Source organism: Argiope bruennichi, chromosome 5, assembly GCF_947563725.1.
Source record: "Argiope bruennichi chromosome 5, qqArgBrue1.1, whole genome shotgun sequence".
Classification (NCBI taxonomy): domain Eukaryota; kingdom Metazoa; phylum Arthropoda; class Arachnida; order Araneae; family Araneidae; genus Argiope; species Argiope bruennichi.
In genome coordinates, this window is record NC_079155.1 from 16,006,690 (window position 1) to 16,078,778 (window position 72,089).

A 72,089-nucleotide genomic window follows, 5' to 3' on the forward strand; every position below is an offset into this window, starting at 1 on the left:
CCTGAGCATGGATTTCGTTCAAAATTTGATATAAATCTGCAAATTTAGTATAAAACTCATGCACCAAATTTTATAATTCTTGAAAAAAATACATAAATAAATAAAATAAAATTTAAGTAAATTGAAAGTCATGATTTTGATTACTGTGTATGTTTCAGATCTTCCCGAGTTTGAAAACATGTTTTGAGAACATTATAATTGAAAAATGATTTGAGCTACATGTACGAAATTTGGTGCATGGATTTTATGCTAAATTTGAAGATTTCATTAAATTTTTGAACGAAATCCATTCTTAGGAAGTCTGTAGGGCTACTTGAGTACAGGTGAACATAATAAGTAAAAAAGCGTTAAGAGTTATATAATAAGGTTTTATTAAAGTACCTAAAATATAATTCTTTGTACATCACAAACATAAACAAAATCCTACGAAATCAGGGTTTAAACACTAGCAATAAACAAATAGCCAACTTTAAAACAACAACAATAAAATATTTATTTATTTTTTAATTAAAATTTTTTTTCTCATTAACGAAATAAAGAGTAAGTATTATAATCTTTAAAACATTTGACTTGAGATTTTGACGAATGTCTTCGTTTTAAACCTCAATAAGTACAAAAGAAAAAAAATTGGTATAAAGTTTCACTGTTTGTTTGTTTGTCCTGGAACGCGATAACTCAATAGCGCTTTGAGCTCGACAAATGAAATTTGGGTCATGATATTTACACCAAATTTGTCTTCTACCAAATTTTGATCGAAATCCATTCAGATATAGTCTATCTGTCCAGCTGCGCTAATATAAATTAACATGATAAAAGGAATAGAGCTCGATGGATAAAATTTGGTACATAGATTTAACATTTTATGTTTGGATATCTATCTCATTCGAAACCAAATCAGTCAAGGGGTTGACCGTCTGTTGTTCCATATATTAAAAATAGAATTTTCACAAGCACTCTATGAATTTGTGACAACAATTGTAGTTTTGTATAAAATTTTGTTTTCAATGGATTTTGGAAAAAATTCGTCTCAAACCCAAGTTTAGTTTTCGGTTTCTATTAACAGCATGCTATGGAGTAACCTTCTAAAAAACCGTCGAAAATCACTCAATAGATTCAGTAAAAACACTAAATTTACGCGAAAGATTTATATTTCATAACCGTTCTTTGCGAATATTATAATAAAAATACAAGCCTTTTATGTGGGAATAGGGAAAGAGATGACGTCCTTATTAAAGCATAACGATGAAGTTTTGGGAAAATCCCTCCAGCTGGCTTATTTAATTTCAAAATAAGATTTAATTTAAAAGAATGTTTTTTATTAGCCAGGGCCCTGTCTATATAGTTTACTAGTATTCTTAAGTCCAATACTCAGATTGTATTACAAACTTTCCATACTTTTACCTTTACTTTAAAATTACTTTTTACCCGATTATCTGAAAGACATTGTAATGTTTCCTTAGTAAATACCCCCCCCCCCCATCCTCATCCTCAAAAAAGTCACAAATGTAAATGTCCTACTTTTGGGGTAATTCCGAAATACATTTTTTATATTTCGGAAGCAAAAACTTGGTTTTTAAAAATTATTGAAAAAATAGAATATTTTGAAGTATTTATTTATTTGGAGAGTTTTAAAATATGTTGCAGATTACATTTTCATATGTTTACCTTCATTTTCAGCGTTATTTTAAACAAATATTGTAACAATCAGTAATTAATAAATGAAAATGTTTGATGTTTCTATTTAAAGAGTCAGTTACAAAACAAGTATTGAAATAATACATATAATTATTAGTATAATCAAAAATATTAATTTATTGTCATCGAAAGATATTGTTCTAAACTAATGGAGTTCGCTGAAATTTTTAGTTTTAAAAACTTTGTTTCTTGTCTATAAACAATTTAATAGATAAAACTTTATCAAAGTAGATGTTAAAAATATTAGATACTTTTGATTAAAAGTCGACATTCAATTGTTTCTTTGACGATCTATGCTTTTTTTTTTTTTTGCATGTGTTATTCATTAATTTTTAAAAAGAAATTATAAATTTAAGGAATTTATTTTTAGTTTCATTAAAAAGTTAAAATTAATTGACTATGAGTTATTTTATTGTTTGAATTAATCACATGATTATAAATTAAATTGGAAAAAACTGAGTATCAAAATTTCTATCTCGAATTAAATCATCGAAATCTTCTGCCCGGCGTGTAAAATTTCAATTTATTCTGACTTTCCAATTATTAAAAAAAAAAAATGTCCTCATTAAATTCACAATAATATCACTCATCCATTTGACTTAACTACTGTTGGCTTCATCTCGCTCTCCGGTATTTTTTTTTTTTTTTTTTTTTTTGTTAAAATAAGTATTATCTACTTAAGAAGTGACCTATTTTTACTTTTTATAAAGATATATACGAACCCTCAATCCTTACGCATGCGTAGAAAAGAGGACAACTTCGTCACTTTTACTTATTATACGAACCCTCAAGCATATCCACGCCTCCTCCAGGATGATTGACACGGACAACTTCGTCACCGGTCTGGATAGTTTTCCTACCGGGAGGGTCGTTCAAGATTTTTCTATTTCTCGATGTAAATAAGCTTTCGAACTTTTTTATGTAAATATTCACAATTAAAGTGTTTTCTCACATCATATTCATAGTAATCATTAAAGATTTTTTACAGTGATTAAAATAAAAAAAAATTGCAAGTTTAAGTCAGAGTTTTTATTAATAATTAACTTACAATAAGTATGAGTGGTGAGTGAGTGAGTGAATATTATGCGCGCAAGATCCATTCTCTGGATAAACTGCGCCGCAACTGGATGAAAATTGTGGTGCTACGTCTTAAAACTTTGTTTAAAATGTTTATAATCAGTTTTTAAAAAATACAACTACAAAGTAAGAACAACGACAAGGAAAAAACAACATTTCAAATTTCTTTGATTAAACCCGCCTCTTTTAAATACAGAAAAATATTAAAATGCGGTTTATGTCCGATTAAAAACGGAAGACAAGGAACAACTGTATTAAAATACTTAAGACGCAATGAGTCCAGTGACTGACATTTGATCAATATATGTCTGATAGTTAAACTATCACCACAACGATTATAAATTGATGGTGGCTGCTTTAAAAGTATATATTTATGCGTTATTTGAGAATGCCCTATGCGTAATCGTGTCAGAATAACATCGCATCTGCGATTTAAGGAGGAACACCCAAGTTCAATAAAAGGTTTCACTATGTGTAGTTTGTTTTCTATCTCAAGGTTCCATTGGTTTTGCCAATTTTGTAAAGACCATTTCCGAACGGAAGAACGTACATCAGCATAAGAAATTAATTGTTCGTGGGATTCGGTTGCTGATTTTGCTGCAATATCCACTATTTCGTTCCCTTGGATACCCACATGGGAAGGAATCCAACAGAATAGAATTTCAAAACTATTTTGACATAGGTCCGTAAGCAAATTCCTGATATCAGAAATATATGCATGATTGTGCGATTTTCCAATGAGGGCTTGAAGGGCACTCCAAGAATCAGAATAAATGAGTGGTGAAGGCGATCTCTCACATTTTTTTTTTTAATGAATACTCTTGAGTATAAAAATACAAACGGCAAATAAAAATTGTGGATTTTAAACTGAATGAATCTTTTTTTTGTTTTTATTTCTGAAGATTAATATTTAGCGATTAGACAAAGGACAGTCAACTACAACCTTCTGAGAACGGTAATTATTTTTTCCATAATCATGTCGCAATTAGAGTTGCGTGTATTTATTGTTGACTCCAATTATTGGGATACTTTAGAAAAATAATTTTATTTACAATTTAACTAAAGAAATTAAACATTTGATTTTTACTACAAGCTTTATCGAGGCAGTGCACGCGAGATCGTTCAGAAGAGAAAGAAAGAGTAGCTTTTTTAGAAGCATACTTGGATGATGAGCGGCGCTGCAATTGCGTCACACACAGCCTCGACGGAGCCTGTAGTTTGCAGATATCTGATATGATTTATGATAGTGGCTATTTGGCGATAGGCGAGGACCAAACTCGCAACCTTTGCGTTCGTAGCCAAGTAACATGAGCACAAGACAAAAGAAATTTTTCATGTCTCGTAGCTGTTATCTGGCTTATAAAGCGTCACCACATTACTCCCCCTCCAGTGCGTCGAAGGTGTCACGAACGATATTTTGTCCTGTTTTTGCTGTTATTAGTGGTGATATTGGCTGTTGCTCCTTATCCATTTTTTTTAATTAGCTGATTATTTATCAGCTTCATTTGTTTATTGGTTGTTTATTTATCAGCTTCATTTATTTATTGGTTGTTTATTTATCAGCTTCATTTATTTATTGGTTGTTTATTTATCAGCTTCATTTTTTTGGCTGATAAATTATCTGGCTGATTATTTATCAGCTTCATTTTTTTTATTTATTGGCTGATTTTTATCAGCTTATTGATTTTATTTATTTCTGGTGGAGGACGCCACAACAGTTGTATGAAGGTTGTGTATTTTCGTCATCGGGTCACCAATGTTGCTATTAGCGATAGGCGAGGACCGAACCGAGGCCGTGCGCGAAAAAGATAAACAGAAGTAGCTATGCAGGAGGCCGAAAGGTTGAATTCGTGACGTCACAGTCGAAAGACTCTGCTTAGCTCTGTTGGTGATGTATAGGAAACGCTATTCCTATGCAGAAACTAACTATTTCGTCTTTCGATAGAAATTTTTCTATCTTTTTTTACGGATTCAAACTAACCTCGGAATGAATAGCCAATAAAAACAAAGAATTCATAAAACCTCTTTAATTAAACATTTATTTTCTTGCGGATTAAGAAGACCTTTGAAATGAATAGAGGATTTGTATCTTTAAATCCATAAGTTTCCTTTAAAATCAAATCGCATTTACAGAAACACAACAGAAGTACAAAGTTTTTGGCATTTACTTATTACTGAATGACGTCATGATTACATCGACGATTAATTAAAATAAATATTTGAAAAAAATAGTACAAGTAAAATAAAAAACTTTTAAAGAGGCTTTGACACAAATTTCAATTGCAAGAAATGAATTTTGATAGAAGATCACCCATTGTTTAGAGAAAAAGTACCAGAAACCAAAAAACATTTTTTTTCATATTCATAAAATAGCATATGCAAAAAACTGATATTTCATTAAAAAATCAATTTTAAAAAGATTAATTCAAAGCAGGAAATTCTGATGCTGGATAATCCAGTGTTTTGAGAAAAATATACAAAAACGATAAATTATTTAATTTTATTTACATAAATTTCTAATTACATTGTTAGAAACAGCTTTCCACATCACCCTGGTGGTACTGTTTCTAGATGCACTACCCCTTTTCAGAAATATTAAGCGAAGGTGGGTTCCCCAGTAGGTCTATTTCCTTCGTTTGCTAAAAGATTAATATCCTAAAGTTTATCCTACTAAGAAAAAGTTGACAGTTTTCTTTTCAAATTTTTAGCTCTAAGCTGGTTATTCTTAATAATGGGGCACAGGTTCTACAAAAAATGTAAGATTAAAGCTAACTAAAATTAAAAAAGCTAAATTAGCATTAAGTTCAAGGATCTCGATAAATTTAAATTATTACCTGTAATAAAAATAAAATAGGAAATATTTCATTAAACTATTTCAAATTAAAATTCGTCATTCTGCATGTTTAAAAAATAACTGCGTTTCTGAATAATTTTCTAGCGATTTCCTCCAAAAACCTATTATTTTCTTTTGTGCACAATTGAATTAAAAAAATTATGTATACTTTACATAAAGAGAAAAAGTCCGTTAATTTTCAGCCGAACAATTTCGTTTTGCTCGGCCCGCACAAGCGAGTTGATTTTTTCCGTACTTTAGGCTTAGCCGATCTCGGAGAGTAACATTAATTTCTAACCATTATGAAATGCTTACATTTAAAAGAAGCTATTGAAATTTCTAAGCTTTAGAAGAACCTAAGAAATGCTTAAATTACATAATTAAATAAACGATAATGTAGAGGTAATATAATCAACAATTAAAGCATCAAATTAGACTTGTCACACATGAGTAAATACAAGAACAACTTTATATCTAAAAATATTGCAATCAAAGTTAACTCTAAAATATAACTAGATTATATTTTTGTATGGAACTAACATAAATTTAAAAAACTTACTTTAGAATGAGTTAATCCAAGAATACACCGGAATTTCGATATGTATTTCTTTAAATCACGCACGCATTCCAATCGCAAGCACTCAAACGAAGGCTTTACGCTGTGACGTCACAGCAGCTAAATTTCTCATGTTAATGGCCTCCTCTAGGTAGCTCTCCTGTCTTTTTCGCGCACGGCCTCGACCGAACTCGCAACCTCTGGGTTAGTAGCCGAGTAACATGACCACAAGACAAAAGAAATTTCTCATGTCTCGTAACTGTTATCTGGCTTATAAAGCGTCACCACTATAGATATATATGATTTACAATAGGCATATATGATTTACGATAAGTATGTATGATTTATGACAGGCATTCACCTCAAAGTATCCCCCTCCCTGTGACGGAGGGAATGAAAATTAGTTGGAAGTGAATGCAGTCATAAGAATTCTTACAATATAATAGAAAAATGAATAAAAATATATTGAACACAAATTATAAAAATGTTTTAAATTTCCTCACTTATTCACTTAGGAAAATGAACAACGCAGCCATATCTGGTTATTTTTAAATTTTTAGAATTATAATTTTGAGGCAAATTTCCGTTTGGCAAAACTACTTTTGGTGGAGGTTCCGAAATTTCATATACAGGTTTACATCTGTCTATAGTGACAGTTACATTTTTACCATTTATTTCTATAACAAAATTTTTACCACTCCGAAATGAGGTGAGGTCCAGAATAAGGAGAAGTTAATGGTGGTCGAATTCTATCATTTTTAAGGAATATGTGACTGCATGAAGGATGGATTTATGAAAAGCCTAGAATTTCCATAAAGAATAGGATTTGTTGGATTTAGTTTTTTCATTATTCAAACTAAATCTGTCACATAAGTGGGTATTATAGTTGCATTCATAATAGAATCATCACTCAAAAGATCAGATGTAAACACAATGTAGTATCATATACGAGTTGAGAAATAGTAGCATTGGGATCTGTTTTAATAGCAGTGCGCAAATCTAGCAGAACTATAAGCAAAATTTCTGTCCACTTTATATTTTCGTGGGCCGCAAGAGAAACTTTAAGATTTCTATGCAGGCTTTCTATCATACCATTTGATTGTGGATGGTATACAGCTGAATGTATTCTGTGACTACCTAAAATATTCGTGAGTTCACGAAAAAGTGTGGATTTAAAATGTCGACCTTGGTCTGTTATTGCTGTTCCAAATATAGATGTCCAACCATGCACAAGTGCTCATGCAGTGGTCTCAGCTATCATATTAATTGTTGGAATCACCTCAGACCATCAGGTGAATCTATCTATAATCGTGATACAATATTGATAGCCTTCAGAAATGGGAAGGGATCCTATGAATGTGAGAGAATCGAACGAGAAACAGCAAATTTGTAAATTTATCTCAAAGTTTGAGTTAAATCTCTTTAAAAGAAATTGGTCTGTCCGGCTGTTCGAATATAAGTTAACATGATAATTACAAAACAAAAAGAGCTAGAAAAATAAAATACGATACGCAGATTTAACATGTATTATATTGACACTTGTCAATTTTGAAAAATATCCGACGATGGTCTGATTGCCTCTCGGTCTGTATTCTTACGAATCTGTGATGCTGCTTCCCGGCATAGTTGGTTCCATCATCGGAAAGACTGTTTTACAGTCATCTGTATTGGACGGAGTCCGGATGTCGCGTCGGAGGTCCCGGAGCTTGGCGATCATTTGGCGCCAAAATAGATTATACCCGAAACATTGAGAATTTTCCCGATCCGTCCATTAGGAACCGAGATACGCCTCGAACGTTCCTGATTGGTTGAGAGGCTTCTAGCCCCGCCTCCTGAGACCTATAAAAGGAGGCAGTCTGCAGCTGCCAGAGTAGTCGGAGTCGACGGTAAACAACGGATATTCCAGAGATTAGCAGAGCAGCGATAGGAGTCAAGCTAGTGCTGAACTAAGCTGTACGCTACTGCCTGCAGTAGAGTGTTGTGTGCACATCTCGGCTGAAAACAATTGTCTTCCCTATGCTGTATATAGTTGTCGTCTTTGTGCTGTCCTGTGTGTCTTCGTGTAAATAAACGTCGTTGTTTTATTTTCTACTGCTGATTGAGCGTTTTCCACACCATATAACTTCCACTATCCAAACGAACCCGGAAATTTCGTAACAGTATAAACACGATAATTCAAAAACGCAATGACTTAAATATATCAACTTGGTGTGCGATTTTTGGCTCCAATTATAGTTTGAGCCTAATTATTTTTTTTTTATTTATTTCAATCGGTTGAGTAAAACGTGCCTAAAACACAGATTCGATTTTTGGATTCATTAACGCAAGCCAGGGATTTATCGCCAAATTAACTCATCAAAAATGACACGACAGATTCAGTAAAAATGTTAAATTCATGCCAAAGCTTAATATTTTGTACTATTGTATTATTGTATGCCAATGTAAGGCTTTCTCTGGTAAGACAAACTTATTAGAGTGTATGCAAGAAAATTTTGGAAAGAGCACTCCTGCTGGTTCAAATATATATATATATATATATATATATATATATATATATATATATATATATATATATATATCGTCACGATGAACCCTCAGGGCAGGTGAGTGAGATGGACTCGTAGTTGCAGTTGGTTAAAAACATCCCATGCTCAGTTAATGATTTTCAATTTTTACACTAGACTATACTGAATTTTGGAATCAAAACTCCCTTTCCAAAATTATTATTAAGTTTAACCCTAGAGGTATTTTTCCAGAAGATTGGTTCTTGGCAATCTTACTAATACTTTAAGAAGCTCCCCCCTTTTTTAAATTCTTGGATTTTTTTACATTAGCTAGAGTTAATAGGAGTCGTAGGAATTTTGGATTTCATATAAACAGTCATCTAAATTTTGGAGGTTGGTCAAAAAATAGACTATTAAATAATTACGGGATAAAGCCTGAAAGAATGCAGACAAAAATGAAAAAATCTACAAAATAAGTAAAATCATTTATAAGTGAGAAAGCTGAACAGCATCCTGATCACAGAAACTAGCAATATTACAGATCCACTCATTCAAATAAATCGTTTTGCAGCACATTACCAAAACAAAGTATGTAAATCAATTCAACCCCTTCGGTTTTAATGTTGAAAAAAAAGGAAGTTATGATCATCCTTTTACAGTTAAACAAATGAATCACTTTGCTTGATATGCATTTCGCCCCCAGTACACAGTTAGATATAAAGACAAAAATGTGTTTTTCGATTTCAGGAAAGCCAGAAATGAACAGATTCTTCAAAATCTCGAATCCGATTTTTTTTCTACTTTTTTTTACTATTACCTTTCCTATACTTCATAGATGCGAACGTAATAAATAAATAAAACGTGTAATGGTGTCAATCTATATTTGCTTAGCAATTGTTAACTGTATTTTACCACTTAAATAAGGCCATATTAATAAATAAATCAGAATCTTTTTTTTTTTGGGGGGGGGGGAAGTTGAGGTGGGGACAGAGGACTCTGAGACTTTCATTGTGTAAAGGCCACTACACGATTTAATCCGGTTCTATATTTCAATTAAGAAATCCTCTGTATATTTTGCACAAAGAAAAACTAATAATAATTTAAGATGTCAAACACACCTGTAAATATCAGCTATTAACTATCATATGCATTAAAGTCATGGGTATCTATTTCATAATGTACATTTAACTGCGTAATTTTTGGAAAAAAAAATATCCCATGTAGAAAAGCTCATCAAGGAATTAGAATGCAGCTATTTTGCTTTTTCTCTAGAAAAAAAATTTACAACACAAAAACCTTTTTTTAAAAAAAAAAAAAAGATTTTTTGATTTAAAATTATTCTTTATTTGTAGAATATTATTTTCAACCATATAATAACAGCCATACAAAAACAACATTAATTTATTTTCAACTTCTTACATACAATACATAACCAATGACGAAAAAAATCTCAGATAAAATAACAACTGTTAAAATATTATTAATATATATAAATTCTTTTCTTTTGGTTTGACAATTTAATTATAAAAGCAATAGAGAAATCTGATATAAAATGTATCAAATTTTTATATAGGAACATTTTACAATTAACTATCAAAAGGCTTATATTCAATATGATATAAATCTTTCCTTTTCTGATGTAATATTGGAATCTGTTCTCTCACTTCATCCACTTTTGCTATATCTAAAAAAGAAAATTAAATAAAATTTCACTAATTTATTTTATATAAATTAAACTTTTACAAATACAAAAAGATTTAATTACCTATTTCCCCATAAACAATCGACTCTTTTTCATCTGTAGTGGTGACAACACTTCCCCTAAAATATTATCAGAAACAAAACAAGATTTATTAAACACATTTTAAAAGTGTTAATTAAATATTTTAACCAGTGAATGTATAAATATTTCATGGGGAATATAAGAAATATAGATTTTAAAGGATAATGAATATCATACATTGCGATTCTATAGCATTTCCATTCCTCTTTAAACAACCTATAACATTTTATATAGTATCAAACACACACATATCATGTAAATTGTTTCATTAAATACTAAATTTCAGGAAAGAAAAATTCATTCTAATTTTTCAAACAAAGACATGGACTAATTTTTTTATGCATTCATATACTTAATAATTTCAATTTCATTGTCATTTTTATGTACTAAAAATATTTATCAATCAAATAAAATATCACTTATTGCCTTATTCTGATATTAAAAAAAATTATAAATTCAATAAATTCTTCCATGTATTTTCATTAAAATGAGTGCCTCTCAACCTTGCCTTTATCTGTCGCAGCCTATGATTCATTTTAATCAGTCATATAGTTTATTAATGTGATATATTGAATCATATAAAACTGGTAAATAATTTTCTTGTACATTATTATAAATACATCAGCAAATTACATAATTCTTTAATAGCATTAAACATCATTAGAAATCACAAATTAATATTTGGCATTAAATCTATGACCATGTGGAATTAAACTTTCTAATACATATTAATAAGAAAAGAGCAAAAATAATAATTAAAAAAAAGCTATTTCAATTATGCTTTTCATTTTGATGCGTGCAATGAGGATTTTGCAACAGCCCCTAAGAATGTACACAATATGATGATAAATAGCTCAAGGAGTTACAAAATATTAAATCTAATAGTATCCTAATGAATAAAATTTGCTAGAACACATCCCATACTTTGAACTAACAGAATTTAACCTACCAAATTATTTAATTTTACTAATAAATTTTCATCTTTTAATTTTATTTAAAATTCACTTCCCTAACTTTAAGTATTCTTTTGTATATGCAACAGCAATATTCCATATTTAATTGAAAATAAATACAGATTTCAAAAGAATTTCAAGTAAACTGAAAATAAAATGAATGTATAATTAATTATTTTTAAAGTATAATACTAAGCTTTTTTTTAAATATAGACGGAATATCTCAAAGAACTTGTTTAAAATGTTTAGCTAAACTTAATGAAATGGAAATTAGCTTTGAAACCTTCATTTAAAATCAAAAACAATACTTTTACAACTTTTATATAAATTTATAATAGTTATCACACTGATATGCTTTTGTTTTATTGTTGATAAAAAATAAAATAACATTGTTTTCTTAAAAAAGCAATAAAAATAAAAGTCTTTAATGCTTATTATAATCCAAGAGAAATAAACAATTTGTAATTGCGTGAAATCCATTAGAAACTATTTTAATGAATCAAAACCCAGTTCTCAAATTTCATACAATTCTTCCAGTTTTTATTTTCATCAGTCCATTATATTTAATCAGTTGTATGAATTTGAAAATGACAATATTAATAGATCACTGAATTACAAAACTATTCTTATTTTTGCATTTGAGAACTTAACAAAAAATTTACAGAATTTAACATGCGTTATCACTTTTGAGGGTTATTTGCAAATTAATTTTACCACATCTGGAATATGTATTAAAAATAATAGTTCAATTCTTTAAAATTGGACAGAAAAACAACACCAATTTATTGATTACTAATCAGTCAAGATATTTATATGCTTGAAAAACAAATTAATAAAAAAATTAAATAATATGAAAATAATTAAATTTTATCATTATTCTCTAAAAGATTATTAGTATAGCACCACAATATAACAATGAAAATAAAATTCTAAATTTTAAAATAATGCCGCATTGAAAAGTCATAAGTCGACTCTCCATGGTCGAATGGTCATAGCACTGGACTTGTACTCGAGAGATCGTAGGTTCGAATCTCTAACGACAATGCGATGTACAGATTGTGTAAATATTTAATTCTTTGATTTTATGTTTTCCTTTATTTGATGTTCCAGAAGATTCTGGACATTTCTTTAGTTTACCAGACAAGTGTTCTGGACTTTTCTTACTGTCTCGAGAAAAATATTTTGGAACTTTCCCTGTTAGTATAAAAGCAGAGGATTTGTCACTCACTGTATTCTGAGTTCAGAGTTCAATTAATAAATTGGTTTAGTTCTCCTTCGTGTGTGTGTCATTGAGTGCCATACTAAAGTATCTACGTGACAATATCAATCACTTTATTTAAAAACAAACAAACAACCCAAAAGTAAAAAGACTAAGAAAAAGAATTATTATTCAGACATTTTAAGAATGTTATTTAGATTAATTTAAATACCAATTTCCATCAAATTATAAATATTTTAATCTAAATTCTTTAAATGTGTAAAAGGCCTTTTTATCATTAAGTAATTCTTAAAAAAATAATCAACTGACCATGGATTGACTAGTGTACTATGTCCCCATGCATTATATGATGCACTTTCATCTCTGGCTGGTGAAATAGTAGCAACATATAATTGATTATCCACAGCTCGAGCTCTTTGTAACAATTCCCAGTGTGCAGGACCTGTAGTCATATTAAAAGCTCCAGGATAAACTAAAAGATTACAACCTAAAAAAAAAAGTAGAAAACATTAGCTTTAGGTGCTTTTGCAAATACAGTAGATTTGTAATTATTTGGTTCAGGGGGCAGATAAAGACCAACATTTTAAGGCATAAAGACATAAGGTATTTAAGACATAAGACGTTTTCTGAAAAGATTTGGGAACCAATAAAAAGCATTAAAGGCATTTTGAGACTAAACTGTGTTAATTGTAGTATAACTTGTCAACATTGATTTTAAATCTAAAACCAGTGATGAATTTTCAAATTTAATAAATTAATTTCATAGCAAATAAAAGGAAGTAATACTTAAAGCTTCCATAATTGCCAATCGTTGACACTGAATTTGCCTGAAGTTTTGATCATACTATACTTCCTTTCTCTATATATAATGAATATATAGAGTAGATTATAATTTCTTTGATGATATAGAACAGGTGGTGATGATAATATCTTTTACAGATACACTGTCTTGTCTTGATAGAATGCATTTCCCTAGCGTTCCTAACAGTGATTTTACGTGAGAATCCCAATGGAAAATTGATTGCTTATCAATGAAGTTTTCTTTCTTTTTTTTTATTTTTTTAAAAGAGCATCAGATATGCAAGAACCCAAAAAGATTAATTATTAAAAATAAAATCAATTTATTTAATTCTTTTACCTAACTAGTTTAAAATTATTTTTTAACCAACCAACAATCATATCATTTTTTTATCAAACAGTATTATTTCTAGACAACAAAAGATGACCTAAGGTTTGGGAAATAAGGATGGGGGAGAGGGGGTCACGGCATTTGCCCTCCTGCCACACTGATTTGGCCCAGTGCGGTACAAGGGTAAACTGAATTAAAAAAAAAAAAAAAAAAAAAAAAAAAAAAAAAAAAACAAGTTTTATAAATGCTCATTTCATATCCACCTAATATAATAAAAATATCCCCTCTATATCAAAACATGATTTTTATTAGAACTTTTTCAATGTTTGTTACATACCATATTGTTCATTAAAAAAATTTATTACAGAAAAAGGAAAGCTAAGAAAAATAGTACAAATTTTAAGAAAGTTTTTATAATGTTTAATTTTATTAGAAGAAACATAAAATGATGCACACTTATAGCTGTTATTTCTTACCATTTTTTCCTCTCATATTCTTTGATTTGAGTACCATCCTATATCCCTTTTCCTAGCCCAACACATTTTTATTAATATTACTTGGTGATAAGCCTGCCTAGATAGGCTGTTATCTTGTTAATCATATATTGAATCTGATCTTAACTAATGAAAATTTTGAAATAGAAAATCTCATGCAAAATGACAGAGTATTTAAGAAATAAAAAAAATCCTTATTTGCAGCTGGATGTATAATAAAATCAAAAATTGTTTTCTTGAATGGGGGTTTCCCTGCCCATTATGATTTAATGCATATACTTTAAAAATAAATCAAATATTAATGTAAAACATAATGCAGTGTAAAAAAAGATATTTTATTACGGATAATTGTTTTTTTTAAATGAGTCGAATAATCAAGAATCTATTGTAAATTATTTTTTATACTTATCTATTTTCTTTACCTTTTTCTGCATATATATTTGCCATGAGAGGAAATCTAATGTCGTAACAGATGCCTAAACCTACTTTCCATTTGCCTGAAATAAAAATTCATTTTAGAATCATGAAAATTTATAATAAAGATTTATTTTAATACATTTACTTAAAAAAAATTGGTCTAGGAAGAATTATGTGGTTTTGTTTCTATCTTTATATATTTATTACATATAAAAAATAAAATAAAATAAAAGTATAAGACCAAATGAATAAAAAGGGAATTGAAATTCAATAACAAAATATTTTATTGCGGTTAATTTCTTACAAAAATAGATGCAAAAACTTAATAAATTTTCATTATTATCTGTATAATAAGTTCATCTTCAATTTCCAACTGTCTTCAGGGATATAAAAGAGTTACATGGTAGCAACAACAACAACAAATAGTTTGTAGAATTAAAAGCTAAAAATTTTAGATCATTAATCAATATTTGATGATTGAACAGAATTTAGAATAAACTATTTTGGTTAAATTACTCTTTTGATTGCCAAAAATTAAACTGCTAACGAAGGAGTACTATTTAGGAGATACTATATTAACTTCCCATTAAACAAGATTCAAAAAATGGTTTCACTTTCATGCTTAAATTTATATCTATTAAATGCTTACGCTTTGATACAGTATCTTTTATTTATTTACCGACACTAAATGTCAAAATAAAAAAAAGTTAAAAAATTAGTACAAAGATACTGTACATAAAGTAAAAATATCTTGTTACTTTTAATAAATGAATCTGGAATATAAAAGAAAAGAGGTTCTAAAAAGAATAGGTAATATATTTGAAAAATAATTAAATCTCTGAATCTTGAGGATATTCAAGCTCATGAATTTAAAAAAACACACTTTCCAAATATGAATTATTTACTATTCAGCTAAACCACGACCTTCGTAATACAAGGCCTCACAACTCCCAACGCGTTCAGTCCGTGACGTCACGAGTTAGGATGAATTTTCAGGAAAATTCTAAAGGCAGCTGGTGTAAAAGAGTGTGGTTAGTCACGGTAGATGTTGGCGTAGCGAAGTGCGGGTAATGTGTTACTGGTTTTATTTAAAAGTTTTCTGATCTTTTTTTCAAATTAATTTTAATTTATTGTAATAAAGATGCCTAGTGCGTGCTGTGTTCCTAATTGTAAAAGTAATTACACGAAAAATAGCCCCAATATTTCAGTATTTTCGTTTCCAAGAGATGAAAACACTAGAAGAGCATGGATCTCTGCAATAAAGCGGGACAATTTCGTGCCAACTAAATATAGTAAGGTAAGTTTGATTCTTTTTTGTACAATTTTTAGTTAATTAATTCTCTTGAACTGTGAAACATTTAAAATTATGTATAACTTCCATTTCTGTCATTTTGTTTTCTCTACATTTAGTTGCTTATGCTTCCAATTACTTTGGTATTGTTTGCTTGAGCTAAATAAAAAACTTCTTTGTTTTATTGTTACTTCTCATAGTCTTTTTTTAATTTGTTCTTAATATTTAAAATGTTTTGTTTCTGTATCTTTTTAATTATACTTCATATATATTTTTTTTAAATTTGACTTAAGCCTAATATTTGTTTCATATATGTAGGCCTGTGCTAAACATTTTCCAGAAAATCAGTTTTTAACTGTTAGAGAAGCGTTTAATACCAGTACAGGAGAACTTATTCAAGTACCAATGGAGTATAAAACGTAAGTTTTTTTTAGAAATATGTAATAATTATCACCAAAATCTTACAAAGTACTTAAGTGATTTACTGTTATTATACTCTTATAAAAAAAGTTTAAAATCATCTAATGAATAATAAAACTTAATTTTTTATTATATATATCATGACTATAGATTGTAGCAAATTAAATTTATATTTTGTTCTAAAATATTATGTAAAAAAGTTAGATATAGTTGTAAAACAATATGAATTGCATGCTCATATAGGTTTAGAAAATGTAGTTTTTGTTTATCTATAAATCATTAGATTATATATAAAACAATTAATATTTATTATATTTAAATATCATTAGTTATACACAATCTTTAATTATAAATGAATGCAACTTTTACAAAATATCTTAAACTTTTTAAAAAAAGTAATGAAAAGTTAACTGTTTTTAAATCAATTTTTCATACCTTGTAAAATCAATTGATTAATTCATGTAGAATATTGTATTACTTGAATGGTAGTAATAATAAATAATTATTTTAGATATTTCAACACAATATTGAACTATTTATTTTGGATGAATAAATGTTTCTGTTGATTTTAAATTTTATTATTTAATAGTATGATTTTATTTAATACTGTCCAATATACGTTAGCTTTCAGTTTATGCATTATAAAATTACTAATTTTTTTTTATCTAATGAATTCCACTTTTTTTTTCTAGGCTTGTACCTGGTGCTGTACCTTCAATTTTCCCTAATTTACCCTCATATTTTTCCTCGGAATCAAAAGCAAGAAGAGAAACTCCAATGGATAGGGCAACACATAAGGATATGGAAAACTTAAAAGCAGCTTTAAATAGCAGTCTCCAGGACATAGCAAAAAAAGAGGAGTTAGAAAAAATCAACACTTTTTCTGATTTAATTTTAAAATTTAAAAACTTTGAATCAAATATATGGAGTGCAATTCAAAAAGCAAACGGAATAATTTTTATTTGTCTAGACACTTCTCAAGCTCCTAAGGTAAGTCATTCTTTATTAATTTCTTCCAAATTAGAAGCCCATGCATATGTTGCAGATCATGAGGTTAGAAGTTTAGGCAATTTTTCTTTTCCATTAGTCATAAGTAAATCAGGTACAATTATAAAAATTCTAGATCATTTAGAAAATTTTATGTATGAGTTAAAAGGGAAAATTGAAGTAAAAGATACAGTCCAGTTAATATGCAACTTATTAAAGGCCCTTTCGGAAAAATTAAATTTTCAAGCATAACAAGTAATATCAGTATAAATTGTTAATTGACTTTTATCACAATTGTTTCTTTTAATATTGTTATTAACTTTTATTTATAAATTTGTATTTTAACTTTTTTTAATATTATAATTATTTTCATTTGTCTGTGTGAAATTTATAATAAAGTTAAGAAACAAAATGTATTTTGTTATTGTCTCTGAAAATAAAATGTTATGAATCAAATAGTGTGTGATTTTTTATTTGTGTTATCCTTTACTGTTACTTCAGATTAAGTATAAGTGCATTGAAATGTGAAATCAGATGTAATAAAAGCTAGTTTATTAAATTGTATGAATTACTAATATATTAAATGAAAACAATTCTTAATGTGAAAAAACAAGGTGTGAAAGTAATTTTTTTTTATCAACAGAATTAGTTGGTGTAAAATTTAAATCTGATATTAAATACATTAATGTTTTATTTGAAAGTTCATAAGTAATTTGAGAAGTAAACAATTGTATGTTAGTTTATAAAATACATGTATTACCTGTCACTAAAATAAAAAAAATCATCAAAAGCTTTAAAAAGTCTTAATGATTAATTTAATTTCAAGCTTTAAAAAATATTTTCAAGGAAAAAATAAAACGATTTTTAACAGCTTTTAATAAAATAAAAAAACTATTAAAACAAGAAAACTAACAATACCTCAATGTATATATCTAATAAATTCACATCTTCGAAAGTTTGAATGTTATTAAATGGTCAATACGCTATAGAGGACTTTTAAGATTTTCTATCATGCCGTTTCTTTTATTCACACGGGAAAAAATAAATCTTGAATTTTATGCAAGATTCATGTCTTAATATTAGGAATAGTAAGTTATTTTTAAGTGAATTTAAAATATACCTACACATCAAGGAAGAAAGCAGGATTCTGCTCACGGCAGGCAATCATCCTAATTGTGTGACGTCACAAACTAGTTGTGAGGCCTTGTATTACGGAGGTCGTGGCTAAACTTGAAAAACAGAAAAGGCCAATTTTTTTTTGTGAATCTTTTTTTTCTTCAATTTTGTTAAAACATTTAATTGCAAAAAAAAAAAAAAAATAATTTGAAACTGAATTTTCCCCTGCTCTCTCAAGAAATTCAATCAGAATATATATAAAAAAAAAAAAATCAAATCAGAATACATACTATAAAATCTAAATTCATTGCTTACCCATAGTAAACATGGTAAGTGAATTTCCAGGTGCCAAAGCATCAGATTCTTTGAATGTAATTTTCCCAGGAATGTCAATATCAAAAAGATGAACCTATTGTACATGGCATGCTATTTTTAATAAACAATGCAATCTTTGAAACACATATATAAAATAGTGGCAGCTCATCTACTGAGAAACACGTATATATTTTGAAAATTTTTTTCAACTTCTCTTAACTCAAAATCTTTATATGCAATTTAAGATCTTTAACTCACCAACTATGAATAAGTTTTAACATCTATTAAATCTGACCATTCTTAATTAATACAGAAGCATTCATTTAAAATATGTCCCAAAACATGCTTATTTTTTTCTCTTTAAAGAACAATGATGTTTATTAGACTCATTGAACTTATAGGGATAAAAAATGAAATGAAATAATTATGACAATGAATTAATATTAGAAAAATTCAATCTCCTGGATTTTCCAATCATTTGTTTCACTAATTAAGGATGCAAAATAATTTTTTCTTCTTCTCCTTAGAGTAATTGAATTTCTGAGCAATTCTGAACTGAATTAGAGAATTCTATCCTGAATTCTTTTCATTTTAAGAACTTTTTAATACTGCTCAACTTCACAGGAAGCTCTTTCATCATGAAGTAAGATTTTGTAAAACAATAATTTATAACATTAAATTAAAGTTATACAGAATCTTTCAAAATGATTTCCTTTTTTAATCTTTGCTTTAATGAAATGTTAACAAATAACAAAAATAGAATACAGTAGAACATCGATTATCTAGTTTAGAAGACAAGATAAAATCCATTTATTAAGAAAAAATTAAATTTAACATAGAAAAAATTCATTAAAGCAGCAAATGTAAGTAAAAAGAAAATATAAACAGGGTAAAATATATTTAAAAAATAAATAAAAATTTAATTTTGTATAAAATGTTTATTAAATGCACTCAATTACATATGAACAACATTATATAACTTCCTTTACAATTAAGAAAGATTGAATCAAACAAATCTACTATATTTACTTTACGATGTTTTGCTAATAAACTGCCATCTGGTCCATAAGCCAAACATGTATTGAATAATTTGTCACCATCCCTTTCAGGAAAGGTACCTAAAATTAGGACAGACAGTTCAAACACTGGAATTTTTAGATATATTTTATTTCAATTAGTATCTAAACAAATGAAAAAAAATACTATAACGAACCTCCGATTAAATAAATATCGTTTTCTTTGGCATTTTTTGACAGCATTTCACTAGTACATCCAGGAATGGATTCTGCATATTGATTAAAATATTTCACACCATAGGGTGCATTAAAGCATTCCTAAGTAGGAAAAATAAATCATTTTATTTAAGTAATTTTAAAATAGACCCAGTTAGAATAATTTAATGAGGACAATACTTCATCCCTTTTAATTATTATTATTTACAAATTAAAATGATTTCCAATTCTCCCTAGAACTAATAAAAATACCATTTAAAGTAATAAAATATAGTAAATAAAATAAATTATAAACACAGCAAACTTAAATATAATTTATCATGCTAAATGTAAACACCTTAAACAATCTCTTCGTAATTATTTAAATATACCCTTTAAATCACCATAAAGATATAATAAAATGCATATGATAGACAAACACATAACTAAAATATTTGTGAAAAGGAATCTCAAAAAGTTTAAGGGTAGGTCGAATATTTCAAAGCAAGTAAATTTTACACAGAAACACCATAGGTACACAACAATAGGTATAAGTTAATAAGACATCTTTGTTCCATTCAAAAACACAGTGGAAGAAGGATGGAATTACACAACATCTGCTAAAATGGTAGACACCTATTTAGTATATGAAACAATCCTTAAAAAAAGTGATCAAAATGTACCAATGTATTGGAAAAATTCTCCAAATATACATATATGTTTTGATGAACTATTTAAATATTAGCCCTATGGAAAATATTTTGTTCATTCTTTAATAATTTTTAGAACTTTTTATAAGATTTTAAATAAGTAACATCCTACAGTTCATAATGAGCTATTCCCTTTAACAGCTTTAAAATTAAATAAGCAAGACAATAAATAATTACAATAAAAAATAACAGCAGAGTATCTGTCTATATAAAATCATACATCCTTTATCTGATTCCCAAATGATGTGAAAAAACTTTCTTTCAGAATCTACTGATACATATTTGTATTTGTTCCTGATTTATCAATTTGCAGTCATCTTAATGATAAATTTTGTCACCAAGTTCATTTTTTTTTCTTAATACTTTCTTACAAAATTACATATTATTTTCTCTCTCTCTCTCTATATATATATATATACAATTAGATAGTTCAAAGTAAAATAGCTTAGGTAGATAAAAATTGAGTTAATAATGTATAATCAACGAGTAATAAAATAATTGACAACAAAAATTTAGAATAATGTCAAGCAAATATATTCAGTCTGGTGCAGAATATATAATTAAAATAAAAACCAAATATTATTACATTTTAAAATAACAGGAAAAGAAAGAATGCACAAGACAGCAAAACCAAGATTAAGGATAAAAAAATAATCCCGAAGTTAACGTGAAAAAATATTGATGCTTGAATGTCAATAATAAATAATTTTTTTATAAATTTAACTATGTTCAAATATTCTCTCTTAGTTTTTGATTATGATCAGGGCTTTTATCATTTCTACTTTAAACAGATTATACACATTCATAATTCTCTCTAATGATATAAAATAATGAAACTTTTACACAAAATAATGACATATTTTCTCCAGTGCAGATATAATATAGTATTAAAACTTGAATAATGTTGCAAGTCAAATTATTTACTTACAGGTAAGCAAACAAGGTTTGCTCCATTTTGTGCAGCCTTTTTGATAAGGGTACAAGCTCTTTCTAAATTGTTCTCTTTATTAGGAGAAACAGCACATTGGATTAAAGCTAACTTCATTTCTAAAATCAAAATTATTACAAAAATAGCTTTAAAAATTTATTTTTATAGAATAAATGTTTAAAAACAGAAAAATCAAACTAGAATAATTTTAATTATAAGATTACGACAAAATTTCTAAGAGAATTATATTTATACAGAAATAAAAACTCAGCAGTAATTACAGCATATATAATAAATAAAATTTATTCCTTCTATAACAATATTTATTACACCATATGATATAATAAATTATTATAATGATAATTATTATTTCTAATATTTGCACGCATAATAATGAATATATATAACACATTTTTGCACGTAAAAACTGGAATAAGTAAATATCACGCTTCTATTCCTTTTTAAATTTGGAAAAAGGATTCTCACATCATTATAAGCGATTATGTTTTATATACAAAGAAAAAAAATATTGCTGATATTTTATGTTATTGCCGCTAACATCATAAAAAAATGTAGAAATTTTTGCGGTAAACCTATAATTGTACTTATTTAAAAAATAAATCAATATGGCAAAAAAAAAAAAAAAAAATCACTTTTTCCAATAAAATTTTTTATTAAAATTTCACAAATTACTAACAGAAATGTGTTCACCTAAACTTAATAGTACAAAAGCCAGTTTATACTTCGTAAGATTGCAGCCATCAGCTGATAAACAGACCCAATTCCTAGCAGACAATTGTTTCAAAGAAGGTTGCCAGCACTACTATCGTTTGAGGAAAAAAAAAAAAAAATTACATTGTAGGATTTCCCAATATTGCCTATGAAAGTAAAAATAAATTATATCAAAAGATGCTTTAAAGTCAACAGTAACTAATTATCACGATTTTATAGCATTCTTTTGTAGTTAAATGGGATTTTAAATTGATGTCTTCTTCTCTTTGGGACATGCCCATAATGAAGCCCTGATCAACACAAGAAGCTTCAAAACAACTTTATGCCCCTGAACCCTGAAAAAAAAAAAAAAAAAAAAAAAAAAAAAAGGAAGTCACTTTTGGCGCAAACTCACTTTCAGCCACCAAAAAATCTCGTCTCTTAAAATTTTTTTCCATAAGGGCTTTCTACAAATTTTTCTTCATTCACTAAAGTTTTTTTTTTTTTTTTTTTTTATCTTTATGAAGTTTGATTCTTTGGCATTATGGGATGACAATCTTAGCTGCTAAAAATCCAATTTCATCCATTTCAATAACAATAAGAATAATGTAAATATAACATTTTGTTATATTTCCTGTGTGATAAATAGACCTTTTTTTTCCGACGCAACTTCATTTCAATAAGGTGATTACAATTTTAATTCTTTTGGTCGATCCTTTTATTCCTTCGAATTCAGCTCCTTGATAGATGCTGAGTAATATTAACATCTCGTTTTTAAAACAATATTAGGCCCCCTTTGAGACAGATCTTCTAATTTTAAACCACTGTCAGATGACGAAGAAGACGTCTGATTTGGCTTCTTTCTCTCTAAATTTCTTCACAGCATCAGGTGGAGGGTATTAAGCCCCGAATGATTTAACATACACCCGATCTGCTTACATGGTGATTTTTCGAAGTCTCTAACTTGGAATTCTCAGATCTCGAAGTCGAGATTTTACCACAAGGCGATCCATGGTCTCCCAATTCATTTATAAAAGTAATCTGGAGAATAATTTTAGACAAGAAATGTCTGATTTATTCTGCAGCAGATTTATGAACAGTATTCTTCAAACTAAGAATTCACTTTGGATTAATTTCAAATAAAACTACTTTTTGATGATTTTTCTATTTTATTTATTTGGAATAATATAGAACTTCCTTACTCAAGTTTTATCTATGGTGTAATGATTTGAATTTTATTTGGAAGTATAAAAAATAATTCAAAATAGAAGGTTTTTCCCCCTTCAATATTATGTAAATATCAAATTCGATATACTGTATATACAACTTTCAACATTTATTTAAAATAAGAATATAATTGTTTAAATCTTAACGAAACGATGACACCCAGTAAAATATTTTCATTTCGAACTATGTCCTTTTATTATTATGATGAAAACTCCTTATCTAAATCAGATTAGTTAATCTTTATTTCTGTGAAAAAATTCCTAATTTATAAAAAACGTCATTAAAATTATAGTGTGTAACGTAAATAAAATAACCCACTTATATTCATGTGCTTCGTTCTGCAATAAAATATACTACTTTACATTTTCTTGCATCCTTTTATGTGTATGTTTTCGATACTACATCTAATCGGGACGTATTAAATTTTCAAGTCTTGAATCTTGAATATAAACAGTGAGGGATATAGCGACAAAAGCTGTTTTCCCATTTTCAAGTCTTTTCTTAAAATATGCAGTTAGGCTTTCTTACTGTTGTAACAACAGTTGGTGATAACTGAATTCTACGTTACTTATAAAAACGAGCTAAAACTATAAATTCGGTGATTTTTGTTGTTAGTAAACTACAAACAAAATAAGATTCTAAAGCTTTGCTCAAATACGGATTGAAGAATTTTCTTGATGCTATTATCTACTAACCCTCTGACAGCGTAAGTTTTTAAAAATCACTAGTTAGAAGCGATGTTTTCAAATCAGCTCAAATACTTTTCAAATAAAGTGAACTGATACTATATTTCAATAAAGTGAACAGATAATAATATGATATAATAAGATTTTGTAATCATAAAATAAACACACTAAACTGCGAAAAACACGGGATGCAATAGAAAATGGACGAATTACCAACCTGCGGAAATCGCGGGATAAGCAACTGAAGGGCTAATAATAAAGATGAATGTGCATACATGTGTTGGCAGTTTAAAGGCTAGACCATATGGCCTTGTGTCACCAAACTTGGCACTCATATACTTTGAAAGACAAAAATGTGCACCAAGGAGAAGTTTTCAAAGAATGTAGTTAGAATTTTATCTAATTAACAATTAATCGGAATTAAGATGTTTTTTCACCATAGCTCAAAAAAAAATTACAGCACATTGTAGGAATTGGACAAGTGTTCGTCCACTGTTCTTGTAAAAAAGATCATTCTTCAACGAGATGTTTTATGAACAATGGTTCTCTTTGCAATTCTAAGTGTCAGAGCAGTTTGTCATGCCGAAATAAATAATTTGTAATAACAGTACTGTATTAAACGATATTCAAGTCAAGTATTTTTTCTTCAATAAGGAGTATTTTTCCTACACACTGTATTAGTAAGTATAGTTTAATACAATAATTTTGGATTAAATTTTATTGTCTAACGAAATAGTTAAAACACGAATTAAATAAAACACGAATTCTTTCTAGAGCTGTCAGTTAGAACGCGTTTTACCTAGTTAATTCGGGTTCTCCCTAGCGTTGTCAGTTAAAACGCGTTTTCCCTATTGAATTCGCGTTTTGACTGATTTCGGGTTTTCACTGTAACATATAAATAAAAATTATTTGAATTATGAAAGAAAATTCTTTGAATTTTTATTTCGAAAAAATACAAGGAAACGTTATAATATTGTAAGATTAAAATTATATTGAAAATATTGCTTATATTGAATTTTTTTTTTCATTTTACAACATTTTAATGATTATCTTTCATTTAAACTTTTTTTAAATTAAGATTCATAATTGGATGTTGAACAGGTGAAAGTGTTCTTCATTGAATACCTTAACTACCATATTTTTAAATGAAAACTCCATTCACAGATGGGGTTTTCAGGATTTTGACAAGCACTTCTGTTTTATTATTTAATCACTTTCTAAATATGCAATGAAATAGCAAGTGATTTCATTAAAAAGTATGTTGTAGAGATTTTGCTGAAAATTCGATAGAAATCTACAAATGTTGTGTACGAACTGTATACCAAATTTAATTCGTCTAGCTCAAAATGCTTATGAGTTATCTTTGACACAGAGAAACAGGTAGACGTTTTCCAAAAATGTGTTTTTTGAATGGAGGGAGGTTTAAAATGAGGATATTAAGGGAGGGAGATTCGAATGAAGAGAGGCTTAAGACGTCAAAAACCCGAGTTCCAATTCTTTGACGATTACAATATTTTCTGTGTACTTCATTATGAGAAAGTAACAACGGTTTGCATTGAAAACTCGGAGAATGAAGTTCCGCCATGTGATCCTACAAATTATGAAGTGTCCAATGTTTGGAGGTAATCGTAGCATCGGCTTTAACAGAGAGAAGTACAGAAAATCAGTGCTAAAAATATCGAAAATAACTGTTAGTATTAAGAGAACCACGCATAATTAATCATACGTTTCAACTGAAGTAGAGACAGCAATTTCTCATAATTTTTTTTGTAGTATAAGTCATTAATGACCAGTCTCCTATTTATATGGAAGTTATGTTTCAATTTATTGACAAATTTGAAAGAATTCCATTACCATTTTTTTTTCCTCGTTAAGAAGCATATTTCAATAAAAAGGTATTTTCCCCACATATCAGCATTTCTCAAAACCGAGGGAAATTTTTTTCACATTAACCGATATGATATGATGATTCCGCCAGATATGATGGGGGCAGCGCTAGCATGGTGGTAAAGTCCCGGCATCAGAACCGGAGAGCTTCAGGTTAGAGACTGAATTCCACTGAAGAACCGTCGTGTAAGCAGGTCCGGTGCACGTTAAATCAGTTGGAGCCAAACGTCCTCCCCCTGGTGTGGTATGGAAGCTTTGGAGAGGTGGGGGGGGGCAACTCAGGTGTCGTCCTCATCAGTTAACCGCGGTACAACATTATGAGGTCCGTCCCAAAATAGCCCTAGTGTTCCTTTAAAGCGACTAATATGACTAAAACGCCAGATATGATATAGCACAAAGAAAATATGTTCATTTTATTAAGGAAACCTGGCGTGGGAAATATTTTTTTTCCTTCTTCTTTTATCTGTAAAAAAAAAAGCGAGCATTTGAGCTTTTAATAGAGAAACAAGGTGTCTATTTTGTCACATTAAGGTCATATTTTGTAGCACTCTTTATATTTGTATAAGCGATTAATACCATACATTGGATTTTCAAAATTAAACTTAATAAATGTAAATGTAATATTTTTTCATCTATTCAAAATTGACTGGGTTTTACTAGTTAAATCGATGGTTGGTTGGTTGAATGAGTTTTACTGGCGCAAGAGCCAAATTTGGCTATACTGCGCCAAACTTATGGTGCATAAACAGGATCGGGGTTTAAAACAAATGGTAAAGTTAAATCGATGGATGAAACCACAAACGATTGTGGATATTTTTCTTCAAAATATATTCTGAACTCTTTGAGCATCTGATCGACAGCTATAAACATTTTATTTCTTCTATCTCTCACAAACCACTGGAAATATAGTTAGTGAATCTATGAATGCGTCAATAGTTCTTCTTCATTCAAGATGTTTTTTGTTCATCAGATTGATGATGATGTCGTGTCCGCGTTACCACGGAAAGGGGGTACAATAGCTTCTGAGGGTAAAGACCCCTGAACACCCGAGGGCAGAAGTCTGACTTCTAGCTCATATGAAGATGAAATTCACACATTCGCGTGCACAATCCCTTTTTACAGGGGGGCACATTCACACATCTCACAGATAGAATACAGATGAAGAACAACCACGCCCAAACCAGGATTCGAACCCGGGAGGCCCAGATGTTCATCAGATCGCTTATCATAAAAGTAACAAGGCGGTAGTAAAGTGGGAATATTCCAAGTTGTTAGAAATACCATTCTTTTTTTATAAACATCTTTTGAATGTGTAGCATATTAATTGCCACTTTAATTTCAGATAAAAATTAATAATCACGGTATTCTCAAAGATGAAATATTCAATAAATCTTCAAGAAAATAATTTGGCTTTTCTTTCCTATAAAATACAAAACTGCAAATATCTTTTCGAAAAAGTAATTATATATTTTTAAAATTTGGTTGCATCGATCATTCCATTGACACGTAGTGGGAGGGGATAAAGGAAAAAAGAGATGAAAATAATATCGAAAATCAATAAGAGGTTCATTTGCTTCTCTTGAAAAGGTAGGTCACGTTCAGTGTGAAAAAACGTGTACCTTATTTAGGAGAATAATGAATAAAAAGCAAATTGCTGCTTGTTAACTTTTTGTTTGGGAACATATCGGCTTAAAAAAATTATTTAACAGCGAACATACTTTGGTTAAAATATATTTGCGGTTGAAAAATATTTAACAGTTAAATGATATTTTACTTGATTAAATTTGCATCTCGCAAAATGTTGCGAAATATTTTGATATGCAAGCGAAAAATCAGTAAAAAAAAAAAAAAAAAAATTAAAAATGGGAGACTTTTTTTAATAATAAAAAAAAAGAACAGAAATTGGTCTTTCGGCTTTTTTTGTATACTTATTATAACATGGAGAATTTATAATTGATCCACATTATGAAGAGAATTGAGCATGCATTTGGGATCAGTAACCCCACTTCTATACTAATCTGATCCAATATTTAATATTGGTCTAATGATTTGGTTTGAAAATCATACACTAAAATTTACATTTCTAGTTGGCTACATTTTTTATTTATTGCATTGGTATGTACAGGTTTAGCAGGTAGTCAATCGTTAACCAAAATTTGATACATTTACAAATTTGAAGATAAAACCATATGCTAAATTTCACTCACTTAACTCGTTGGGTTTCTAAGTCCGTACATTCATATGAACAGAGGCAGATATAATTTCCTATTTTGAAATTTGTCCAAAATCTGAGAGAAATTTACAATTCTGCTGCATGTATTAAATTTTATACCTCTAGCTAATTGTAATTTTTTAGTTTTTATGTTTAAAGATTAAAAAGCATACGGAAAATATGCTAACAATGTTTTTATAAATACTCATTTATTATTTTTATTTTGGGAAGCTTGGAACATTGAAATACCCCAAAATCTTGAGTTAAAGATTTTTTGGCAATTTCAATACTCTTTATTGCGTGTGAGAAAGTAAAAAGCACAAAAGATTTTAATTATTTGACTATTTAAAGCACAGACTGCCTGTTAACTTATATAATCTAAGGATGCTTCAAAAGTTAATTCTCAAGAGTCCAAATATAGTCTCCCCCTCCCAATTGTTGAAACTTTTTGTGAAATAAGAATTCTATTGAAGAATTCTTATTTCATAAAAGTCAATAGAATTCTTATTTCATATCAAAAGATTTCTATTGACTCAGAATCATTGTGAACTCGTTCATTCAGCGAATGGTAAGATCAGTTATCATGAAATGTTGACCGGAGAAGCCGATCATATTTTAACATATTAATATTCCATTTTTTCGTTTTCCATTATGTTGTACTTATTTATACTTCAATTTATACCCGAATTGTTCTGGATGTTTCGACAAAAGAAAGATCCCTTTTCAGTATTACTCCAAAGTAAGTTCTGTTCATTTCAGTGAGAAAGCGACGTTAAAATACTAAATTTTTTTCTCGATATTGTGAGGATCGGTGTAGTATTTTTAGATGGCTTTGTATCTTATCTTTAGTCACGACTTCTTCTAAATATGGACATATGCTTCTAGAAAAATATTTTTTAGTACTCGTCTTCTTATAATTGTATTATCAGTTTTTGGACTTTATAATCAACATTTGTAACAAAATATTTCACTGAAATTGTTCCATTTTAATAGCAGTCTGACTTATTAACGACGATCCTATGCTATTTTATGTAGTTGTGGTTCTGGTTCTACTTGGTCCAGTATATCAAACGAAGATTTTGAAGTACCAAAGCAGCACTTGAGATTAAAATTTGATTTAGCTCCAATATATGGGAGCTATAGACCGCAAACGAAAAACTGCCAACATTTGTGTTTTAACTGGAGAAAAACTGGTTGCATCCAGCCCAATTGCATGAATGTAATTCAGTACTAAAATGTACATTTGTCTATCGGTTTTTTGAATATCATTTGTAGAGAGCACATCAAGAGAATTGAACTCGTACCTTTGATTCATATTTCACAGCCATGCCATGGTATGTCTTCGGACATTAGGTCACAGAATGGTTTATATATAAAGCTTGCAAAAGAAAAAAAAAATACACGTTAGCTCTTTATAGACACATTGAATGTTTAATATGAACTATACATTAAAAAATATCTTTATCAAATGCTTACAGGAATGAAAAGTTTACTACATTCAGGAAAAGCGTTGAAAATTCATGCAGGAGTCTGAAATAATTGCACCAAACTTAGTCGTAAAAACAAATATAGTCGTTTTGTGTTCATTAGCTACTTTTTACGTGTGCTATATGAGTTTCGCTATATATGTGAATTCGGGACCAATCAGACCAAAATTTGAATGGAGTCGTTTCGCATTAACATGATATATAAAAAAAGACACTCCGCCAATTTTATTACATACATGACTTTGGAAATAATGGCATCAAAGTTTCAATGGAGTGATTTCACACATGCCAAGTACGCTAGGCCGATTTAGTTTTACAATTTATTAAGAATTTTGTATTAGAAAAAGGATTTAATGCCACTTAATAACATAAAATAACTTGTAATTTTTTTTAGTTTCTGTGATCTGATTTCTCAGATAATTTTGTGATCGAAAGGTTTCTTATGTTTTAAAACATGTAAAGAGAATGGCATAGTTATTTTGAGTTCCAATGCAGAAAATAGAGTATCATAGATTTCTGGGACTATTTCAGATATTTCTTAATTAAGAGATTTCCATATAGTATTCAAAATGGATTTTTGAATTTTCATATAATTTTAGGAACCAAAAGAAATAAAACTGCTCGATCAGCTGGCGATCAGATCTCTACTGATAAAGAAATTTCAGGACTCCTTTGTAGTCTCGAACATTGCAATTGCTTTAAGGAAAAACTTTAGTTGCAAAAACAATTGGATACCGCTATTTCGAGAGTAGTAAGCGCTGGATTGTATAAAAAGTGGTTTGATGAGGATGATGAGTGGATGATGAGGTATTTTTGAGCAATTTACCTCGAAGACTATGTTAAACGTGAAATTAGTCTTTCTTTTAAAGATTTAAATCTTCTATTTTTATTTTAGTTATGGGATTTAGTTTATCTTTTATTGTTCTTTTGGCAGAGATTATCTCCGTTACTCGCTTTTATAAAAGGATTATGAAATTTTGTGGCATAAAAATAGGAAAAAATAGATGATATATAAGAGTTCGAATTAAATTATTTCTTTTATTGAAGATAAGTTAATCTTTTACTAATATTTCTTATTATATTTATATATAAAAGTCACAAGCTAATCAGTAAATAAATAAATATTGAAATTTCTTTAGATGATTTATCTTAAGTTTCAAGTATTAAATATAAAAATCCTTCATCAATTTTAATTGGAAATTAAAGGGCAATGTAATTGACTTCTTTTCTTCTTTAAATTTTATTTAGAAAAAGAAATTCTGTTGAGAGATTTGTAAAATTTTTTAATAACTAATTAACGCGGCTAATTTTTTAGATAAAAGTCAGGCTCTTTAGAGCAAAAAATCCTTGCTTGAAATTCGTATCTAGAGATGACCCCTGACAAAGTTTTCGAGCTGGATTCCTTTTTATTTTTTTGTCAATTTATATTAATTTTTTACAATGAATTTCTGGATAGTATTATAGTATTAATAGTATTATAGGATAGTATTAGATACAGCAATATTTTACGTGTTCTAAATATAATGTTTTTCTAATAGTTTTTAATCGATCAAAGTTTCATTAACACTTCTTTTTTTTTTCCTTCAAATTCTCTTTACTTTGAATTGTCTGTTGGATATACTAATATGATTTTGGTTTCGTTAGTCTATATTTTTGAAAATATCAGGAAGGAGAGAATAATATCTTTTTTGAGAGTGCGTAAGAAAGTTTAGAGGAGCCCACTGCCACTGATTTTGATTATCAAAATGCAGCACTGAAGATTCCCTCTCAGAAAAGTATTATCAGTTTATGTTCCCTTTAAAATTGTTTAAAAGATTTGTCACTCATTATAAATGAATAAATTTTATAAAAAAAAACAACTATCTGACAAGAAAATATCTTTTCAAGATTTATGAACAAAATAGGACAATTATAGCTTATGATAATCCATATTATGAAGAATTTCCTTTATTAATCGAAATTTGGAACACACACACGCACGCACTACAAAATTTTGATTATTCTTGTAAAACAGCCAATTTAACAATTGCAATTCTAGAAAAAGAAGTAGTACTTCTTTTCGTAGCAAAAATAATTATATTTAAGGTAGGCTTTCCTTTCTAACTAAAACTGTTGTGTTGGAAAAAGTTCCTCTATTTCAAAATAATTATTTAATACCTAAAAAGCAAAATCGTTCCCAAAACGTTGAAAGACTCAATAATTTATCGAAAAAGAAAGAAAAATCTTAGAAATTATGAAATATTAGGACCGTTCCTGACAGAAAAATAGTTACCTAATCGCACATACGATAAAAAAAATTATTAGTTTTATGCACTTTTGAAATGTAGCTGAAAATGTTCCTAAAATATGTAAACACTCTTAGTTATTGCAAAGTACTAGCATAGTAGTTCAAAGTCAATAGATCATTAATTTAATTCCACAGCAGCAGCAACTAAATGCACAGCATTCACCAATGAAAAGAAATAGGCGCAATCAATTTGCTTACTAAAGCAAAACAAAACTGTCATTGATTGGACTTTCACAAGGAAAATGTAAAGATCATTATTTATGCAAGAGCTGTCGATATTTAGTTCCGTTGCGTGAAGAAAGAAAATTTGTCCGAAAACATGTAACACTTGACAAGTGTTTATTCATAATTAATAATAATGAAAATGATTAGAAACGACAATGTCAACGGTTACAAAAGGCTTGAAATTGAATTCCTTTCAGTTACTTTATAAAATAATGCATATTTTCCCTTGGAAGGAAAACACGGAAAAGGAAATTGTTGTCACGTATTCAGAAATGAAGATTTCTTGATATGAGTTCTAACAATTCCCTGCGGGATATAGATGAGAACTGCGGCATGAACTTCCCGAGTAAACTGAGAGTTGCAGCTAGACAATTATCACCAATTTTTTTCATGAAGAGATTGAAAAAAGGAGCCACTGTTTCTGGTGTTGAAGGTGAGTTGCTGAAAGTTCTTTCTCAACAGCTTAATTTCTCTTACGAAATTGTGAAACCAGCGGATAAAAACTGGGGTTCCCTTGATGGACATGGGAATTGGACTGGCGTCATGGGAATGCTTCTTCGAGGCGAGGCGGACATGGGCTTGTCCCATTTTTCCATAACAGAGGAGAGAGTCCGAGTGGTCGACTTCAGTTTTCCTTACGATATTTTGGATAGAACATTTGCAACAGCTCAACCGGGAGCCTTTCCAAAGATGGCCTCTTTCACTTATCCATTCAATACAAATGTTTGGATATTTATCTTCTGTTTGATAGCAATGGCTCCCTTGCTATTCCGTGCCTTGATATTCAAGAAGCGATCGGTTTCCAGTGTTTACATCATGATACTTGGAAGTATGCTCAAACAACCGATCAATGACTCCGAACAGTCTTGCATGCGAAGATTGGTATATGGCATATGGATAGTCTCAATGACTTTCATGTACTTTGCTTACAGCGGTGTTCTTTTATCTTACCTCACGATACCATGGCAGAGGAAAGGCATACAAACTATCAAGGAACTTGCTGATGCCCTAGCTGCAAGGACCCATAAATGTCTGGCTCCTAAAGGAACAATAGACATAGAGATTCTTCTGAATAGCACTTTTGATTATTATAAAGAAATAGGTAACATTATCCAGCAGAATAACTGGTTTTATGATCCAGATGACATGAAGAATCAGGTTTTGGATGACGGCAAAGCTTTGATTGGACCTCGGAGTTTGTTACACGCTCATTTTGGATACGAACCTTTTACTATCAGTTCAGTGTCAAGCGACTCTTTTGGTGTTTGGAACATAGCTATCGCATTGAGGAAGGATTTTTGTTGCATAAAACAGTTAAATCATGCAATTCTCAGGACATTATCGGTAGGATTATATGACAAATGGTGGAAAGATGTGTATCTATCCAATTTAAAACTGATGTTAAAATTGCGGCCCAACGATAATAATACTCCACTTCCACTTGGAGACTTTTATGGCGTTTTCATATTGCTTTTTGTTGGTTACGCTTTGGCATTTGTAGTGTTTTTCTTAGAAATTTATGCACATTATTTCAAGAAAATGGATGCTGAAAAGAACAGATTAGTGGAATCAGAGGAAATTACTCTGGAATTGCAATCGGAATAATGTGACACAGTTGTTGCAATTGTACAGTACTCATTCTTGGAAGATAGAAAAATAAATTTTTCTAACACACAGTGCATAACCCAAATTTGCGTCGCTACAATTTTTTCTTTTATAGAATCAATTTGGGGTAATTTAATAATTGATTGTTAAAATAATTTACTAAAATTTTTACTTAAATAAACAAATTTTTTTTGTAAAAAAAATTTAATAATTCTATTAATTTTTCCCCTGACAAATTAAAATCAAAATTATTTTTAGTTATGCTTTCCTACATTTCTCTCATCTGCACAAAATAATCTGTATAGATTTATATATCGTCTGTTAAAAAATTTAAAAAAAAAAATGACCCATACGATCAATTTTCGAGACAAAAATAAAAATATTTCAGAATAACGGAAAGAGTAAACTAAAAACTGAGTAAATAAAAAATATTTTATTTCTCTTTGCGCTTGACAATCGTTAAGTAGTTTATTTCAGTGATTTTGAGATAGGAAATCCAAATTTATACAATAGTTTGGATTTAATTTCCTTACATTAATATTTTAGACGCTGATTGTATGTAACAGTTACTTAATTTTATAAATATTATATCTTAAAATTAAAAAAAAAAATATTCAAATATAGAGAACGCTTTTAAGTTTTCTAATCTGAAAGATTTAATTACTAAAGATTTTATCTAAAAGCGTAAATGCACATAAGTTGTAATATGTTGTTTCAATCGTCGAATAATATAATTGTTATAAACCATTATAACATGAGACATTTTTAAAGGGAAAAAATTTTCTTTTATAACAATTTTTCTACAAAAAAATTTTGTACCATCCACTATTCAACGATATTAAAAAAAAATTTTGATGATTGCTAAAAAAAAAAACGAACTGATAATAGTAGATATATTTATAATACATTCTTAAAAAGAAAATTTAACCTTCAAGCTTCATTGATATTCATTAAAATTTTGAATAATATTTAGTCTAAGACATAGAATTTTTTTTTACATATTAGGCGATATAAATTTGTCATATCAAGCCAATTTTAAACGAAGAAACTTTTAATAGAATATCCAATGAAATTAAAATGATTAAAAATGGTTCGAAATAAAGGATTTGACTTTTTCTTTTCCTTATTTTTTTTTTAATAAGCCTTGAATTTGTAACTCCTTACAGTCCTATTATCTGATATAATGATGCATTGTTATCACATCTTTATGATATGAAATTGATTAGAAAAGTAGTAGAAAAAAATCAAAGTAGAAAGTATTATTCATTATTATATTAATTAAAATTAATCTAGTATTTTCTAGAAAAGTGTTTCAAAAATATTTGTGAAGATTTATCAAAGTTAAAAGCTTTAAGAAACGCCTTTTAGAGAGTTCACATGTTACAATAAATATCAGGATCAGATAGACTGCTTTTCAAACTTTCCTGATACTGAAATGCTAGCGAATCTTAAAGTCTTGCATCTGTAAGTATTTCTCAGTAATTATTTGTTTTTCTCTATTTGTCTTTCTGTCTATAGTGCTGATTTCAACCGAACTCTAAGAATTAAGATTTAACCGAACTCTAAGCATAAAATTTCAGACAGGCACAGGTTGACCACTCATTGTTATATTCAAGCATCGTTTGGAAGCAATACGAGATACCTGAAAATTTCTCTCTTGCTTTTTTTCAGCTGCTGTGAAATGATGTATCCCTTTCTCTAACGTTCCACGCCGAACCAACTTTCATTCCCGACGGCATTAGTTTTATCAAGGAATAAATAACAAAAACAGAAATAATAAGAAAATAATGAGTTTATTTCAAAAGTTAGGACAAAAAAAATCTATGTATTCTCTCGAAAATTTCGTTTTAGTTGATCTTAAGACAAGGCGAGGTCATCATGCTCAAAGAATTTTAAATTACATGTTAGTAAACGCAAATATGATTAAATATGATGCTACAATATAGGCTGAAAAACGATAATCTAAATACGGGTGGGCAAAAAGTCCATAAAAAATTTATAAAACGCGGAAAATTAAGTAAGATAAAAAGCGGTTTGTAGGTGTAGGATCGGTAAGTGAAGGAATTTTTTTTTAAAGATAAGAAGAAAAAAAAAATTAATTTAAAAAAGAGCCGATAGGTAGCGTTTCGTACAAAAGTGAAAGAAAAGACACGTAAATCACAAAAATAATGTTACCAAATCAATTTTTATAGCAATAAATATTCCATATATCCATCACACAAGTGATAATACATTTCAGGCGTGTTACAAATCCAGCAGCGGCAGAGTGCAGCATGTCTGGCTGTATACATGATAGCTCTTGGCGGATTGGATAGAAGGGCTCAATAACATGGGATTTTAAATTTCATCATAGCCGAAAGTCTGCTGGTGTCAGATCTGGGGACCGAGGAGGCCATGGGAACTTACAACATCTGCTAATGTTAACTAACGTCGCCATGGACTGAAAAATGAGCATCCTCTTTCCACAAAATGTTAAAGACTCAGGAGGGATCTTTTCCAATTTTGGACAGAACTCATCTCGCAAATGCTTCTATCTTTACGGTATTCGACTGTAAATGTTCATAGCAAGACTGTAATTTGTATGGATGAATGTTGCGTATTAAGTATGGTGGTAAACTCAAGCGTCTGTCAGCTTCTCGTGCACTGCTAATCCCTGCAGCGGATTCTGAAACGAATGTTTCCATTTCGGCTGCAATGCATGCTGAATGTATCTGCCTTAGACTTGGTTATCCGTACCTTACACGATCCAGTTTTCTAAAATATGCTGAACAAGCTTTATGAGGCCTGCTACTGTTAAAAGCTCTTTTCGTCTTCACACTTTTCTGAAGTTGGAATTTATGCAGTGCAACAGTTGCTGATTCCTTGTTCACTTACATGCCATGCTACGAAGATGCCTTCTGATCCTGATGCCATCTGGATCAAGAGCATGTCTCATTTACATATTTCCAACTAAGTCGTTCATTTCTTAGTTTCCAACTAAGTCGTACAGTGCCATCTGTCGGCTGTTTTTTTAAATTTTTTTTTCTTATCTTAGAAAAAATCCCGTGACCTATCAATGCTAAACCTTCAAACCGTTTTTTATTTTGACTATCTTTCCGGGTTTTATGAATTTTTAAAGTTTTTACAGACTTTTTGCCCACCCTGTATATAATTTAAACCTATAAAAACTAGCAATTTAAATTAATTTATTAAAAGTACTCATTATTTATGACTTTTATGAAACATCAAAGCATATAAAGTGAATTCGTTGTTGGTACTGATTTTTCATATACAGGGTGTCCCAAAAACATTGAGACGTGGTTTGATTCTTTATTTATTAGAGATAAGTGGTCAATGTAAATTGCAAAGTAGTTCAAAATAATGTACGAAATAAAATCATGTTAATAAAATTTCTTTTAGTTAATTTCCCAAAAGTTACACTTTTTTAAATTTTTATGCGACTCCTCTAGACAAACGCAGTCAATTAAAAAGCTTTAATTTTTTTTTTAATGTAACAACGACATTACAAAAAACCGCACACTCGTATCTTTAAAAGTGAGCGAGTTATACTTAATTAAAAATTGAACGCCCTGCATAAGTCATACAACAAAACAGAAATAAAATTTGTTATATATTATAAAAATATAAAACGTATAATAATATTTGCATTAAAACCCTTCTTGCCTGTTTAGGCATATTCGCGGTATCGACATGTACATTAAGGTGTTTTTATGTTCAGACTGTAGATTTTATTTGTAAAAATTAAAATACAAAATAAATACAAGTAAATAATTTGTTTTAATTTTTCATAACGACATTCTAACAAATTAATTCATAGAAGATTTATTTTCTTTCATTTAACTGTAATTTGGCGGTTTCAAATAGTCATGTTAAAATGTTTTTCTTTCTAAAATATATTTTATAAAATGTCTATCTACTTTTTTGCATGCTTTTTTAAAATTATATGCGCCAAGTGCAAGATCGCATAAAATAAAACTGAGAGTCGCATGCGTCCCGCTGCTCGTATAGGCAGACCACTGTTTATCTCTGTCTATTAAGGCTTTATCTATGGACACTTTTTTTTAAACATACCCTATCACATTTTTTATCTAAAAATTTTCATTACAGTTTGTATATGGTCCCTATTTTTATTGAAGAAACAGCGTTTTATGTGATGTGAAAAAATGGCATAAGTCAATTTTTTTTTTCTGTATTATAGTTCATTTAATTTTAAAGACACAGTTATGCAGCTTTTTCTAATGGTCTTGTTGGATGGAAAAGAAAACCTTTTTAATTAACCAAATTTGTCTAGAAGGATCGTATAAAAAATTAAATAGTGTAACTTTTTGAAAATCAAAGTTAATTTTTTTTAATTATTAACGTAGCTTTATTTTGAACTATTTTGTAATTTACATCGTCCACTTATCTCCAATGAGTAAAGAATTAAACCACGTTTCAATCTTTTTGGGGCACCTTGTGTACATGGTGCCCCAAAAAGTCAAAGTACCTTGTGTACAATCAGGTCAAAGAGTGTGCAGTTACTTCAATAAACGCAATACTACTAATAACTTCCTGGAAGATAATTAATAATATTTATTTACATCCGATGAGTTCGTCTACAAATGATTAAAATAATTGAAATCAGATTTTAGGAAGCGATTCATTATATTTACTTACACCAATTTATTTAACTAAAAATATTTAAAATCAGTTTTTAAGTATCTGGCACACATTTTTCTTCCGACTCTGGAACTTCAGTTATTTTTTCCTCCACAGGAACTGATGGTTCATCAACTGTTTTCGTATCGATACTTGATTCATCTACAACCGAAACGTTGTGTTCCACCATATCTAATTCAGAAGTGAATGCTTTCAAGGTTCTTTTTATTGCATAATTCTGATTCTCTCGAACAATTTCAGATGATCCATTCTTTCAGTGACAGTACTTAATTCTTCCATTTCCAGTAAAAAACCCTCTAGAGATAACGCATATCTGTACTATGTATTATTTCTAGAGGGTCTTTTATTGTTTGCAAGGATCCAATGTCATCAAGTGTAATTTGTTCCTTCGTGCTAGATGGGGTTGCTCTTCGGTGGCCCCATCAAGTTTCCCACATAGCCTCTGGCTAGGTCGGGGTATCGCACAGTATATCCAAAGATTTTTCTCCTGTCATATTGGTATCAGAAGTTGATTCCTTTGATGTATTATTTACTGACACTTCTGATTCATCAGGTGCGGAATCTTCAACTGTTGAAAGTGAATTGGATCTCTTTTTTACGGGGGCTTTTCTAATCCCGTGAGTTAGAATGTGCCTTTTCAAGTCTGTCCATCGAGCAAACGATCTGTTGCATACATCGCAATTTAGAGGTTTCTCTTTAGTATGGACTAAATAATGAACATTTAAGTCACCTTTACGAAGAAATCCCTTACCACAAAATTCACACACATGCGGCCTCTCATTCGTATGTTTGCGAATATGTATAATCAAGCTATCCATCCGCGAAAAGGCCTCCCTGCATAAATGACACACGAAAGGTTTCTCTTTCGTATGAACCCGATAATGAAGTTTTAATTTATAATTTTCTCGAAAAGGTTTACCACAGACATCGCACACTAAAGGTTTAGCATAAGTTTTAAGATACTCTTTAGTACAAGTTTGATTATGTTTCGATATGTAATGCGAATCCAAATGTTTCTTTCTAGAAAATATCATTGCACACTGGTCACATTCGAACGTTCCTGTATTATGGGTGTGTCTATCCAGGTGGCGCTTTTTAGCAAATGCCCTGCCGCAGACATCACACGTGAAACGTTTCTCTTTTGTATGAGTGCGATAATGTCCGATTAAATAACTTTTTCTATAGAATTTCTTATCACATAAATCACATGGAAAAGGTCTTTCATTCGTATGAGTACGATAATGCATTTTTAATTCGCTTTGCTCCCAAAATTCCTTAGGACACATTTCACATACAAAAGGTTTTTCATTTGTATGAGCACGACGACAATGGTGTGTTAAAGTGCTTTTTTGATAAAACGCTTTACCGCACACTTCACAAACATAATTCTTTTCTCCTGTATGTGTGCGATAATGAAGAGATAGATAAGGTTTTCTAATAAATGTTTTGCCACATACGTCGCATTCGAACGGCTTTTTCTTTGTTTCGTTATTCGTGATGCTATCTCGTGCATTCACGGTAGATATTATTTCTTTGACATCATCCATAAGGAATGCTTCCTAAGCTCTTCACTGTACTCCAGTTTAATTGTGAATATAATTTTCGCCCATTTAATTTTAAATATGACATTAAAATCACAGTGCGATAATAATAAGTTGATGGCCACAATCAAAATAATTGCTGAAATCATTACAAGGAAATAACTTAAACCTCACCATTTTTTAAAAATTTAAATTATGTATTGCAGTAATGGAATCATACTCGAGAAAGCAGATAGAATGATTTTTCTTTATTTTTGGAAATAGTACTGTTAATAGTCTATTCTTATTTCATTCTTTACCTGGTGGGTTAAGATAATTGCATATTTTCTCTTTCGGTCATATACAGGATTTCTTAGAAAACAATTTTTTCAAACTCCATACTTGATACTCAAGGAGGATTCTTACATTTACAAGATTAGTTTACAGTGATACCTGAAAAAAAAAAATAACATTACTTTAGGCACATTTATGCTCTTGATGACATCGCATGACTGAAACAAGAAATAATTTTACTGAAAATACAACCATAATTTGTGCTGATCATGTTAAAAATAAACAACTAATGTAAATAACTACCAATCAAAGGGACCTTATTACATAAATAAACCTATTACAAAAATATTCTGTAACACAAAACATTCTTAAACAAACGTTAAAGATATTTATATGGAGCTAATTAAGGTTAAATTGTTTAATATTTTTTATTTACATTAAATTATTCATTTTGTTTTATTATGCATTTTGTTTGATTAGCTGCCTATCTTAAAGCTACACAATTATTGCTATTAAATTTTTTTAACCTAAGATGGTAAAATTAAAAACGTATTTTACACACTTAATTAGAGATTTAATAACAAAAGAAAAATTACAATATGTTTCAAATTATGCAAATATAAACATACTTTTATATACTTTAAATGATGGGTCTTCATTTGTTCGATTTCAACAGAACTACATTTGAAATTTTCCATCCTTAAATAGTAATACAAAATGAGTAAGTTTAATTTATGGAGAAACTTTGGTATACAAGAAATTTCAGGTTTTTAATGCAGATTTGAAATTATAATGTTGATTTTCTTCTTTCTCTATAGCTAAACCTTGGCATATAGACATGAGAAGTCATTTAATCCTAAACAATAAAATTAACACAGTTTCTTCAGTTTAAAGTTTTACACTAGTTATTATGATATTATATTATGTGTGTGTAAAGCATTGTTATACAAAAGATATGACTGGCTGAATGGATGCATTTTTCACTCAAAAAATCTTAAAAGGGAACAACTCTGTCCAAATATCTTGCCAATGCCATAAACACTATATTTGGATAAATATTAGCTGAGTTAACACCGTTGTTTACTAATCATTTAGCCATAAATGATTATATGGCTATTCATAAGCAAAAGACAACACATGTTCCTTGAACACATGTTTCTTGAATGAATGTGGCTGAAAGCTGAGTTTCTTAAAGTTTACAATAAAATCAACAAATTAATATATAAAAAGGACCTCTGAATCTGCTGCAGCTTGTGATGTTGTAAAAGAAAATAAATACTTATTATTTCAGAAGCAAAGATATAAAGTTTGAACTAATGATAAATGCACAGATCCATGATTTTGAGAATTAATTTGTAAATACATGTTGGTACACATGAAAAATGTTTAATTTATTCAACAGTTAATTAAAAGCTATACAACCATTATTAGACTTTGTAAATTTTTTGAATGAGTTAAGATACTATATTATATTTTCCTTTCAAAGATAATGAGCCAAATTGCATAGATGTGAATAAATAGCAGTAACTTTCTACCACATACTCACAAGATAATTTAATAAAAATAATGATAGCATTCTTTTTGTTTTTTCTCTACAATAGAAGAAATCAAGAAATTAACTATCACATCAAGAAAACCATATTCATACTTAACAAGAATTAAATCCCTTTCTTTCAACTGAAAGTTTCAGATGTGGTATGATTTCAAAAGGGGGTGTAGAACACCTTTGAAAGAATATTTCTATTAAACTGTATTGATTTTTTTTATTTCCATTAATTATTAGAAATTGACAGGAAATCATAAGTATAAGAGATATGAGAGCATGTTTTTATCAAAATGGAAAACAAATGTCACTTTTTTTAGTCATATATGAAGTCAGGAGATACTATAATAATAAACCCACATAATTCAAAGGCATAGTTTTTAAATTTTTTCTCTAAACTGATCAGTCATATGCAATTTTAACTGTAATTAAAAATATAAAAAACATGCCAGAAAATCAAAGGGAACCTTTTAATGTAAGTCCTAAACAGAATACCTTAATAGTCCCTTTAGAATATTTAACTAGCATTGAAACATTTTGCATCAAATTAATGATTATTAATAAATTGCAGTAATTAATACACAATATACTTTGCAATACATTAAATTATAAATAAATATGTAAAATAATGACAATTTCATTCAGTTATAATCTTAATATATATAAATTACGTGTCACGTTGTTTGTCCGCGATGGACTCCTAAACTACTTAACCGATTTTAATCACATTTGCACACCGTGTGCAGTTTGATCTAACTTAAAAGATAGGATAGCCCTTTTTTTGAATTTTTAATTAGAATTTTAATTATTAATTAAAAACTAACTTTCCCGCCAAAAAAATCTTCAAATCGCCAAATGAGTACGGCTTCAATTTTTTTTCCCAACAGTCATGAGGCTAGGCTTAAGATTTTTCGGCTGATTATTTGAAACGATTCTATTTATTTTCTTAATGTTTTATGCATTTAAAATGAAACATTGTTAATGAATCGATCGTTCAGATACATTCTTAAGTACTTTTGAATTAAAATAAAACAGAATAAAGGAAATTAAAAATTTCTAATCTGCATAGCGTTACCCCAACTGGCGTAGAAAAACTCACGCATTTGCGTTACGTTTCGAATCCGAATGTTCGAATTATTTATGATCCTATCCGAAAACGTTTCTCAGGAATAAGATATCATTTTCCACAATTATTTTTTAATGCATACAATAAATTTGATACGTTGCAACGGATAAAGTATCACGATCTTATGTTTGAATTTTGTATTACTGTACACGGTGGCAATTCTCAGAAATAAGATATTTTATTTGAAAATGATTAATTACAAACGTTTTAACGAATCACTGATTAATATAACATAATAAAATTCTGCTTTTTTTTTTTAATTATAAAGAAGTTTGGAAAAATACTTGAAGGTGCACACGGATAATTATTACTTTTCGTTTTGAATGAATTCAGATTCTTTATCTGACTGTTTACTAAGAAAAATGTTGTACGGCAATAACATTTGTTACCTTCATTGAATTTTCAATTAAATGATTTTATTTCTTTTGTTAAGGATATCGTAAAAAAGGTAAGTGAACGAGCCAATAATAAGTTCCTCTAATCGTATAATAAAAAAATATTAACTCATTTGTATGCTAAATGAAATTTAATCTTTTTTTATATAAATTATTGAAGATATGATAATAAAAAATGGTTACAATAATCGTTTCAGTTTTTCATTTCTTTACTAATAAACTGCATGTACGTATCAAGTTATGTCAGCTATCATTCACTTCAGCTACAATGCTTATCATTATTTAATAAATGTTTCTGAAACTGATTTCATTTTGTAAATTAATTTTGAATTATTGCAACAGACAAATATATCAATGACGGAATAAATATTATGGCAACTTCATGTGTGGAATATAGAACTTTTTTTAAAAAAATATCTTTCCTTTAAGCTGAGGAAGCCAGAATCTGTATCACTGAAGTTAGAGGATTTATTATACATCATAAAAGGTTTATACTAAGAAGGAAGGTATTAAGAAGGAACAATTTATTTGCTCATTATTTGACAGTCACAATTATCTGTTAGCTCCAAGCGATTCTAACAGATGGCGGTATCTGTTGACTGGACTGAGTAAGTATTCTAACAGATGGCGCTGTGTTAAAAGTACCGACGTTTCACATAAGCTACAATTTAATGGCATTAATTTAACCATCATGTGTTTCTGAGGCTAAAGTATAAGTTAAATTTATTTCGTAGTAAACGCAATACAATGAAATTCAATTGTTCTTACTTTTTCAATTTTTGGTATTAGCATAGCCGACCACGTGTTATTTAGACTGAAGTATAAATTGAATTCATATTATAGTAAAAGTAATACAGTGGAATTCTTCTTGCTTTTTAATTATTAGTGCTTCATTGTTCAACAATCTTTAATTAAAATGCATGTTTAAAACAATCATTCTTATGGCGAAGTGTTGAAACACTTCGATTGGCCATAAACATGCGCGTACAATTCAAAATGATCCATCAGCACAAATATTTTCTGAACAATTACTAGATATTGGGAACGGTAAAATAGAACTGCAACCAAATACTCAATGCATTAAACTGCCAGACAATTTCTGCGCTGTTCTTCAGGGAAAAAATGAATTGATTCAGAGTATTTTTCCGGATATACAGAGTAATTACTTGAATCATAACTGGCTCAGTGATCGGGCTATTTTGGCAGCCAAAAATGTTGATGTTGACGAAATTAACTTCCAAATACAACAGTTGTTACCAGGCGATCTGATGTCTTTTAAATCAATCGATACTGTTGTTGATGAAAATGATAGTGTAAATTTTCCAATTGAATTTTTAAATTCACTGGATATACCTGGAATGCCACCACATAACCTTCGATTAAAGATTGGTTCACCTATTATTCTCCTGCGTAATTTGAATTCACCTCGATTATGCAACGGTACGCGTTTGGTCATCAAAAAGATCACCAGAAATATACTTGAAGCTACCATTTTAACTGGAAAGTTTAAAGGAGAAGTGGTCCTGTTGCCACGTATTCCGATGATACCATCAGAATCTACGATACCCTTCAAAAGGTTACAGTTTCCAATTCGTTTAGCTTTTGCCATGCCTATAAATAAGTCTCAAGGCCAAACAATGTCCATTTGTGGTTTAGATTTGAAAAATCCATGTTTTTCTCATGGGCAACTATATGTTGCATGTTCACGTGTAGGAAAACCGTCAAATCTATTTGTGTTAGCTAAAGACAGGTTAACCAAAAATATTGTGCACCGATTAGTGCTAAATTAAATTGAAATTAAAAGTATTTATAATTCAAAATAATAAACATTATTGTCAAAGATTTAAAACTATCTGCCCTACCTACCTCATTTATAAGTTTAAGTGTTACGTGTTTTTTACTAACAACTTTGTAATTTACTCATTTGTTACAAGCTTCAATACAAAAAATAAAGAAATTAAAAAATTTTTTGTGTATTGATTTTTGCTCAATATCAACGGTAGTAGAAAATCAATCATGGAGATCCCCATGTTTTTTTACAAATGGCATCTGTGTAAAAAAGCATGGTGGTCCCCATGACTGGTGTTCTCCTACTGTTTCCCTTGAATAGTTTACTACTATGTAATATAACAAAAACCTTAGCCACAGCAACGAGTGGCCGGGTCTGCTAGTAGAAAATAAATTATGTTTCTATAATGATAAGATTAACAAATAAATGTTATAAAAAATATCATTGCATAGAGATTCATTGAATATATCTATTTAGATCTTGAAGCTTCTCTTCATCCAAAGTAATATAAGTATCTTATTTAATAATTCATCCAAAACTGTAGGAAGATAATGCATTTTATCTCTATTTACTTTCTCTTTAAAAAAGTGTAAGATATCTTTAAATTAAAACTAGTTGAGGAAAAAAATTTTCTAAATTATTCTACAAATTTGTATTACACATAATAAGTACATGTTTCTAAATTAGATATTAAAAAAATATTAATAATTGTTTTTTTCTCTCAAGATATCTGATTATAACAAATAAATAAAAAAGTTCAAATAAGATTTACTAATTATTAGTCTCAGAATTTAATTTTTATAGCAAGGGAGAAGGTAACTAAGTATTTTATCTACAGCAAAAATCGATAAAAAAATGGGAATGGTCTTATTATTTCAAGAATATAAATTAATGGTTTGCATATTAAAGAATTATTATAAAAAAGTAATACTAGATATAGTATAGAAAAGTAATGCTAAAGATTCAATTCCAATACTATTTATTATTATTTCAATAACATCACTAATAATTAACACAGGAAAAAAATAAAATAAAATATCAATAAGACAAATATTTTATTTGCTTAAATAAATACAAATAATATTTTTGTATATGATTATATTGCCTCAAATATAAATAAAAATGAAAATATATACAAGAATATTAGATACATATGTAAAATAGAATATAAACGATTTTACAAACATAATACTTCTGTAATGTAAAAACAACAACAACAACAACAAAAAAAACACCTTCATAATTTTAACAGTTAAATGTTTGTTCTAATCATGACTTTTGCAACATTTCTGCTCTTTTATTTCAATTCAACAATCACTTTACACACATTGTAAGATAAAATAATTTTTCTGCAAGTGGAGCAAATTTCAAAATTCAAATCATAAATCACCACACAACAAGAAAATGATGAACAAAAATTAAATTTTAAGAGTAGTTAACAAAAATTAGCAAATAGTATACATTTGGGAAGAATATAATAAACACCAACCTTAATCAATATTTTTCATGAAAAAAAAAAAATATTTTAAAGGAAAAATGGCATAAGTCACAAACAAATGAGAACACATTAAGTGATTAATTTGGTTTGAATGCTTATACAGTATGACAATTTTATTTTCAATAAAGATTTAAACTAAACATGTAAAGAGAAATCAAAATGTTATACGGACCAGATAATCAAATTTTTACATCCACCTTTGGAAATAATTTGCAAATTTGAAATAAACATTAATTAACACCATTCAGAAGAAATATATTATGATGATATATAATAAACAGTTTATATTTACAAGTATGGGCTGACAGGTCAGAATGCCAAAAGAAATTGGAAAACAAAAACCAATTTTGATTAGTAGCTTCAAATAATTTTTATTAAATACAATTAGAAAATGCTGCAATTAATAGATTTTAAAACAACACTTTATAATTTATTTATGATGAATCAACAAATAAAAATTTATATATATATATATATATATATATATATATATATATATATATATATATATATATATATATGTGTGTGTGTGTGTGTGTGTGTGTGTAATGATATTTTAACTCTAATTTCAATTTAATTAATTTTTATAGTAACTTCATCTTAATTTAACCCATAGTAACTTCATTCTAAAATATTCTCTTATTTCGTGATCCAATTCCACTGTCTCTACTTAATTAATTCAAGAGAAGCTTTGTTAAATTGTTGAATCAGCTAAAATCTAACTTTCCCACACTACGTGTGAAGAGATAAAATACCGCTGATCATGCAAATTCTTTTTTAAAATCTCCCTGTGTTTTCCCTACCTTCTCCGCGCCTGTAATGAAAATCCCTATCGAAATCTCATAATACATTAGCACTGTGATGAAGTATTTTCCCTATCAAAATCATAGGTTATATAAGACCAGGGATAAAATGTCCAAGAGCCTTTCCCTCATTCCTTTCTGTGTCGTTCTGTGTGCTCTTCGCTTGTACATATGCTTGCTTCTTCAAAATGAAATAAAATGACGTCACGAAATTAAAAGTATCTTCATTGTCTTCAAACTGCATCATGCTTCACAACAAATAATATTACATATATATATATATATATATATATATATATATATATATATATATATATATATATATATATATATATATATATATATATATATATATATATATGAAAAGTTATAAATACAAATAATTGACTTACATGAAATATCTGACCATCATGATTATTAATTGAAATAATTAGAATAGAAAAGCACAGACCATCCTACTTATATTATTTTGCCATGCAATTTTTATTGAGAATTATTTTTTCTCTTTAACTGTTCAGTCTAATCAACAATTTAGCACACAGGTAATTTTCAAAGACCTGCTTTTAAACTGAAATGTCCTCTAATGATATTACATTTGCAATTATTTTTAATGTAAGTGCATATATAGATAATGGTACTTGTGAATTAACTTTATAACCTTGATTAATTACCAAAAAATCATTAAAGATGTCGTGTTTATTGCAATCAACAATTAATTGCTGAATATATTAGTCATTGACTATGTTCTCAATTGGCATGCAGTTAAACTAAAAGAACCGAATAATTGTGTTTAATTTCAATAGTTTTATAACTGGATAAAACTGGATAATTTTAACTGGATAATTAACTCAAACTGGATAATTTTACTCAGTTTTTAACTATTTCATGAATATTTAATTTATCTATACTTCAGTTGGAACTTAAAAGCATTAAAGATTATATTTTTAAAATTTGTGAATCTACTACTAATTATACTAAATTATTTAAATAAGTACTAATGCACCTGTGTTCACTCATTATTTGCTAAGGGTTCATGAAATACTTGCAAACATATACTTCTGAGTCCTAATAAAAGAATTTGTTTAAAAATATATAGCAGTCGGGCCTATGTTTTTAGAATATATATATTAGATGACATTCAACAAAAGTGAATCTAATAATTAAATCAGTTTCTCTATTAAAATATATGATTCTAAGAAATTTGAAAATTTACCTTCACAGTATATAATGCATTGTATTTGTACAACAACAACAAAGACAAAAAAAAACAAACAACAACACTAAGTTAAAAGGAAAAAGAATATTGAGAACGATTGATTCAAAATTTAATTAAACTAATTTCAACCAACAATTTAAAAATATGAAATTTATAAAATATATAAATATAGAGATCAGAATTAATATGCATGTATTACATCATAAGAGATAAAAGTTATCATTTACATAATTTTTGAAATAAACATTAGATGCATAGCACAAGATACTGACATTTCAGATTTCTTTTTAAAGAAAAAAACTTGCTGTAGTTATTCGTTACTAGGGAAGAATTTTTTATACAAAGATTATAAGAAAATAACTGAGTACTGTAAAATTTTATATTTTCGGATCACAGTCAAGAATATGGAGAGAAAAAAAAAAAAACTAATACCTCATAATAAATATGTTACGAAATTCTTAGCAACTTTTTTTTTGTTTATTTATTTGATTAGTTTATTTTGACAAACTTTCAAGCTCTTATTCACTGGCTGTTACTTAACCTGCCACTAGCAAAAATTACTAGAACATTCGTACAAAAATGTCATAACTACTTTAAAAAGATTGGTAGTTAAATTTTTTAAAAATATTTTATATAGGCAAATAAAAAAATCCGAATACCTTTAAATGTAACGATTCTGCAAAAATGTAAACAAACAAAAAACGGCATTGAACGATTGACAATTGAAGTGTAATGTATCTCACCTACGTCGTCTGCTTTCACCAAATGTTCTAGTCCAATATTCGTATAAAAACTCTTGAAATCATAGTAGCTGTATGCTATGATGACAAAATGCTATAAGTCATTTCTCGCAAAATTATTGAGTCTTTCGCATTCTGTTCTCGTTTATTAATGTTGAAAAGGGTTCTAATAATATAAAATGCCTTAAGTAAGATCAATTATGTTTTTGCTCATATCAATCGTTTTGCTCGTTGTATATGAGATCTTAAAATTGCATGAAATACCATAAAAAAATGCATTAGGCAAAAGGTTCAAATATCATTCAGTAGAGTTCAGAGTGATTTCACGCTGACAAAATTGTTTAATAATCTAAAATTTGGAATCGACCGACCACCTTACTTCTACTGTTCGTAAAATTGTTGTTGAAATAATTTATTTTGATATATATGTTCTTTGGAAATAGAAATATTCTATACTGTTATCATTAACCATCTTAATTTAACAGAAATACCAAAATAATTTTGCAATTCAGACCCCATAATGTGAATGCAGATGCGATCCAACCATTTGGATCCTGATCTGATAGAGCGTGTATCATTTCATTTAAGAAAAGTTGTTAAACATAGGGATGACGAATATTTTACGAGCGGTTATTAAGTAACCAATATCAAAAAGTCACAAATACCAGTGATCAATACTTTTCAAAGAGGGGTGTGATTCAAATCCTTGATACGATCTTACGCGAGTTCGCAAATTGTACAGACTAAGTCTATGGCAAAGGGTACCGACGTGCTCTGATTGGTTTAAGCCTTGGCATTTTTTTGGCAATGTTTTGCACTCATAATAGTGTAGTTATCGCTTATTTGGCTCACACCTTGTACCTTTTATTAGTTTTATAGAAGATACGAGTGAATATCAACCCGATCTAATTTTTGTTAATATAATTGTTTTCTCTAAATATTTGTTTTTAATGAAACATTATTTCAAACCAAATAGAAAACTATTTCAATTGTGAAAAACGTTTCTATTTCTAATTTATGAAACTAGTAATACAAGTAACTAATGTTATTAATGCACAGAAGTATAAAAACTATATGAACGGAATTATTCAACATATGATGCAGCAATTGAATTATTCTTATTTTGCTATGATTTTCGTGCCTTTATTAGATAATTTATGCAGTCATTGAAACTTGTCGCTGAACGTTTGTTACTTTCCCATCAACTACATATGGGGAGACGATTACTTAATGCCCAAAACGTATAAATATGTAAGCTTTAACAGAATATGTGATATCATAGCTAATATTTTTAGTTATATCAAAATAATATTAAGAAGAAACACACACAAAAAAATATTTTTAATAAATTGTAATTTTTATATTTCTTGAATTTAGATTTCAGGATTTGATCTTTTCAGCTGTATATGTGTTCCAGATTAATATTACATGTAAACCGTAAAAAATAGGGGGGGGGGGATAATTTTACATATTTTATTTATTTTTATAAAAATATATTTCAGAGTAATAAATAATATTAAGAAATTTAATATAATTTTCAAAACTTTTATTAATTATTCCAAAATTTTTATTAAGAGATGTTAAAAAGAATTGTTTTAATATTTATTTTGCAATAACTAAAGTCATATATCCCCAACTCCATTTGAAAACAATTTCTTTGGACATTCAAACAATTAAAATTTTATAAACATGTGTCTTTAGTATTTGTAACTTAAATATATTAGTTAAGTTCTTACAATATTTTTTCTATTTCCACAAGCGAATACAGTTTGAATTTTATCTAGAGCAAATAATATATCTTCATTCCCTCAACAATGAAAACAGTTTAATAAAATTACAAAAAATGGCATAACATGGCATTAAAGTCATTGCTATGTACTTTAAAATGAAAAATAAAATTTTTATTTTTTAGGAACTTTTTTAAAAACTCTTTTCAATTGGAAATTTTCTTATATTTTGCAATTTATTTATTTCAGTTGGAGTAATAGTAGATACTAACTATCAAAACAAAATAGATTTAGTACAGATTTTACTGTTCACATAAATTATTTTATTGAAAAAACATATGCTGACTTTAAACATGAATATTCTAAATACTTAGTCTATTTTTGCCTCCTTTGTGAACTATATTTATGGAGTATATCTAAAAACCTCAAAATGAAAAACTTATTTAGGACATGATCTCTTTTTACAAATAAATTAAAACATTCATTATAGTTTGAAGACTTTTGTACCCATTTATGTTTTTAAAAATGATTTTTTTTTTTTTTTTTTTTTTTTTTTTGTATTTCTCAGTAAAAATAATTCATATGTATAAAATGTTGATGGTAGACTTGCTTTTTAATATCTCATAATAATAGCATAATACTGATTATTTTTACAATTCTTAGAATGAAAGATTTTGTGGATTAGGAATACATTTTTCCTAATGCTTTTTCTCTCTTTGTTTAATTGATAGATTTATAAATGATATAGAAATACAGGTTTACAGAAGATAATAAAAACTATAAATACTTCATATATTTCTTTTTCTTATATTTGAAATTTTAAAAAAAATTAATATTCTCGATATTCTAATATAAAATGTTCTTATCATTTTTAAGTTCAGGCGCTATGTTAAATCCCTTCTTCATTTCACTTTTCATTCGTTGGCATGACTAGTCAATTTAATTATATGGATAAAAATTTTTTAAAAAAAACTCTAACCAATTACATTAAATAGATTTTTAATCATAAATATCTAGTGTTTTATATTTTAAATAAGTACAAACTATGTTTTATGTAAATAACTACTTCAATTTTCAGCCGGAAAGGAAGATGCAAATCCTTTCAGGCTATGTGCTTCCTAATGCTTTTTAATCCCTAGGAACTAATTTTTCAACTTCTATTTTTTATGATAAAAATTAGTCTCTTTTTTTCTTTGTTTCTTCTATACACTGCTTAAAATCATGTACTTTGAAAACAATTTATTCCAGAAGTTTGAAGTATTGCAGAAAATAATAAAAACTAAGGAAAAGAAAGTGCAGGAGTAGAATGAGTAAGTTTGTGAATGAGTTCAATGCATAGGAGTAAGTTTTAGAATGCACATGTAAATAATTACTTTATGAAAAGTTTGATGTATAATAATTTTATGAAAAGTTTGATATATATGAATACATATAACATCAATAAAAAAATTCAGGACTCTTTGGTTTTAAAGGTATGTTTTATTCATCTTCTAAAAATGTTTAAATATACAACAGAGCAACTTGTTAATACTTTTTCAACTTCTTTAGTATTTAATATATAATAAGCTGAAAAATATTTAACATACAACAGTTTCATGGAAGTGCTATTTAATACCATAATAGCATTAAAATTTTATATCATATTAATACTAATTATTTTAACACCATACAAATCCTGTTAAAATGTTCTAATACATTTTTAAAGCATGTACAAAAAAAAAAAAAAAAAAAAAAAAACAAGGCACATATTTTTTTAAAAGCATGATAGTAATAAAATAAATATAAATTAATTTGGAAGAGATACATTCTTTTCAACACAATGCGTCAAACTATGTTTTGTTTTTCGATGTTTTTTTGGTAACTCAGAGAATATTCCATAAGTATGTTCTTTTAGGGCAGGTGGTAATGCTCGTTTAACTGGCCTTCCACCAACTTGAGTTTTCCTACCAGAATAAATAGATTTTCTTCTTGCAATTGCTGTAGGTTGAACAGGAATTTGATTGCCTCTCCTTCTGCTGCACTTCAAAACTCTGCTTGAGTAGTTAAGGTTTCTAAAAGGAGGGGAAAACAAAAGAAGAAATCTAAGTAAATTTCTGCCAACTTCATCATACAACCGAAGAGTTTACTGGAAGTAAGTCCTACATGACATTTTAATAAATTAAAGAAATTTAGCTTTAGAATGTATAAAAATATCAGAAAGATACTTACAAAACGCCTTTTCATACTGAAACTCTCTTATTAAATTTTCTATAGAATAATATCCTACCATATTATAAATGATGAATGTATAAGTTTTTAAATTGTTATTTGACACTTTCTTTCGCTAAACTCTTTAAATGTGGTGTAAAAAAAGTTGTTAGTATTAACCCATAACATAAACATTAATTATACTTTAGAGAACATTAAAATAAAATTAATAAAAACCCATACACTGTTTAGCTAAAATTTTAACAATACATTTTTAGATTCTTGTATTGAATGTATATTGTAGTAAATGTATCACTCTTTCAGTTTCAATTTTTACAGCAATAAAAATTAAAAGAAAAACATCAAACAATTAAGAAATCTAAAGCTAAACACCCTTCAAAACTGGATTTAAAAAAGTTTAGTCTTTAAAAATAATAAAATTAATTTGCTACAATATAATATAAACATTAAATTGTTACACATTAAATCTTATTTTCTATCTTGCGAATTTTCTAATGCAAACTTAACAAGCCTACAAAAATAAGTTTAAAAAAGTACCTTCCAAAGTTATGCAAGGCAGACACCAATCCAGTTTCTGTTTTTCCAAACTTGTTAACATTCTACACCATTTTTTTTATTGCTGGCTTAAAAACATCAGGATTATTTTTGTAACCGGATGTAATCCGATTAATTATATCATCAAATTTTTGTAAATAATCACCATCATCATCATCTGTTTCACTGTCCGAGTTTTGACATGTAGCTGCAATGGGCTGTGAAGTAGTGTTTATAGTTGGTAGAACCATGTTATATGATTGCAAGGCTGTGAAAATGTGTCAATATCTCTAGGTGAAAGCGTGTCATTTGAAGAATGTTTAAGTGTATTATTATTAAATTGTGAAAGTATATCGTTAGATGAATGTGGAAGTACCGTAGAAGAAAATTGTGGTTGTAGAGCATCATCAGACTGAGAAGAAGGAAAATTGTGTGATGGGTTAAAACTTAAAGGTAGCAAGAGGGTGCTATTTGAATCCAATTTTTTCCCAGTAGCCACTTCATACATTAATTTTCTACTTTCTAGACAAATGTTGATTGTTTATTTTGTTCCAAAATCACAGAACTTAAATGCTTGCTTTTGTTGCATTCATGCCAACAAAGCAAGTACAAATGGAACTTTCCAAATCAACAAAATGTTGATCAATTTCAAAATAAGTGTTATCTTTATTTAGTGATCTGATGTTCTGAATTATTCCTTTATCATCAGGCAAAAACCTTTTTACTAGTTTTTTGTTAGAACGACCAAAACTAAAATCTAAATATCTACTATGTAGATACTTCTCAAATTTTGTGACAATGAAGTCCAATAATTGAACTAAGCTAAATGCTTTCACTCGTCCAAGTATGGTCTCTTTTAAAACTTTGAACAAACTTTCAACATAGTTTGTTGTATTGTTTCCCCTGGTTAAAAGCATTTTTCTATGACAAGTGCACCATAAATGCTTTTTGGAGAACAACTTGCTCAAATATATGATGAACTTGTCATATTTCCTGACTGTACTATTCTCCAACATATTTTGAAACAACTCTTTCAGTTGCATTTCAGTTTCTGCATACATCAATGATTTAAAGGAAAAATATAATTTTTGACGGTGCTCTTTTAGAACTTTATTTTCACTGTTCATAAGCATCGCCACACTGCTTTTAGCACATGAAACTGACAGAGTAAGTAAGTAGAATTCAGCCATATTTTACTCAGAACTTCTCTTTCCTTCAGATCATCATCTGTCATTACAATCAGTGGCCCATTTTGCAATAAACAGCATTTCTCAGGGAAACACTCACAAAGAAGTTTCACTCCTTCACGAAAAATATTAGTTAACTTCTGCATTTGTGATAATGCAGCCAATAGGTATTCCACCAGCTACACCTGGAGAAATAAAAAAATAAACACGATGATTTAGTCTGTCCATGTGGCTAGATGCATCAAGCATTATCATTTCTTGAACATTGCTAAGTAAATCTATACTTCGCTTCATTATCGGCGTCACTACAGCAATCGCCAAACTGTTCTTTACTTTTGAAAAAGCAGCTTTACAGAATGGCTGTTGATTGTATGAGGAAATATATTTTTCAACTTCCCTGTCAATATCACTTTCTCTTCGAGATCCATAGATTTTCCTAAATTCATTATTTAACAAGTGATTTACGACAGATAATGAAGGTAGCTTAGAACTGTCCATGCATGCTTCTACATAATCTTCATTACTCTGAAGCTCTAATTCCATTTGCAACAACTGTCTTGCAGTAGCTGCAGTATGTCCTAATTCAAACAATTCTATCAGACGCTTTTGCGTTAGGTTTGATAATGGCCTGAACTTTTTAACAGCAGCACTGTCAAGCAAATGATTATGCAAGTACAGAAGCTCACATAATGCAGGAAACTCTATAACTTCTGGGAGTGGATCTTTGTGTTTTGGCAGTGAAAAATACCTGTAATCAAAATAATTTGAATATTTTACCATGGATATATTAAACATCTAAAATAAAAGCAAAGAAAATATATAAGCTTTCCAAAATATGATAATTCCTAATAATATAAGAAATAAAAAATTATTATTGAAAATATAAGAAATAATTATTGATACTGAAAAATAAATAAGTAAATGAAGATATTAGGTACTGACACATATAAAGAAAAATGTAATCTATTTTTTAAATTAGTTTTATAAGTATGTAAGTGACAAATAAATCCAACAATCACACTAAATAAAAATATTTGATTACACATTATTATATATGTTATTTGTTATTATTATTAATCAAATTTAAATAATTAAAACTTACCTTTGAATAGTAATTTTAAGAACTGCAGGGCATCCAGTATTTTTACTTTCTTTCACATGTTTTGATACCTGTAAAAATAATCTTTATATAATTATCAATAATGAGAGCACTGTGCCAATGAATTTCAGTAGAAGCTAAATAAACTTTAAATCTAACCTTGTCATTATATAAATGATAAAACATAAAGTGTCTAAAATAACACACATAATGCATTTGAAGCAGTAAAATATAAAATATTAGTTATTACCTGTTGCACATTGTGCTGGCATCTAAAGTCACCTTTATAAACATTAAGGCGTCCAGTTGATTTATGTGTTCTCTGAACACGCCAAACTGTTTCCGATCTTTGTTCATATTCTTTAATCCATTCCTAAAATATGTGTTACAGAAATGCAAGAAATAAGTATTCAAAAGAAATGTATAAACTATTTACATATTTATAAATCTTAATATTAAGTTAATAACAAATATCAAGATTAATAATTAGATTGTTAATAACTATGTGAATCTAAATATCTTAACAAATATAGCGCATTTGCAGATAGACATCTAATGGTAATAATTTGAATACAAAATTAAAAAATAAATATCTCCTTGTGTTATTTTATTTTACATGAATATTCAATAAGAATTATAATGATTTCTATTCTGTTTAATGTCATCTAAATATCTTAATAAATATAGTTCATTTGCATAAAAATATTTTATAGTAATGATTTTAACATGAAAATTTAATTAAAAAATTGGCCGATCATTTCCCGTAAAATGAAAGCTTGATTTGCAAGTCTTATTTTAATAATACTTCACAGAAAAATTGCTACCTGAGCTGATTCTTTATTTACAAGATCAGAAATGCAAAAAATAGCTCTATTCTCATCAATCTCAATTATTTTATAACTGTATTTCTCTGGAAGATTTAATTTCTCCATTTTGAAAATTGGCAGGCAAAAAAGTACGTACAACTAAACAACAATGTAACAGGGTTGCTACAGCATAGAAAGTCTGTGCGAAAGAAATCGACCAATCAGAGCACGTCGGTATCCTTTGCCATAGACTTAGTCTGTACAATTTGCGAACTCGCCGATCTTACTAGTGATATTTCGATTACAGGTTTTGGATTACGATAGAAAGTAACAATCGATACTATATCACTGAAATTTACCGGAGCGGTGACTTCACTGGAAAGTAAAAATCGATACGATCTGTCCAATGGAAGCTCTCGAACGAAACAGAAAAGGAGAAATCTGTGAATGGCTTGAAAAGTGAACGGACCGGTTATTCTTGGAATTATCGTATCATTGAATTGCATATCACTGAAATTTATAGGAGCGGTGACTTTACTGGAAAGTGTGAAGTCGCTGCTCCACTTCATGAGAGTGATCTTGACCTTCAGATATTCGCATTTGATGATGCACTATGCCATACAAATTCTTTTTAATTGCTTTTGACTCGACTTTGCATATATTCAGCTTATTGCTGGCGCCATCTATTAGTAGAATATAGAACTAAAGTAAACAATTTAAAGAAATGACATATATATTTAATTGAAATTTTCCAGAAAATGGTTTACTCCAATAAAGAAATTAAATAAACAGTTTTGAAAAAAAATCAAATTTAAGATGTAAGCTGAAACAGATAAGTTAATTCAATCACACATTACTTAAGTATGAAATTAAGTAAATTAAGTATTAAAGTAAATTATTAAGTAATATATTATAGTAATTAAAGTAAATTATTAATTACAATTAATAAATTTTATATTTAATATTAAGTAATAATTTTTAATTTATAATATGATTGAAATAACAGATATTTGGAACAAATATTTAAAAATAACAATAGCAAAATTATTTGTTATTCAAAAAATCGTGGTTTATGCATCTCTAGGGACATGGTGAATCCATTCGATCCCCATACCTTCAGGTAACGCTTTTTGGGAGACGCTATGCTAAGGTCATTCGGTTGATGAAAATGAATGAATAACCAATCCAAAAGATAAAAACTAATACGAAAGGTTTAATGAAACCTTTCCAATTTTATAATTTTTCTTCAAAAGCAATTGAAATGGCGAATTTTTAAAAATAATCGAAGACATTTGTCTTTAATTATTTGTAGTACGTGCTAGTACTGATCTGACAGATAAAATAGTAAGGTGGGCCAATATTCAGCAACATTCCTTGGAGTATTAATATAAGTGTCCAAAAGACATATTATGTAAGTTTTGCTTGGTATTATTATTTATATATCCGCCGGCTTCCTGGTATGGGGTAGTGCGTCTTCTTTGTGATCTGGGCGTCCTGGGTTCGAGTCCCAATTCCGGCATGGTTGTTCTTCATCAATTCTATCTGTGGACGTGCGTGAGTAGCTAAGACGTACTCTCTGCCCCAGTTCGCGCTATTAAAACTAGAGACGCATCCTTAAATTAAAATTGCTGTCTTCGTCAGCGAGCTTGTCTATGGCTAGAAACAACAACAACAACAAGAACAGCATTTAGATATCCGTGTTGTTGAACCGAATCAATAAATTTGCTTTCGAACAAATTAGTATTGTGTTCTTTATTCGTTGTAACTAATTCTTTTACCTAACCCACTGATCGAGTCTCTAGTTTCAATCATCGTTTGCGATCCCATGTATTATTGTAAGAGTAATTTTTTCTGTATACTTACCTGCAATTAGAATTTACAAACCACCTTTAGAGACATCCTGTACAATTTACCTATTTGTATAAAAACAGCTGGCAACTGTAAAGAAAATGTCAAATGCCAAAATATTCAAACTGTTACGTGCAAATTTTTTTAAAAAAAGATAATTATTATCATAAGTACATGGAATTTCATCAGTATAACAATAAAGAAGAATTTTGTTTTTTAATGAACTTTTTTCACCTCAAAAGCTCCAGATTTTATGCATTAAATCACATTTATTGTTTAAGGCAATTTTAACATCTGCTGTATTTCTTTTATCTAAAATTCGTATTTCATATGTACTGCAATTGTGAATTAATATTATCAAATATTTTTTATTTAACTTATGTCATATAAAGATGGAATTTTACAGTTGACTTTAAATTCCTGATATACAGAAGTATTTAAATTTTGCTTACTTATGTGTTTTTGATGATAATACATTCTTTTGATATTTTCTGAATCAATTTATTTATTAATTTTGTTTATTAGGAACTGTGCCACCTATCTTATCATTCAATTTAGGGGCCTGTAAAACACGTTTGTCTCCCAATTCTTCTTTTCTTAAATGCGTCGCTATATGACCATTATTTTTTTCCAAATAGCATAAGATACTATTGCGATATTGTACAGCGCTTTTAATATCAATAAACGAACAATATCGTAAATATCTTAATGCTAATAGAATTATGACCAGTAATTATTCGAGTGCAATTCACAAATTCAAGCCATCTATATATTATAAAAATATTATGGATTATTTTAAATATTCACTCTGAAACTCTCACTCTATATCTGCAAACATTCAGACAAATTAAGAATTCATAATTCACAGCTGCAAGATAGTTAATCTTATTTTCTGATAAATTATATAAAGTACATCTATGAACTAATTCAGAACAGAAGGAAAAGAGTTTGCAATTATTTTAATTATTCATAAAAAATTCGTTTATTCATCACACACAAATATCAAATATATGTTTGAGAGAAAAGATATTTATTTATACATATTTATTAATTGTTTGAAAAGAATGATTATGAGGTTTGATAAAGAATGATTATGATACAGTTTGACACCGCCTCTGAATTCTAGATAAACTTATAGAGTTAAAAAGAAATTATGGAGATTCGAGAGTCTTATCCAAAACATTGTTGACGGATAATATTTTAATCTTTATTCACCTATCTTTATTTTATTCTTAAATGTTACTTAATTATATAGCAGTAACAACATGCACACAAAAAAATGTGTTTATATCATCTCAATGTATGTGAGAAATAATCTAATAATTTAAACAATGAAAAGAATCGGTATAAAGTATGTTTAAAAATATTTTTAAAAAGTTTTCAGAGTTAGGAGAAAAATAGTAAGGTAATATACAAACAAAGGAAGTGCAGAAATATACCGCCGAAATTTAACAATAGTTTCAACAGCTTGTTCTATAGAGTGATTTGAATGAATTTTTCATAATGTATGTCACAACAATTCATAGGCAGAAAGTAGGAAATTAATATTAACCTATTAAGAAAAGTTAGAAGAAAAAATGCATCATCAAATCGTTTCAAAAATTATTTTTACACTTAATTTAAAACTACCACCAGGCCAGGTTCTCTTCCTATGTGGCACGCGGTGCCATCTAGGGAACATAAGGAGAAACAAAACCTGAAATATTAACTTTCTTTTAAAGAACTTATAAACTAGTAATAATTTCTTTCAAAATAACTGTAAGTAAATTCAAAAATTATAAATTTAACTTATATGAATTTTATATTGCAGAGTATTGTACTAGGATATTTATTTTCACAAAGGCCAGCTGCATACAAAATTTATTAGATTAAATTTATTATTAGAAAAAAAATTTATAGAATTAAGTTAATTTCTTTAAACGAATTAAAAAAACTATTTTTATTTATTTTTGTATTTTAGAATTTAAAAAAAAATCCCGTAAAAATAAATTTTTTTTATAGAATTAAGTTAATTTCTTTAAACGAATTAAAAAAACTATTTTTATTTATTTTTGTATTTTAGAATTTAAAAAAAAAATCCCGTTACACGTTTAAAAAAATTTTTTTAATTGTTTTATTTAAAGGTAGGAGAGAAAAAAAATAGAGTTTTTATTTTAATGTTTTGAATTAAGAATGTTCTACGCAGGATATGCAAAGGAGCATTTTCACCTGAATTTGACAATTTAATTCGGCTCAAGACAAAAACAACTTATTTATCACCGATTTGCTTTTTGAGTTTGTCATTAATCATGGAATAAATGAAGATTTCTTTCCTTGGAATTGTAAGTTACGCAAGAATCAATATTTAAAAGAAACTCTGAAGCCTTTAACAAATTTTATTCTTTTTATAATGAATAAAAAATGTAGAAGTTGGACTATGATATATTCATACACAAAAGTTTTCTCTAGTTACATGGAATTAGGGGAAAAAATGCTGAAAAAATGTTACATCTGCAAAATTATAGGAAGAAAAAATAATTTAAAACTGGTGAAAAAATTACATTCTTGATATAGATAAAATTGAGAATTATTAATTTAAAACTGTATGTGCAAAACACAACTTAAAAAAATATCTCTGCAGTTTTAAAAAGCAATGACTTTTCAAGAAGAACAACAACAACTGGAAAAATATTTATTCGAATGAAAACGTCTAACATAAAGCACGTGATCAGCTGCTTGTAACTTCCCGTAAAAAAAAAAAACTGTTAAAAAACTATAGTCTTTTTGTGTTTTTTAAAATACATATTTGAAAATTATTAATTACTTGAATTTAATTACCAAGCATTTTATTAAATATTTGGTTTTAAAAAATATTCTGTTTTTAAAATTTGAAAGCTTAAAGCTTTCTATTCAAATGTAGCATTACGAAAAAAAAACAACAACAACAAAAAAAAAACATGAAACGTAACAATTATTTCCTAACTACACATATTTTCAAATAATTTTAAAAGCGTGTTATTTTTTATTTTTTTATTTCCTGTATTTCTCCAATAATGGTGAACATACTTGTTTATTATCTCCCTAAAAAAGTAATTGACTTACTCAGAGATACCATTTCTGAGGGTGAGGTGAGAAGGTACCATTTCTGAGAGATGCCAATTCTGGTGGGAATATGTACCTCTGAAGGATTTTTTTTTGAAATTTTTATTAAAAATTAAAATGGATTTTGGCGTTGTTCGGATACTACTAACCGTATAATAAATACCATGCAAGGCGTTCTCTGAGACAACGCTTTTATTAGAGAATGTGCGACAAAATTTTGGTTGACCACTCTCGCCAATTAAAAACACACACACATATTCCTTCTTCAAAAATATTCAAAACAATTATCAAACTTGAGTGAAATTTGGCTAATTTAAAGATTAGGCGAACATAAATTTAGTAATTCAAAGTATAGAAATTAAATCTAAGACGGAAAGCAATATTGGCAATTTCTTTCTTAAAGGGAAACAGTTATTTATTTCCTTTTTTTTGTTTTATTTATATTCAGAATTTCCAGAATGCCATTCCTGGAAATTTCTGAAAACAGAATTGCAGTAGAAAATTCCGTTTGCAAAGTTACCTCTTTAAAATGTTAAAAAAAAATGTTTGCAAATGTAAAGATTAAATTTACGGACAAAAATCTTTTATTATATTTGACATTAAACCTTTCTAAACACTAAATAGCCTTTTCGTTTTTATTGATTTCCATTGTGCTATTTCAATAGTATGGTTGAAATACAAATGGTTATTTGTATTGAAATTTCATATTTGAACAAACCTTTAAAGATAACTTTTTTATGTGGAATATATTACTGTATAAAATTACACTAATTTGCTGTCAGTTATATTAAATCGAATTATCTACTAATATTAAATTTCGAATGCATTTGAACGAGCATGAATGAACGAATGCATGGAATTGGAAACGAGAATTTCCACGAGTAATTTGAAGCATCTTATTAGTAAGCTCATGATATTTTTATGAAAATCGTCCTATCGTATGTTGAATTTAATACTGCCAGTCGGATAATAGCAAGCGATGATTTATTTCAAGTAAACGCGAAGTACAGGTAACAAAAAATACAGTAGAGGCATGCAAAAAAGATGACACTAGCAGAAATTAACAGCAAAAAACACAGACGTCAGGATGAGACAACATGAAGAGCAAAATAAAGAGTATATAGCAACTTGCAGCTTAAATAGTCGCAATAGCACAACTCTCCGTGCACCAGCTCGGAATGCGATAACACTTTAACTTTTTAAAGGGTCATTTTTTTCTAGTCATATTATGTTCAAATATTTTTAGGCTTGAAATTAGAATAAGAAAAGGGATTCATTTAACTTATTAGATAAATTTAATATGATTAATTAATTAATTTGGTTAATTAATAATTAAGTATCAAATCAAGACACATCATTTTGTCTGAGATAAAGAAATGAAGCATCTAAATTTCTGACTTAGTTAAAAAATTTGTCAGAACTGATGCCAAACTACATAATTTCATACAAAGATTGATAAATTTGGTGGGAAGCATACTTCCCACTGCCCTAGAAAGGGTTAAAGGGAGAATTCAGTGCATTATTTCGAATTTTAGCATTTATATGGGTTTTTCGATCAGGACATGGATTTTTCTAGAAGAATCAACACATATCTATTTCTAATAGAGATATAACCTTTTTTTTTTTTCTAATCTCCAAACTTCCAAATTAACCGCGAAGTTGCCAAATGGTCGCCAAGGTCAGGAATCTTTCACTTGGCTCCATTAAAAATCTCTGTAAATCTTTTTTCTTTACTATGAGACTAGCTAAGCAGAAAAATAATCTGTGAGAATATGTACAACGAGAAACGTCAAATAACACAGATCGAGGCTTTTGTCTTTCATTTGTTTCATAATTTCGGTAGAATTCAATATTTGAATGATAGTGAATGGTCAAAATCAGTTTTGTGCAGAAGAAAAAAAAACCCTATGGACATAAGAAGATTAAAATCCTTTGTAATGCTTCTTTTCTACAAAAATCAGAGCAGTGTAATCAGGCTGTGTAGAATTAAAATAATTTAACTATGTTCATGTGAAATTTTGAATATTTTGAAATCGGATCAATAGTGAAATTCTAGAGTTAGTGAATGCAAAACTAATTTTGGAAATCAACTAAATTATTAATTACAAATTTCATATTCTAAATTTCGAAGAATATAACGATAATAGGATGTCCTTAAATCAAATTAAAGGTATTATATATTTTTCTTTATTTTTTTTATAAATAATAGCCTATTAAATAACTTGGTTTTTATATCTTTAAACAGTACAACTAAATGCAAAGTTGATTTTTTTTAAATTTTAAGGTAAGGACTGTCATTTATTTACGAATTGCAGGTACGGGTTTTCATTATTATATGACAAAAATATGTCAGTCATCTGATTACATATTGATTTACATTATCTGTAACATTACGTTTTTTTCTTCCAGTAAAATAAATAATAAATTCCAAATTTATATAGCAAAACTCAATCATGTACATCACAAGAGAAGAAGCTAATTTCAATTAAAAATCATATCAATTTTTAAAATTCTTAAGAACATTTGTTTCGATGCATTTTTAATATTAAATTTTAACACGATAATACTAGTCATTTTTTTTATGCAAAAAGCATAATGTAAAAAATAGTCAAACACAGAATACAATAGCGTAATATAAAGTTTAGTAATAAAAAATAACGCCGTATAATAATTTTAGCATTTGTCTTTCAAATTAAAGAAATATTTACGCCTTTTCAGCATAACTTTTTATCCATTCCTTGGTTTCATATAATAAAGAATATAATTTATTTGAGCAAACGATAAAAAAAGACCAACTAGAATTTTATCGCTCACTGATTAATTGTACAACTAAATCAGTATCAGCCATATCAACAAAAAGAAACTCACGATAAGCGAAATTTGAATAAACGATTTTTATGTCATGGTTTTTTAAACACTCTTTAGAGTTTTTGTTTTTAGATGATTAAGTTTTTAGAGTGATTATCTTTCTATAAATAGCGTATAAGCTATCTAATGTAAAAATCATAACTTGTAATAGCTGCAATAATTCTTATTCGGGGAATTTAATAAATAATCCGCATATTTAAATTTGCTTACATTAGATTCATAATATTGATAAATAACAATTTTTTTTAAAAAAATAAAAATCTAGATTTTTTTTTTATTTTGCATGTGAAATCAAGTCTAAAGCATTATAATGCTACGATGTGTTGCACTTGAGGTTCAAAATCCCAATATTATTACCTTCTCGTATACGTAGTAAAGAGAAAGCATAGTACGTAATCATCAAAGGATTCGAATTCGAGACCTTGACGAATCTCCACGTTTCAGACCTCCTTGAGTTCGAAAAACTCATTTTTAGCAAATGTTCATCTGTCTGTCTGTCTGCAACAAAGGAAACTCAAAAACACTTTGAGCTAGACTGTTGAAATTTGATATACAGTCTTTACACCAAATCTGCAGATTTCTATAAAATGTTAAGTAAGTGTTCAGAGGAAATCCGGCTGTTCGATTATAAGTGAACACTATAACTACAAAACAAAGAGAGTAAGAAAGATAAAATTCGGTACACAAATTTAATATCTATAATGTAGGTACCTGAAAAATTTTGAACCAAATACAACTAGGGGTTGACCATCTGTCAGTATGTATTTTCAGAAACATATAAATGCGATAATTAAAAAAAAAATGCAATTATTTAAATGTATCAAATTTGATATAGGATTTTGTGATCATAAATGTAGGCCCATGTCAAATTTTTGTTTCATTTGGCTGAGGAAAACTTGTTTAAAACATGAATTCGATTTTCTTATACTATTTATTGTATGCCAGGAGATTAATAGTCAAATAAGTCGTCAAAGACGACAAGATAGATTCAGTAAAAATGCCGAATTCATACCAAAAGTTAATATTTCGTAACTATTGTGCTTCATTCCATGTAAGACTTTCTCTATCATGACAAATTTATTAAAGAATATGTGAGAAAGTTTTGGGGAACCATTTCTGCTGATTTCAACACTCTTTAGAGTTTTATTTTTCGATTTAAAATTGCTTAAAAATTATCATTAATAATTAATAATTGAAAATCATTAAGTACAAAATGTGATGTCTATAATAATTCTAATTCTCTGGATTCAATAGACATTCCACATATTTGAATTGGTGTTCATAAATTAATATTGTTGATAAATTACGATTTCCTAATAGAAATCTAGAAATTTATTTCGTTTATGTAAATCATGTAAAATCGTCTAAAATATTATCATGCTACTACTGAGGCACTTGAGTTCAGAGTCTCACTATTATGTTTAGTGTATTGCCTTCAAACTTATGTATTTGCTTTAAAGTTAAAAATCTATATCACAATGAATACAATTTGAAATAAATAATATTCATTTAATATATGTACTGTTATTGCTTACTTTTGCATGTTACTTAGTCCTCTCATTGATAAAGTTCGCGCTCTGAAATTATTCGCAAAATATTCGCCATTTGTATTTAATCCCGAAAGCGAAATGCAATTAGAAATACAGAAAACTGCTCCAGTCATAGTTCATTTTAACGTAATTATGTTGTGTTGATTCGCTTAAAAATTTACGAGGTACAATACAGAACATTGGGAGTCGTAAATTAGGCATGAGTTCTTATTACTTATTTACGGACGTTTAAAACGCTGAGCGTATTGACATTGGAATCACGTACTTACATTTCGGTCATTCATGATAGGCTGAACACATGGCTTGGCTGCTCCGATATTTCAAATTATTTCATAGAAGGAATTCTTTTCTGTGAGAGAAAATGTATGCGAATATGATGGGGAAGATAATTCTTAACGGAAGTAATTAGTAGGTCATTTTAATATACTTGTGCATATTTGGGAAGATATTCTTTATGGTGCTGGCAGCTTTTGGATTTGCTTTTGATATCTGAAGAAAGTTTTTGAACGAATTGATTACTTTAAATTCAGTCATAAAAATGAAATTATTCAGAATGAACTAAAATATTGCTTTGCTTCATTACATTAAATTTTAGAATTAATCATTTTTAAAGATATTTTATTAAATAAGAGAAATTTTATTAAACTTCAAGTTTTTGCCCATAAATTCTGAAACAATTATAGCGTGAAAAATATTTATGAATTATCTTAAAGATAAATTTATTATCTTTTCAATGCCTGCAGTTTAATTCTTAAATGCATGATTATTTGTTTTGAATAAAAAAAATAATTTATTATAGGAAAAAATCATAGGTTATGTAAAAAAATAGATAAAACATATCTAGATACTAATATGTTATATTTATTTTGAAAAAATTGTATGTGGACATTTGGCAATATACAGTATTTTCCAAAAATCTAATTTGTATCTAATATAATTTTCAAATACAACATCTAACATTGATATCTTACTTGACAACAAATAAGAAATAATTTTCAAATACAACATCTTTCTCTCTCTCTCTCTCTCTCTCTCTCTCTATATATATATATATATATAATTATCTGCCAAAAGCAATGTCTTTTTCTTTCATACATGATTTATTGTTTATGGTTATCAACGGGTTTTTGAATAAAATTAAGTGGAAGTGGATGTAGACAATTGGCAACAATATACATTTAAGGGTTAATTATTATGCAATGCTTTGTATAATTTTTCAGAAATTTCAATAATATTAATTGTATTATTAAAATGGTGTATGAATTCATTCAAGGTTACTGAGTCCCATACCAACCAAAAGACGAAAACTTAAGGATAAATAGGAGCAGCAGTCTGCAGCGTTTTCCCATTGAAGCCCACAAACACCAAAGTAATGTCTTTTTCTTTCATACATTATTTATTGTCTATGGTTATCAACGGGTTTTTGAATAAAATTAAGTGGAAGTGAATGTAGACAATTGGCAACAATATACATTTAAGGGTTAATTATTATTTCATTAATTTCATTATTTCATTAAGAGTTAATTATACACATTAAGGGTTATTACTATTTCAGAAATTTTAATAATATTAATTGTATTATTAAAATGGTATATGAATTCATTCAAGGTTACTGAGTCCCATACCACCCAAAAGAAGAAAACTTAAGGATAAATAGGGGCAGCAGTATGCAGCATTTTCCCATTCAGGCCCACTAACACTAAAATGAAGAGAATGATACTCACGGCCATGAGAATAAAATCCATGATATTATCGCCATGGCAATAAAAGGCAGAGAGAAATAGAATTTGGAATTTCCAAATGTATATATTATATAGTATGTACGCTATTGAACTTTAAATTACTGTATGCATTTTTTTCAAGTTTAGCTTAAACTTACAAGAAAGTTACTTAAAGCTTAAATTTACGAAAGTTTAGCTTTAACTTACGAAACAAGATTTAATAAAGATTTCATCATAATTAATTGAAAAATTCTTATTTTTTCATTCTTTAAAAAAGAAAAAAAAAATTCCATTTTATTATTAGCGATATCTATTCGCAATGAATGAAAATACTAAAGAAGATTAAATCATTTTATGTTCTTGACTCTGGGTTTCTACTTGCAGTGTTTAATTAAATTTTTTACTTTTCTCAAAAAATTACTAATAAATACAGGAAAAAACCATATTCGAGTAATTAATTTTTTTTTTAAAAATTTAACTTATATTCTTATTTTAATTAAAATACGTTACATATGATAAGAGGATTTTAAGTGTCATATTATTTGATGTGAAAATGCTTTTTTTGCATCATAAATATAAGATACAAAAGTATTTTTATTTCGAATAACGTCGGTTATATCAAGCAATAAAATTATAAATATAAAATGATGTATAAAAATACAAAATTAAAAGCTTAATTAGAAACGCCAACAATTTTTGAACTAAAGTTGTTCAAGGAAATTCATCAATTCCGAGAATATGTTTAACTTCTCAAAAAAAATCTTTCATAGAGTATCCATAACCTCAAATATTTTCCTTGTATATTTAAATAACTTGTTATACGCAGTCATATAATTTTTCAAAAGAAAAAATTGTGGTTTAATTCAGCAGTTCTGGATATAAATTAACAAACTCTTTTGAAAATTGGATGTTAACTTCACTCTCTTAAAACCACAAGCATGAGTGTTATAATACCACTTGTTGCTCCCAATTTACTCTTATTTAACTTAAGTGGGAAGACTTCATTAGGAGTAAATGAAGTGAATCGAATCAAAGCACTTATGCGTGTGGAACAATTTAAGATCCCCTCTGCACGTGATGATGCCATCATCGTTCTTGAAATTTTGATGATTCATTTTCACGCAAACGTTGCATTTATAAGAAATATCACTTTATGTTCCCCGTGAAGTGCTTATTTAATAATTAACTTCCTGTGTTTTCCAACTTTAAGATGAAAATATATAAATGTTGCATCCAGTATTAATTAAATTTTTCATTTTTGTCTTCCTACACAAAATTGCGCATGATAATTTTATGAATTTAGCTTACATATTTACCTCTACTAATACTAAACATGAAAGTGTGTGTGTGTGTGTATTTGCGCTATGCAAGTCAGATTGTTTCCCTCAGAGCTACAGAATTCTTAAATATACATTTTAGAGCGTGAGAATGTACACCTTAGTGAGATATTTTTTTAAAAAAATTAATAGAATTTTAATTTAATTAAAAATTAAGCAAAATTTTGGAGTTTGCCTCCTTAACCTTAGAAAATAATATTACATAAAAATAAATTGTATACTGTTTTAAAATTTTAAAAATTGTTTCTTCAATGATATTAATTTAATAGTCGTGCGAATTTTTCTGAATTTTGGAAATATTTTAAAATTATTTAACAATAAATTGCATTGTTTCTCAGAAATTCAAACCATTTTCATTGTTTTATCAAGTATTTAATCGCGTGATTTTTAGACATTTTTGAAAGATAAAAAAAGAAGAATTCTATTTAACATCTCTGTAGTTTACAAAAGCAATAAGAAAGTAAAGTTACAATATCGCGAAATTTATAAGATAGATGAACCAGATTTTATATATTTAATAACATTATGAATCTGTGGAATTGTCTCCATTAAAAAGGTCCATGTAGACAATAAATAAAACTTAAATAATACAATCAAAATAACCTAGCGTTAATGTCGAACAGTTTAGGACTACCATGGATTCGAAGTTATGTTGAGATTTCTATGAGCGAGGATCGTACTTTCGACGTTAGGCTCCGTAGCCGAGTCACATAACCACTCGATAAAAATAATCACTTCTTTCCGGAGGTTGTTATCTGGCTAACGAAGTTACCACCACAGTTATATCTAAACGATTTATCTCAAATCAGTTAGATATTAATTAGTTTTTAATACATAAAAGATATCAATTAGTTTTTAATACATAAAAGATATCAATTAGTTTTTAATACATAAAATATATCAATTAGTTTTTAATACATGAAAGATTATTAAAATCTTTTAACAATTAATTTATAAATTATGGTTACGAATATACAGTCAAAGCTATGAAAGTACTGAATTTAATGAAAAAAGCTTACTTACACTATGACGTCAAAAGAATGCGAATATTTTTGAATTTACTAGTTTTTTCCGAATTCGTTCTGGACAAACTGTTTTTCAATTTCCACCATGTAAGAATCTTTAGTTGAAATTGCATCTTTTCCTGGAGATTCGGCAACGAGGAAATTTTGGAACAGACCAGAAATTCATGAAGAAGGAAATGATTTTGCCTCAATCTGCTTTATAGAAAATAGTTAAAATGATATGGGACTTTTAACAATAACATTATTTGCTTTGGGAAATAGCTATATGCATCATATTCTAAAGTATGCGCCACAGAAATAAAGCTTATCACTAATTGTCAAATGGCAACTCTCAATGTAAACAAAATATTGTGCGAATTTTAATCTGTTTCATCATATATTTTTAGCTGTATTGAATTCAACGCTTCGTTTATTGGATTGCAATTAATTAATGAAATTACAAAATATTATTAGAAATAATCTGAGATGTTTCGCCTTGTCACCATAAAATACATTCATTCAGATGAAAGAAGACATAAGAGAAATCGAGAAATGCGCTTTAACTAGAATGTTTAATCGAGTTCAAAAATAAAATGAACCTTTGCCTGATGAATAATAGCTATGATTTACCTAGAAGTTCATGTTCACGTATTCCAAAACAATTATCTTACAAAAATATTCTCTTTGTTATTTTAAGATTCAAAGAATAACTCCTTTAGCTATATCAGTTTCATTTCTATAGAATTATTTCATAAATTCTAAGAATTCAATTTGAAACACTATATGCATTAACTATAAGTACTGACACTAACTGTGATAGAAAAACCAACACTTGCCTGTCGCGCCTTGCCAGTGGCCACCTTAAATGTCTTTTCTTTTCTCAGGGTGAAAAAGTTTACCCTCTTTGCCCGAAATGCTGTCAGCATCAGGCCTCTGCTGAACATATTCTGGACTGTTTAGGATTTCATTGAGGAGAAATTTATTCTTCTCCCTTCCTCGTTTTTGTCTTTCTTCTTGTCAACGGATTTTTGGATTTGGTCTGACTACGTCAGACCATGGAGATTAGCAACAACAACAACAACAACAACTGACACTAACAATATTTTTAAATGATATGGCGGAAATCAGACTCATCCATCAAAATGTTCAATTGCTTGGTTTTGTCAGTCGACTCTGTAGTAGGATTTCCACTTCCGTTTATATTTCGTAATATATTGTTACGAACCTGTGATGCGGCTTCCCAGCATAGCTGGTTCCATAGGAGGTCCCAGAGCTTGGCGACCATTTGGCGACTTGGCTACGAATTTGGCGATTTTGGTGCCAAAAAAGATTATACCCGAAACATTGAGAACTTTCCCGATCCATCCAGTAGGAATGGAGTTACGCCTCGAACGTTCCTGATTGGTTGAGAGGCTTCTAGCCCCGCCTCCTGAGACCTATAAAAGGAAGCACCCGCAGGTGCCGGGCAGCGGTGAATTGAAGAGAAGTCGGAAGCGACAGAGCGGAGCGGAGCAGAGTAGAGTGGACCAGTGGTGAATTGGGTCGTGGACCAGTGGAGTCGAAGCGTAGTC

The 72,089-nt window shown here is 28.5% G+C and overlaps 4 protein-coding genes across 7 annotated transcripts; 1 reads left to right on the top strand and 3 right to left on the bottom strand.

Moving 5' to 3' along the window:
- Positions 1-10,050: 10,050 nt before the first annotated feature.
- LOC129969468 (omega-amidase NIT2-like) lies at positions 10,051-22,463 on the bottom strand. 2 transcript variants are annotated; one of them, XM_056084048.1, is made up of 9 exons: positions 22,382-22,463; positions 21,639-21,757; positions 20,003-20,123; positions 19,819-19,907; positions 18,790-18,883; positions 14,666-14,740; positions 12,930-13,107; positions 10,431-10,486; positions 10,051-10,349 (listed from the first exon to the last, which is right to left on the bottom strand). In XM_056084048.1, exons 1-9 carry the CDS (start codon positions 22,398-22,400, stop codon positions 10,252-10,254), a joined length of 849 nt encoding a protein of 282 aa, XP_055940023.1. In that variant the 5' UTR covers positions 22,401-22,463; the 3' UTR covers positions 10,051-10,251. The 2 variants fall into 2 exon arrangements, with proteins under 2 accessions (XP_055940023.1, XP_055940024.1); XM_056084049.1 differs by having other exon boundaries at positions 22,350-22,442.
- A 10,185-nt stretch (positions 22,464-32,648) lies between these two features.
- On the top strand, positions 32,649-33,965 carry LOC129968192 (glutamate receptor-like). The gene has a single exon (XM_056082044.1). The coding sequence runs from the start codon at positions 32,649-32,651 to the stop codon at positions 33,963-33,965; it is 1,317 nt and encodes a 438-aa protein (XP_055938019.1).
- Positions 33,966-36,126: 2,161 nt separating this feature from the next.
- Positions 36,127-49,547, bottom strand: LOC129969625 (zinc finger protein OZF-like). Of its 3 annotated transcripts, XM_056084273.1 has the most exons (3): positions 49,468-49,528; positions 41,068-41,137; positions 36,127-40,597 (listed from the first exon to the last, which is right to left on the bottom strand). In XM_056084273.1, the coding sequence occupies exon 3, from the start codon at positions 40,169-40,171 to the stop codon at positions 39,071-39,073; it is 1,101 nt and encodes a 366-aa protein (XP_055940248.1). In that variant the 5' UTR covers positions 40,172-40,597; positions 41,068-41,137; positions 49,468-49,528; the 3' UTR covers positions 36,127-39,070. The 3 variants fall into 3 exon arrangements, with proteins under 3 accessions (XP_055940248.1, XP_055940247.1, XP_055940249.1); XM_056084272.1 differs by lacking the exon at positions 41,068-41,137 and having other exon boundaries at positions 49,468-49,547; XM_056084274.1 differs by lacking the exon at positions 41,068-41,137 and having other exon boundaries at positions 49,241-49,514.
- A 5,786-nt stretch (positions 49,548-55,333) lies between these two features.
- Positions 55,334-57,315, bottom strand: LOC129968193 (uncharacterized). Its single transcript, XM_056082045.1, has 4 exons — positions 57,128-57,315; positions 56,554-56,676; positions 56,307-56,374; positions 55,334-55,952 (listed from the first exon to the last, which is right to left on the bottom strand). Exons 1-4 carry the CDS (start codon positions 57,233-57,235, stop codon positions 55,334-55,336), a joined length of 918 nt encoding a protein of 305 aa, XP_055938020.1. The 5' UTR covers positions 57,236-57,315.
- Positions 57,316-72,089: the final 14,774 nt, after the last annotated feature.

Excerpts from the sequence above, each read along its gene's own strand:
- LOC129969468 (XM_056084048.1), bottom strand. Across the intron at positions 19,908-20,002 it reads CGATATTTATTTAATCGGAG|GTACCTTTCCTGAAAGGGAT; the intron begins GTTCGTTATAGT and ends TCCTAATTTTAG. Across the intron at positions 10,350-10,430 it reads GATTGTTTATGGGGAAATAG|ATATAGCAAAAGTGGATGAA; the intron begins GTAATTAAATCT and ends TTTCTTTTTTAG.
- LOC129968192 (XM_056082044.1), top strand. The coding sequence starts at position 32,649 with ATGAGTTCTAACAATTCCCTGCGGGATATAGATGAGAACTGCGGCATG.
- LOC129969625 (XM_056084272.1), bottom strand. The coding sequence starts at position 40,171 with ATGGATGATGTCAAAGAAATAATATCTACCGTGAATGCACGAGATAGC.
- LOC129968193 (XM_056082045.1), bottom strand. The coding sequence starts at position 57,235 with ATGGAGAAATTAAATCTTCCAGAGAAATACAGTTATAAAATAATTGAG. Across the intron at positions 56,375-56,553 it reads GCCAGCACAATGTGCAACAG|GTATCAAAACATGTGAAAGA; the intron begins GTAATAACTAAT and ends TTATTTTTACAG. Across the intron at positions 55,953-56,306 it reads CTTAAAATTACTATTCAAAG|GTATTTTTCACTGCCAAAAC; the intron begins GTAAGTTTTAAT and ends TTTTGATTACAG.